Source organism: Gymnodraco acuticeps, unplaced genomic scaffold (genome assembly GCF_902827175.1).
Source record: "Gymnodraco acuticeps unplaced genomic scaffold, fGymAcu1.1, whole genome shotgun sequence".
In the NCBI taxonomy this organism is placed as follows: Eukaryota; Metazoa; Chordata; class Actinopteri; order Perciformes; family Bathydraconidae; genus Gymnodraco; species Gymnodraco acuticeps.
The window spans coordinates 548585-610425 of NW_022990034.1; the positions used below are offsets into that span (position 1 = coordinate 548585).

Sequence of the window (61841 nt, forward strand, 5' to 3'; positions counted from 1 at the left end):
AAAATAATGAAATTCAATAACATGCTTTAACCACTAGGTGTCCCTTTATATCAGCTGTGCACCTTTATGGTGTAAATACAGCCTATCTACCAATTGGATCAAATATAAAAGTCAGCCGAATTAGTGTTGATATTGCAAGGAGACGTATTGTGTGAAAATAAATGTAAGATGTTGTTTAATTACTGATATATTTATGATCCACGTCACGTTTTCAGTTCCTCATGTTTGTCTAGAAGTCTTCTCATCAGGGCTCTATAAATACAGAACTACGGCAGATATGTAATATTTAATGCAGCCGAACCGTGTATTACCATGCCGTTATGTGATGACTTCCAAAGAGAAAAGCAAGCACACTCGGAATAAAGTATTATTGCATTTTTTTTAAATGTTTTCGGTCTGTTTCCGTTATTTGTTAATGACGATGTGCTGTGAGATGTGAGACTGGAATTGCACAGGGGGAAATAACGTAGGCTAGTTTTAGATGCGGATTTTGTTAAACTAATATGTTTGCGCTGTGGACCAACACTATACATTGACGGGGAAGGGGGTAGCAATAAAGATAACACCATTAAACAGTTACACAACATAACAGAAATAATATCGATAGCAGCGTCCCTAGCAACCACCTTGGTAACAATGAAAACGTTATGGACGCAATTTCCTGAAGTAATCTTCGTAATAACTAGCAAACTAAAGATCATGTACATCCACTGCACACATAATCTGAAATAACAACTCATATTTCTCGCATCAAATTACATCAAAACGCATTTTAATGGCCAAACTAACTTTAAAATAGGCATTTTCCATCGAGAATAAAACGAAGTTCGGCCATGTTTTTTTTTTCTGCAGGGAGAAATTTGAAGATCACGTAACGTCAAACAGAGCACATGGTGTAGTCCAAACGATAGCTGGGGATTCTGGGTAGTGTAGTGTCTTCTGCCATCCTTTACTCCGAAAACATATTTGTTTCTCCGAATCGAAGGGGAAAAATACAAAAACATTGCACACAATTTAAACCAATCAATGTTGTGTAATTAACAAGGATAATCTGGTGTTTTTTAGTCGATGAGTAGTGCAGATATCACTGTAAAATCAATCGACAGTAAGGGGAATACTTACTTCCGGGTGTACAATTCTCCGTTATCCAATGAGAATGGACGCTCACATTGCCTTTAAGGGCAGCCGACACAAACGAATGCCGTGCTTCCATGAGCGTCCATAGAAGCATATGGACATCCCGGAAAGCTGAAAATGGACGCTAAGGGCCCCCCCCTTGCGTTGAAAATGGACGCTAAGGCCCCCCCCCTTGCGTTGGAAAAAGCCAACAGGGGACTTGACATAACGTCAACATAGGCCGACCTGGGAGTGAGGATGTGTTGCACAAACAGGCTTGGGAATTTACTACACAACTGGGTAGCAACGCCTGTTCTCTTCCCTAGCATGACTGAAGCCCCATCACATGCAAAATAAACAAAACACTGACCTAAAAAGTCCTCGTTAAAATCTCTTCCAAGACACTCCATTAACGCCTTTGTGATGTCATCAGCCGTTGTTCCATCCAACTCGATCAGCTCCCAAAAAAACGTTTCGGGCTCAGCATCAGCTAATGCTGAGCGTAGACACACAACAAGCACCGTTTTACCACTAATAGTGGTAGATTAATCGAACAAAACACAGAGTTTTCTTTGGTTTTCTGTAATGTCTTTTGCCATTTTTTTCTTCAGCTCATGAGCTATGTGGTCGATGATTTCGCCACAGGTTTTATTGGAGTGCAAAACCCTGCCCACGTTCAGCCCATTCAGTTTCTGTACATTCAAATCAATTGGCATGTCTGTGAATGGCCGGCTATGTTTGCCAATTTTATATGCCGTTCGAAAAACTCTGATAGTGGTGTCTAATTCAGATTTATGCATAGACTGCACTTGATGTTGAATAGTTTCACGTGAAGCAGATGTAAGGATGTCAGCAGCTTTTACATGGGCTTGTGATTCTTTATGTTCTTTGATTTTTTTTCTCAGGCTAGCTTGTTGTTTGCCCTTGTCAACACCGAAATGAGACACTGCACACTCACCCCATTCAGTTGACAGTTTCAGTCCTTGTCCAGTGTGTATTCCCAAAGATTTGACATCTCTGCATATCCGACATCCTAGCTTCTTATCTTTAAGAAGGAGCCATGCATTGGTCTTGCAAAAATATTGCACCTGGTCCCAGTGGCGAGCCGTGACTTTTCTACCTAGGCCCTCTGACCCCACCCCCCTCTTCCCTCGAAAAAAAAAAGAAAACGTTTTTACGTCACAGCCTATAGTATACTTCAGCGGAATATCAAAACAGCGGCCCGGGGTGCAAAACGCATCAATGACAGCGACCCTCTACCACACAAAACAACACCATTTATATAAACACCTATCATGACAGGGCACCCACAGCCAAGTAACAATTACAAATGAATTAAGTCGGCACGGCGGCCCACATTGAAAATCACTTTGACTTACCTTTGATGATCAAATCACCTAAACACAAAGTCCATCCTCCTGTCTTTTTGGATGAAGAACTTGATGGCGTCGTCATGCAGGTGATCCTTTGCTTTTAAAGCAATCAGCAATTCCTTCTCGATCGAAATTAAGGCCAAGTCTGACAGTCGGACTTGCCCAGTCGTGGACCTCGAGTAGCTTTTTATGCGCTTCAGCGCAGAGAAGGACCTCTCCACAGAGGCAGTGGACACAGGTATTGTCAGGATGATGCATGAGAGGGTGTACACCTGTTTCATGCTTTCACTCAGTCCTTTTTTGAGGAGAAACTGATGAATGTCGGCTGGGCTTTTCCCCAAAATGTCAGACATGCCGTACATCACGGCGAGTTCCGTGTGCAGTCGAGGCTGGTCGAAATATCCGCCATAGCTCTCCATCAAACTGTTCAAGGCAGCAGTTGGGAAATAGTTACAGTAATGCCCGAACTGTTGCGGGTCCAGAAGGGCCAGGAATTCCAGCTTTTTGTGGTCACTGAAGCGGTTGGAAATCTGGGTTAGCAGGCTGTCAATTACGCTGCAGTGGAGCTCCCTGTACCGTGCACGAACGTCTCCTTGAGCTCCACGGCCGCGCGGAGGACCAACCAAAGCCTGGGTTTCATCGTAGACGCTGTCAAAGTTCCCCTTCTCCTGTTCAATTTGTCGCTGTAGCTGATCCACTCTCGCCAGGCAGAACTGCATATCAAAATCTTTGTTCTGAAGTATTTCAAAAACAACATCCGAGTAGGAGAAGATAGCGTGGAAGGTTTTCAACCAAAAGCTGAAATCGAAGCTGGTAAGGAGGGTGATGTATCCATCAGAGCAATGAACAGTTTCGTCATCAAACTCTGTGTGATGGTCTACGATGTGCTCGAACACCTACGAGAGTAATGCTTAGTTTAGAAAAAACAACTTATAGACCTCCAGTAAACACTAAGATTAGCTTTTCATTTAATGTAATACTAGCATAGTTCTTTACCTTCATGTTTTTATGAGTGGGTAGTTTCCAACACTAAATCATTTCTTTATTATTGTTAATATTTCCATTACGTTCATTGTTATTATTATCTTACCTCTCTCAATTCCCTGGTCTTATCTGCCACTGTGCACACCAAGCAAGAATGAAAGCACCAGCGAGTAGGAGCTGCCCGTGGAAGCCTATGCTGGCAAATATCATCCAGTAGCTTGGTGCGCTTTGCTGAGCGGCTGAAAAAGGTGGCCAAGCCAGAGAGGTGGGAGAAGAAGACCTTACACTCTGTTATCTTGGAAGCTCCATTTGACAAAACGAGATTTAAGATGTGAGCATAGCAGTGAATGAAAAGGGCCTGTGGAATTGTTTCCTTAACTTTCGTTTGCACCCCATTCAATCCAGAGGCCATAACAGCTGCTCCATCGTAGCACTGCGCGACCACTTTGTCAATACAGCCACTCTCCCTCAGGAACTCCAGCAGCCGTGTAGCTATGGCCTCTGCTCGTTTGTCCTCCGTCACATCTTCGTACTTGAAGAAACGCTCTTTTATCCCATCGTCAGTGACATATCCAAGCACATATGACATCTGCGCCACGTTGCTAATGTCTGTCGTTTCATCCAACATGACCGCAACAAAAGGTGCCTTCCTCAGCTCCTCTTTCATGCTATCCGTCATTACACTAGCGACAGCGCTGATCAGGTCATTCTGAATCCTTGAAGATGTGCCGGTAAATACTGTTGATGTGGCGAGGTGTGTGTGCAGGTCGCTGTCATATTCTGCCACTAAATCCAGCAACTCTATGTAAGTCCCCTTGTTTGATGAAGTTACACTCTCATCGTGACCTCGGAACGGCAACTCCTGCTTGCCCAAGTACACCACACAATTTATCAGGCGTTTCAAAATTCCTCGGTTCCTCTTCACCTTTTCATTATGAAGGATATGACACCCCGGCGTTGTTGCTCATCCAGCTGGAGCTCTATCCTGGTGTCCCCAAATGTTTTAAGCCGAATAGTAGCTCTGAGGTGACCTGAAGCATTCTGATGGCGATGTGCTGATTTGGATAAACTTCCTAAATCAGAATATCCATCTCTGGCCCATGACCCACTGTCCGCTCCAAAAAGCAAGCAATCCCAGCAGTACAGCTTTTGTTCCCTGGTTGATCCGGTCATCCAGTTGTATCTGGCGTAATTGCCGATATTAAAATGCCTCTCGAACCGTTTGGTTTTTTGAACCAAATTAAGCTGTGGTGTTGGTCGCCCTTTGGTAATTAACTCCAATTTATCCGTGTAACTCATTCTTGAAAAAGACTCGGTTAGTAGTTTCGCAACGATGTCATCACTATCACTAACGTGAGCCATCGTGAATGAACGTATGCTAATTCCGCCTAGCTTGACCCGTTGATATATCACATGCATAAACTTGGCAGCGCAGCGGGCGGAACTTGTCATAAAGTCCGCGATAATAAAGCCCTCCCATTTAGAGGGAAGATATGATTGGTCAATTGTACTGTCACTTGACATTACTCTCTCGTTGTTTTACTATAGCGGGCCCTCTGTGAATCGCATAGAGGGCCAGACGAGCTTTTTTCATGTAACCCTTCACATTCAAACAGAAACTGAACAGGCAGATTCGAAGGATTTATTTCTTTGGAAATGTTATTTTAAATACAATTAAATCAAGTTTTTTCGGTAAAAATATAACAAAAATAATATTTAAAAAATATATATTTAAAAAAAAATATATATTTTTTAAATGTTTTTAAATATTATTTTTTTGAATATTTTAGGCCCTCAGAGAGGGCCTAGAGGGCCCTGACGGCTCGCCACTGCCTGGTCCGTTGTCCAGCAGTCAGGTGCATCGCTTTGCCCGGTGTTGGTGGTGGCAGTTGCGCCAGCAGCAGCTAACGTTAGAGGCTCTGGAGGAGGCGGCGGAGCTAGTGCTAATGCTAATGCACTAGAACTTGGAGCAGGAGGATCAACCAAAGAAAGCTCCCCATCAGACACAATTTCCAACACAGGCACAGCATTCTCTGTATTTGAAGTTTCTTCCGGCGACAACCGCTGTCTTTTTGCACTTTTATTAATCCACGCTAACATTTTAGAAATGCTAATTTGTGACGTGACTTGCTTTCCTTCTCTTGGGGGCGTGCCTGCTCTGTTATATCACTCTACATAGCCACCCACTGGGTGGGAGTTGCACTGCATAAACACAACACACGTGCATCTAGGTATGTAAATTGTAAAGCATTAAAACATGGTTTTACTAACAGTTTTCAGTATGTTGTTACTTCGGCATTATTATTATTATTATTTTGAAACGTGTATTACTATTAAATCACGGTCAAATAGGTTAATTTTGACATAGTCGTTTCCACCACAGTATTTACATGGAGAAGATAAGCCCCGCCCCCTCTCCAGCACGTTCTGTTTGAATGACAGGAGTAAACAGCTGACAGCCGCTGTGAAACTCCAGCGGTTAGAGCAGTGGTTCTCAAAGTGGGGGGCGCGCCCCCCCAGGGGGGCGCAGAGGCATGACAGGGGGGGCGCGAGAGACCAGGGGGAAAATGGTTATAAAAAAAAAAAGATTAAAAAAAAAAAAATCATATTTTGAAAAATTATTGATTGAAAATAATATGATACAGTACTATTACGTCTGGGTCTCTGTGTTTCATTAAAGCTCGGCTCTGTCTGTGTGTGTGTGTGTGTGTGTGTGTGTGTGTGTGTGTGTGTGTGTGTGTGTGTGTGTGTGTGTGTGTGTGTGTGTGTGTGTGTGTGTGTGTGTGTGTGTGTGTGTGTGTGGAACGATCCATTTTGTGTGTGTGCTCGAGCGAGAGAGAGCACCGGTACCGGAGATTGTTGTTGTTAGCTTCCGGTGCTAGCGAGCTACGCTAACGGATATAAGGAGTTTTTTCAACAACAAAGTGGAGGAGAGTCCTCTCCTGTCAGACTGAGAGACTCAGTGAGCTAAAGGACTCTCAGTGTTATCTCAGTGGGTCTCAAACGTTTTGGTCACCATTAATGTAAACAATTATCTCCGAGGCACACGTTTATATGATCATTATAGTTATAAAAAAATAAGAGAATCAATTAAAAACAGCAATGAAATACTATATGACAGTAAAACAAGAATACAGTTTAAAAGGGGAGTGATTTGTAAAATATCCATAAAGAAAAAGTAATTCTGTTTACAATTCTGTTTCAAATGGGTGTTGAGAGATGTATCCATAGATCTCTTCATTTTGCTCTCAATGTGCACCAGATTGATGCTTTCAACTTCAATATGCCGTGAGCTGATTATTGAGCCTTCATTGTAACAGTCGCGGGTACACTGTGTATATGCGTGAGGAGTGTTGCAGTTGAACATTTCACTGTAGCGACCGGTACATTAATGGGAAACCCTAAATGTTTGAGCACCCTCTATGAAACGTCAAGCTACCCCACAGCACCCCCAAAATAAATCTCTGGCGCCGCCACTGAGCCTGACTATTTGTGTTGGGGGGGCCCGACATTTTTTTTCTCCAAAGGGGGGGCCTGACAGAAAAAGTTTGAGAACCACTGGGTTAGAGCGATGAGAATGTCCGTTCGGCACCTCATGACGCATCTACTGAGTACCGGGCGGCTGTATATATATATATGGATGTATAATAAGAACGGCGGGAGAGTGTTGAGTACTGGCACGGTGCATGAGTACCGGAGTACCGCCAGCATGCCGGTACTGAGCAAGAAGTGCCGGTACTCCATGGGTCAGAACCAGAAGTGCCGGTACTGCGTACCGGTGAGTACCGGCCCAATTCCAGCACTGCCGACAGGTGTCAGTACCAGATATGTTCGGGCTACCAGATATGTTCGGGTGTATTTCCGTCGCATCCATCTTCCGTCATATTCGTCATATTTTACGGCAACTCAAGAGGGCCACCACGGTCAAATTCCGAACATTTAAACATAGCCGACACTTCATTCATTACTTTGTCCGTTATTATATGTAGAAGATATTAATTTGTTCTCCGTCATGTTGTTTCCACAGCAACAACTTCAAACAATAACAACTAACCGCTAGCCGCAAAGCTAGCATCACAGCCACTGCTCCGTTTTCGGAGACTTTGCACACGTTTTTCACAAACATTTTCACACGCTATGAGTACTTCCACTAGCTTCGTCTTGATCTGTAGATGTGATTTGATGTGTCGTGTGTGCCCCAACTCCTCTCCAAAGTTCAGATATTTAATAAAATACTCAGGGGAGTTTCCTGAATTTTCATGCCCAAAACCAAGCACTTTAAGGTAAATTAAGAGGCTGATCTCGGGCACTTTTGTCCACTTTCCCTGGTGGTCGAAACTCAAGCCAGACATCCCTGGAATCGTCTCAGAGAGTAGATGATCAGTGGGGCCTTGTTTTTACTGAATGATGTGTTTTTTTTATGGGGAATTCAAATATGAGCTTATTTTTAGGATTTTCGGAGACTTTGCACACGTTTTCACAAACATTTTCACGCTAGTATATAGAGTATGGGAGTACTTCCATTCGCTTCGCCTTGATCTGTAGATGTGATTTGATGTGTCGTGTGTCTCCCAACTCCTCTCCAAAGTTCAGATACTATATACAAATACTAAAAGGTAAATAAAACATTAAACATAATGACAAAATAACAACCTGAAATATATGTACTATCTACACATTTCGTAATTATCTAATCTAGTGGCCTTATAAAAGTGTTGGCTAAAGTAACGCAGAATATATATTTTTTTAAATTGTAAATAATTATAAACATTATTTATGTGCACAAGTACACGGGACCCCACCATAGCACCTCACACATAACAAGCTGTCCCGAGTTCCTCCGGCTGCAGTTCCACAGACGGCCGGTGTGTGGCAGCAGAGCGCTGGGAGCAGAGGGAGGTGAGTATATGACGGATGACGGATGCGACGGAAATACACCCGAACATATCTGGTAGCCCGAACATGGCTGCTTCTCAGGTCGATTAAATGAAATCCTTGCTTCCCTCACTTGCGTCGTTTCCCTGCGTTTAGTCCCTCCCACCAGGGAAGCATGAGGGACGCAAGGAAACCACGAGAAGCAGGGAAATGAGTTTTAAGAGCAATGGGACGTCCTTTCCTCCGGAGCGTCACGTGAAGCGACGTCCGTTTGTGATGACGCTGCACAGCTGTTCGTCTGGCAGCAGCCAGCTCTGTCCCCGTTATTTCCACACACACCCCCGCCTCTGTTAGTACACATTTACTGACACAAACATTTGTATCATCTGTTGTAGATCCCAATAAATAAAATAAAATAAGAACTCATTCTCAAAAAAGATAAACGCCATTCTTAAAATGTATAAACGAACAATAGTTTGATTAATATTGATTAAAGTGCACAAAATAAATAAAATAATTGAGAGAAGAAAAAGAGATATGTTATCTATCAAAACCCAGTTAGATTAACATTCATTGGATTGCACACTTTGTTTGTTTGTTTGGATATGTAGCACATTAACATTTTAATAGCACTTAATGACTGACTGAATGGAAATGACAATAAATGAAAATGTAAAACGAAAAAAGCGATCATGAAAATGTTTCCAACAAATGAATACAATGATTTTTGACCACTTTGTTCTTCAGATATATCACATATGTGTAACTAAATGAAACAGGAATTGAAACAAAACACGGTATAAACTGAGGAGTGACTCCCGTGAGGTTCATGTATTTTCTTCACTCCGCTGGGAAACGGCTCTCATGTCAAGAAGCATGAGATCAGTGCATGCACTGCATCGTCCAATCAGTGAGCGATACACAGTAAGGGGGCGGGGCGAGTATCTGAGGATTTCATCGGAGGATGGTCTGGTGGTTCCTCGATTATCGCTCCTCCATTATCGCTCCTCGCTCCTCGATCCTCGGTCCTCCGGCAGAAATAAGAGCCATGGGACGGTACTCAAGATGGCGCAGGCAAATCAACTTCCAGTGAGACCGAGGAGCGAGGAAATGAAAATAGTCGACCTGAGAAGCAGCCATCTGGTACTGACACAGGCTTCAATATTGCTCTCGCGCGAGTGCCATTTTAGTGCTCGCGAAAATAATATACGTCCGCGGCTGCTTGACTTGTGCTCGCGTGGATCTCATATGCCCTCGCGATTTATGACAGAGATTTGCCGCCATACATATAGGCTGTCTTGAACACTATCATCAGGTGATCTAATCAATAATTAAAGATTCAGCCGATAACACGAAAGCACATGGTTACTTAACATGCAGAATGACGTCATTTTGCATGCTAAGTAGCCATGTGCTTTCTTGGGCTAAATCTTTATCAGTAAACCGATTTAACCGGTAAAAGTTCCTTCAAAATAAGAGTCCCGATCTTATTACTATCAAAATAAAAGTGCAAAACGAAAACTTTACCATAGGAAAATATTGGCATACAAATATAATCACTTCTCTAAAAGGTAACTCATTTTAAATATAGTTTATTTATATATAATAATAATAATAATAATAATATTAGTAATAAGCTTTATTTGTATAACACCTATTACAAGAATTGTAGCCAAACTCGCTTCACAGCGGTTCAATAGACAGATTAGTATAACATGACAGGATAAAAGCAATGTAGAGGAGCAGCTACATGTCAACACATATCCACGAAGATTAATACATGAAGACTTGTGACTCGGACTTGACTTGGACTCTTCTTAGGTGACTCGGACTTGGACTCGAACACAGGTAATGATGACTCGGACTCGACTCGGACACTCCTTGGGTGACTCGGACTTGGACTCGGACTCGACTACGACTCTCCCTTGGTGACTCGGACTTGGACTCGAAGAGTGGTGACTCGAGAGTGATTTGGACTCGTGAATTGGTGACTTGACTACAACACTGACGTGACGCACCTTGTCCCTCTTACAACCAACCAAACACATTTTCCTAAACATGCCGCTCTATTTAAGCTGCCAGGTCTTCCTGCCTCTGCCTCGCTATGCTGCCACTGCTGCGTTCACTTGCTATTGCTGCGTTCATGTTCCTGCTGCTGTGTTTCATGTTGCTGCTGCTTGCCTGCAGCTACTCTACGTCGCTGCTGCTTGACTGTGTGGGGGTGTGCGTGTGTGTGTGCGTGGGTGTGCGTGGGTGTGTGGGTGTGTGTGTGAGCAGCTTGTCTGCCCAAGGTTTAAAACATTTGGGACAGCAGTGAGAATGTTTATGAGAAACAATTCGTAGCTTAGACTGAACTCGAAGGAAACTAGTGTTTTGATTTGAAGAAATCAAAACACTTGTACATTAATTAAAGACATTTGACATTTAGCTTGAGCTGGGTGAATACTCTCTTTATGGTATTTAAATTGGGCCAAGTAGAACCCCTTCATGGATTTGGCTTGCAACACAAAGTGATACTGATCTCTGTCTGTTAGGATTTGGAAGTCTCATGATTTATTGTGTGGGCCTGTGAAGGAGAGGCCCCGGGAAAACAACATCTATCTTGGAACTGCAATTACTGATCTTAAAGAGATTGCAACATTATACTCCTTACAAAAAAAAAATTGCTCAATTCATTTAACACATTTATTATGCATACAATAAAAACCTCAACAAATATATTGATCCTGGCTTAACCAGCGACCTTTACTCTATTGTTCATAAGATCGGTTTCAGAAAACCTGTCAGTAGTTTAACAACTATTAGAATTGTAGTAATGTCTATAGACCAATTGTACTAGAAATAATTTGAAACAGTTTAATAAAGAATGTTAAACTATATTTAAAAACTGTAATTGAACTTCAACTTATATTAATTATCTGACTCCAGTGGCCAGTTGGAATAGATAATCAACAACGTTTCCATTTTGTAGCAACAGCGCAAAAGGTTTCAACAACAATTAGTATTATGTCTGAGTCTAGTTCTGTGTTATCTGCTTTGTTTTGGAATGTGTTCAATACATTACGTTTTTTATTCATTATTACCATACAATACATAGATTAAGAATAAATGAAACAAATAATACAACATTGACCTAATTGAGCAGACAGATTTTTTTGCAACCCTGATCTCCTCAGGCAGGTCTTTACGACCAGCAGTGATGCCTCTGATGGTCTCATGGTGTAAGACGGGGCATAGGGTTTATACAAGGTCACAAAGATATCTTAACATACCAGCAATACAATTTAAAATGTATTCTTAAAGCAATATCATCTTATTTTCTTCTAACACCTACAGCGCACACCCTGAACAGTGTGCTTCTTGTTTACATTTTCCTCTGCACACTCAGATGCAGGACATAAAAACATTCTTTTGCTATTTATTTTAATTTTGCAGCACATTTATACTATAATATATAATTTTGCTTTACATCTTTACATTATTTATTTTTCATTTCAAGTCATTTACTTTTGGTGAGATAACTAAAGTTTAGTTCATTTTACCCTGGCTATGGACTGATTCATTATTAGTTGTTACAAAGCATACACAAGACGGCGGGAAGACAAACCAATATAGACCCCCCATACAAACAATCAGACAAACAAACATGAACTCGCAATAAACACCAGCGCGACAGCAAAGTTCTTCCAGCTCAATTTAGTCCGAATTAAGAGGTTTCAGAGGGGGTAGGGAATTATAGATGGGGCGCCTTGACTCGCGCGTCCACCCTTGTATACAAGTGCTAAGATCGTGCCTGAAGACCGTCCAAAAGCGATAATTAGCTTATCCTCTTGCGACACCACTACTCTATTCTAGTGGCGCTATGATCCCCCGACCAGGAGAACATAGACTTTTTTCCGCTCCCCTTTCTCTCCAACAACAGCCCAGTTAACTGTAGTCCTACACGACCAGCCTATACACCCGCCATCGAGTTCATCACAACGATGAAACACAGTTTTGTTCTACAATTGCTTGCCACTGCCCACCCGTGATCAATTAGCCTATCATTTTATGTGTGCACCCCGGACCGCCACCAGCTCCTCTAGCATAATGTAGGGAACGCTTCCAAGCAATGTAGGGAATGTTCCTCCAGCAAAGTAGAGAGCTGTGGCGCATCGGGTGATGCACGCACCTCGCACTGCCCCGGCCTTGCCAGCAATGTAGAAGACGGTCACAAACGAGTGCTTTTAGACCATCTCGTTTTTAATAGAGACGGCGGTGGTGTGAGTTAAAGCTATAGACAAAAAGGCTGTGACTTTCTTCCTCTCAGCTGCACGGCTGCAGCCACCCAACAACGGGGGGATATTTACACACACCCCCGCGGATGCTTCTGCAGCCGTGTTTAGAGAGGCGAAGGGGGGAAATATCTTGGGCTGCTTATTTTTAACTGCTGTGTTGGCCGCTGAAACCCCCAGAATTTGGCGATTCGTTCAATACAAATCTTTACATTGCTTTCATACAGAAGCTCCACTTTACTGATGTATTTCTTTAAAGTTACTCTGAACATAAGCTGTGCATGCTTGTATGGTACTTCCGTTCCAAGCAGCATACACAGAGACAATCAGCCACATGTTCATTAACCAAAAAACGAAACACAACCGCTCAGTTTCACAGGTAATTTTAGGATACCGTCAATCACAGATTCTGGTAAGGCAATGTCCAAATGTGGATTTGAAATTACACTTACCAGTTCTGAAGATGTGTTGGTATCCTGCCGACAACGCCAATTTGTAAGGGAAACTTCTCCAGCAATGGAGAGTCAGGACTCTTTGGCTCTGTGACCGAGAGTTGACCGGTCATAAAACTGAGGCTAAGTGCTGGAGCACATTCCTTAAAGCTGGCGTCACAGATCATTGTTAGTGATAAACGTCAACAGGCAATATGGTTAAATATCTTAGGAGTAAGGAAGAATTATTCTTTGACACTTAGGAGTAAGACAGAAATATTCCCTTACATAAGTGGCTTGGATAAAAGCGTCTAACAAGTGACATGTCATGTAATCTAACACTCAGAGCTAAAGCTGTACTGGAGATAGTATGTGTAAAGAAGCTGGATATAAAAAGGTAGTCACCTTGGGGTAAACCCTCGAGAGAGAAAGTGTTTGAGCTCCATACTGTTTCAGAAATAATGCTTGATATGGTGTGGAACCTTAGTAACACGGCTGAAATAGAGGGGTATGAGGCATGCTACAATGGGTGATCTGCTTGGTATTTTGAGCAAAACACTCCAGAGACATGTTTTGTATAGATATGGCCCTATAATATATTGTTCAAATATAGCATAATAGGTGAGCTTTAACTTCACTGGATAATGAAATGGACAAGCTAACGGCGTTAGCTAGGAGTCACACGAAATGTCTCGAGCGTAGTATAATGTGCTTTACAGAAACATGGCTATATCAGGATATACCTGACAACAACGCCTTTTGTATCAATGGGATTTTCACGGAACATTTTCATAAACAACTTTTGAAACATTTCCGTTGATGGCTTCCGGGCATACTTGCCAACCCTCCCGATTTTCGCGGGAGACTCCCGATTTTATTGCCCTCTCCCGGTTTCCTCCCGGGGTCATATTTCTCCCGCATTTCTCCCGATTTCTGACAAAATCAGATTTACTCAGGACTGTTTCCACTCGGACTTTAATACAGCTACACCATTGTTTGGTTTCCATGGTAGCGCGTCTCTTTAGTAGTGCGCGCAACTGACAATCTGAGAGGGTGAGGAAGAGAGTCACAGTAAACTGAACAAGAATCGACAACTCTACCCTCTGCTCACTCCTTTCCATGCTACAGGCCGCAAGACAGTGCACTAACAACTGCAATAAGCATGTTAATGTTAAGCTAATACAGCTCCGGCGATCCACTAGTCGCCCCCCCGCGGTGGTTTTGAAATGCTCCCGATTTCTGAGGTCTCAAGGTTGGCAAGTATGCTTCCGGGCGGTTTGGGTATACAGGGATTGCACCAAGAGAATCAACATGCATGTCTTCACCATGAGTCTTCAGAGGGTCCCTGTTTTAAGGAAGCAATCCTGCCTCGTTCCTGTGCCTAAAGAGTTGTGTCCCAGTCACTACAAGGACTTTTATTGCTAGTTTTTCTTCACCTTCTTTTGTTTATATAATATCTATTCCTTTATTCTAAAGTGGTGCAATTGTCATGAAACCTAATTATCCACTGGAATAAATGATGTTTTTGATTATGATGATTCTGAATTGAATGTCTTCACAGTTCTTCCAAAAGAACTTGGAAAGGTTTGGGGAGCCATTTTTCAGTTTCAACATGGCAATTCCCTAATGCATAAAAGCGCAGTTGATAATCATATTGTTTGCAGAGAGCTCTCACCTCAAGCTCATCCAAAGCACGCCAAAATGCAAATCACTGTAGCCTGGTTCTAAAATATTTTGCAAAGCCTTCCCAGCAGAGTTGGGGATGCATATTAATTATACCCATGGTCTTATAAACTACATATTTAACAATCACATTATAGGTGAAATGTTGTTGATGTTTTTAAACCTTTTTCTCAGTGCACTGTTCAGGTCAGGAAGCCTCATTAATTAGCCAAATAGGTACTATGTGTAGTTTCTGTAATATAACACCCATTAAAAATGCGAATGTGTTGCCTTAGCAGTTCCCCATAGATCTTCCTATGCCGAACTAATGGGGAAGTTTCACTTGCATCACACACACATCTTTTGTCCGACACAAGATTTCCAAACTGTAGAAAAATATACAAGAATTATTTTTCCAAAGACAAGGCAACATTATTGAAAAATCTATAATGGGTACTGGAAAACATTCAAGTGAATTAACTTTCTGTCATTAGTGGGATGCTGACAGCAGCACAATATTGATCGTGGCTCATCATTACTGACAGTCTTGTACGTAAGTGGTGTACCATAGAAAGACCTACATAACATGTATCTCATGGTTCCTTCACAGGGAAACAATGGCGTGTAATCAAGTGCATATTTATTAAATTGATAACAGCATCACTGGCTGCTTACAATCCACTGCATAACATAGCTGTATTTACAGATGAAAGCAGCCCTACTGTATGTCACTGCATGGTGAAATAACAGCCCTGCCCACTTTCCAGTAAGCGTTTCTTTCATGCCTTCACAGCTTCAGTGTTGTGTATTGCAAGTTTAACGACATTAAGATCCAAAGTTCTATACTTTGACTTAAAAAAAGGACGAAAAAATTAAATATCTGGGTCGTCAGGCCTCTACAGAGAGGATGGAGTTCGTAATCAATGGGAACCGGTCAGTCAATACTATACGCTACTATATGCTTATAAGGTCAACGTCAATCATCAAAGTAAACATTTGTAGTGTCAAAAGTAAAAGTAGTAAAAGTAATTCAAATGTAAAACACTGAGAAGCCAGGGTAATACCAGTTTAAGTGTAAGCCTGCTGCCTGCCACTTGCCGGCAGACTGGCAGGAGATCGATACCCTATTGCTTTTAATTTAACTTTATATCAACACCAATCTTCTATCTCCAATGACATTGTTTAATTGTCTTCCTGACTGATCATCATAATTTGGCTTCTTGTAGATAAAAAAAATGCAAGGTATTCTTAATTTTGTCTGTTGAGTGTTTGAATCCAAAAAGGGGCGCGTCCATGACGGGAAAGTACCCGGATGGGTTGCTCTGATGTACCGTTTATGTAAATAGGACATCTTACTGTCGCATCAGAAAGGCTTCACGTTGCAAAATATGTGTATTTTTTTGAAGCAGTAACAAAACAAGACAATTTCTGCATTTCATTTGTCAGAAGAAGGAGCATCCAAACTTCACACTTTAATGAGGTAACCAACTGATATGTGCCCTGCTGTTTCTGCTAATGCGGTGCAAAGCATGAAATTAGATCATGTTGTAATTGACTGACTTCTTTTTAGAATGCGTTTGCTTCACTGCTGATTACTCTGTATTCTGAGAGAGTGGATGTCAGGGTTGTTGTTGCCACAGTAACCATGGCTGTTGGCACACATCAACAAACTGTACAGGGGACTGACAAAAAGACAAGGTGAGTAATATGAGTCTTGCTGCTCTTTAATTTACCAAACACATTACATTTTACAATTCTCACAAACACATATATGCATAATATACTTTGTATACATATAAAACGATAACAATTATCCATTAAAGCATAACAAAAAAGCATATATGTATTTTTGCTTTCTGTTCAACTAAAATCTTTATGATGTATTTAGGTACGAAGTTATACAACGTGCTTTTATTTTACAAGGTAATGCCAAGTTAACATTCAAACTTTTTTGTTTAATTTTTTGAATAGAGTATGAGGTACACCAAACCTTTTGCCTCATATACTTGTAGATATGAAGACTACTCTGGACAATTGACTGATCAGATCAGAGTATTTAATCATTGTGGTTCCATACAGTGCCTTCGACTGCTCCGTGTTTATTTCCAGCCTTTTAACAATATATATGCATGTGTGTATGTAAGATAACCTTTTTTTTTACCATGTAAATAGTGTGAGCGGTTTCCTACTGCACTGTTTCACCAGATGAAACCATATTGAGAAGTTATCAAGATTACTTCTCAATACATATTTGTCAATTGGAGATATTGTTATACTAAAGTGTGTAACTTTCTCTTTAATTAGGTAAGGTAACAACCAAGAACAAATTAACTTGTTGATATTGGTGCATTTTCTTAACTGAATCGTCAGCTGTCTAAAAAACATTAACATCAATTGAGGAATTGTTAAGGATATTTTTGCTGTTATTAATGGTCGATTCATCAGCCTTGTTCAGATCAGGCCCTGGAGTTTCATTAGTATTTTCATATGGGATCCCGAAAAGACTGCAGATTTTCTTCAGCATCAGGTCGACAATCTCCTCTTCGTCTGAGGGCTGGGAAAGAGAGAACAGATGACACAATCACGTTTGAAGTGATAAGAAATATTGCAGAGATGGTCTTGACACTTCTAACCACTGAGAACATTAAATGTACTTCAAGACAATGTGAAAAAACCAACATCGCAGAATTGGAGCGCAATTCAGTACACATAAAAGCCCACAAAGAATGACAACGGAACAATTGTGTTTCATTTACTGCAGGTGTATCATTGCTTGTGTATAAAAGGAAAACTTGTTTCATCCTGGAAATGAAGAGAGGCTTGGAGATCCATTTCCAATTAAATGCAACTGAATTACAGTAATTTCATGTGTAATATCGAGCAGGGAGTGTTTATTAAAAGCTGTATTAAACATCACAGCTTTAATCTAAAACAAATTACAGAACATGAGGCATTACTAGACTAACCACACTTAGAACAAATGTCCCCTCACTCCTCAGAAAATCACAGACCCCCAGCCTCTCAGCAGGTTCAAGAACTGCCAGATATCTTCGTAGGGTGTTGAGTTAATCTAGAGACCATCTTGCAATTGGGTCACACCATACCAGCTGTAACACCCATTTGATCAAGGGGTTTAGAGTGTGTGTGTGTGGGGGGGGGGGGGGGGGGGGAGAAATGGTCCCTTATCCGCTTTCTACAACATCATCTTCAAACTCAGCCTTCAATTTGATCTCAACTACACAACTATAAAGTTTCCTATGATGCTATCACATTAGCTTTATCTGTCTTCAGACATATACACCGTAGGTGAGGTACACAAAGCCTCCTCTGTGGAAGTCTCGATACAGCAGGTGTCTGGGAGAACATTTTTCCATGATAACACACAAGGGGAAAAACAATAACAGATAACACACCGTTGCCGTTATAGGAAATGCACATAAGAGGTTAAGTTAAGCACAATCAAATAATGAAAAAGGCATTTTAAAGTGATAGAAATGTCGCAATTAATGTTTATGAATTTTGAAACATACTTTGACGAGGAACTGGATAATGCAGTGGTCGGAACATGTCACTTACACAGTAGCAATGCCAAAACAACCTAACTTGTGATACTATTTTGTATAAATCAATAGACTTCTACACAATCAAACCTTTTTTGCAACCAGTTGAGTTGCCCCCTGCAGTGGTTACGCTTGACAGGTAAGCCACGATTGTTAAATGTAAATGTTTCTCTCGACTTATGGTAAGGTTTAGGATGTATAGCATATCATTTATCATGTATTTAATTCATAGTGAACACTTTGCAGCTCCATCCACAACCATCAAATGTTGCAGAATAATTTTCAGCTATGTTTCTAAAGCATGAAAACTGATTTATTTTTATTTTTACTAAATTACACATTCTGGTGCAATTTCAGTATTATGTGATGGTGAGCCTACTAAACCTCAGCTCTTAGAGATTAAAATGCTAGTTGAATTTATATCCAATTCAACAAATGCAGAGTAAAGGTGTGCAGTGTCAACCTTCAGCCGCTTTTACAATAGCCGAGTCTTCTATAGGAATTGTCAACCTAGGACAGGACGTTGAAAGGAGTCAGATCCATTAATATGTTCACACTGTTCTCTTGGCTGTAAAGATTGACAAGGGTCTGGACTTGGCAGCATATGGACTTGGCAGCATATGGACTTGGCAGCATATGAACTTAGCGTGAGGAAGCATAATGAGGAAGTGAAAGCTCCGGAGATCATTGGGTAACTTTGAATTCAGCCTTGTACCTTAGACAGCAGGATCCATCATTGAGGAGGCACACTGAGGCAGCTGGCATTTTAGTTCAATTAATTTCCAGCCCTTTCACATGGATGTATTTGTAGTCAAGAAACTATATGACCTCCATAGAAGGTCTGTTAATTGCTTGTTGGAATGTTTGAATCCCATCCTTGCTTTTGGGCTGTGCAGCATCACTATGAATATGTTTGGCATTGGTAGCATCAAAGACTGACATGTACATTTCAAAGTTATATGATATTTTGCCTCGTTGCACAGACGCATGAGAGCAACAATATAATTTATCTGGAATTTATGTTTCTGACCAGATGGTGAATGTACTGAATCTCATATTGACTCTGTTTATTGATAGATGTACAGTTTATGTCCCTTAAGCTTCTTCTTTGTACGTTTTTCGGGTGGAAAAAACTGCATGTTAAGGCCAGAAATGACATTATTGAATGCTCTTTCTTAAAAATAGGGTTCTAGGGAACTCCCTTACTAGAATATTAGCATATACCTGCTGTAAACAGTTAGCAAATTATTCTGCATGCCATACAAATTATAATCTGCTCTAAAATATTTTTTTACAAAGATATACTAGTCTTTTAGAATGTATTATTTCAGTCGAAAAACCTTGATTAGTTAAACAACAACAACAACAACAACAACAACAACAACTAGGGATGCTCCGATCGCCAATTTCGGGGCCGATCGTCGATCGCCGGAATCAGTATCGGCCGATAACGATCGCCGATCCGATCGAGTGGGCGGGGCCTAAATGGAAGATTTAAACATCACTTTAAATCTTCCATTTAAAGTGATGTTTAAAACTCAGTTAATGGGGCTCATTCACTGGAGCTTCCACAAACAACAATCAACTTAATTATTACATTCAAATGATGTACATTATTCAAGTTTACATTCACTTTGCTTGGATAATAACACGGGAGAAATTAGCGGAAGCGCTCTCTTTTACTCTCTCCCGTCCCGGCCCGTCCACACAGCAGCTTTTTGCGATTTGTCCACCGCTTCCAGCGCGTCTCCGCCCATTGACTTTGAATGGGGATGACGTCACTTTCCCTCGCTTGTCGCCGAACTGCATTGTGGGGGGGCGAGGCGAAGATTTCCAGGATTTCCAGGATGTTCAGGATTCCAAAGTTGAACATTGTTCAACTTTTGAGGCTGAGCTGGAAGCGACAGCCAATCAGATCCGTGTATGCAAATCTGACAGTTCAAGCGCTAGCCAATCAAACCGCGTGCAAGCTGGGAGAACGAGACCCGCAGTTCATTTCTATATTCCACAAAAATGGAGGAGAAGTTAGTTATTGCAGTAGCAAATCACCCGGTTCTTTATGACCAGTCCCTATTTACTTACCGGGATACAAACCGGAGGAACCAGGCATGGGGGGAGGTGGCAGAGGCTGTGGGGGAAACTGGTAGGTTTTCGCTCGTTTGGGGATTGTATATCCAGTTTACTTCGTTGCTAGTTTACTTCGTTGCTAGCAAGCATAGACAGTATCATTAGCCAACATGGAATGTAGGATAAAATAGCACCATAAACATTAATCTCATAAATGTTCAAAATGTTAAAAAAATAAAAGTTCATCATAGCCCTTCCTATTTGACAATTTGACAATGACAATTGTGTTAGGTCTAACTCTTGTACGTCCACACAGCAGCTTTTCAAAAATCTTGAAAATCTTGGAGCTGGGCGTGTCTGAAAGCTTGGGGATTTTTTGCGAGCAACGCGACCAACAACCAATCACATGAATCTCCCGCCCCCGACATACAAAGCAAAAAAACCCGGGGATTTTATGCGAGCAATATATATATATAAACTCCCCAAACAGGCGAAAACCTACCAGTTTCACCCACTGTCTCTGCCACGTCCCTCCATGCCTGGTTCCTCCGGTTTGTATCCCGTTGATAGTTCTGGTCGTAAAGAACCGGGTGATTTGCTACCGTAATTTCTCGTTTGGAATATGAGGAAATGAACTGCGGTCTGGTTCTCCCTGTGTGTGTGTTTCGCTGCGCTTACCGGTCCGGCGGGCGGAGCTGCAGGATTTCTGCTTCACACACGTTGCATACCGCTATTGTACTGTCTTTTTCGGACACCTTAAAAATAATGCCAGACCGGTGAAGCCATTTTGGCGAGCATGTTTTGCCGCGCACAGAGAAAAGTGTCATGTATTTTACGTCATGCGATCGGCTCTCGCGATCGGCATGTTTAGAGAGCACCGATCGATTGGTAGAGAGTGAGTATCGGCCGATCTCGATCGGTGACCGATCGATCGGAGCATCCCTAACAACAACACATACAGTATGTGATAGGTATTACCTTGTGATATATTTGCTCCTGGTGGAATGCAACAAGAATCACTGATAGGAGAAGATTGAGCACCACAAAGGTCATGAACACAATACAGGATCCAAAGAGTATTCCACCGAGCACGGGGGTGTTGTCCAAGACCTGGCAAACAGTGCATCAGATTCATCAATGTCAGTTTCAAATAATACAGAACAAAGCTCAATTTATGCACATGGTTAGTCATCCAGCAGTTTGCCCTCATGAGTTACAACAATTCCAAAGTTTGAATTGCCTGCATCAAAAGCTTGATCGGGTACAGTCCGATGGCTAAGAAGATATCCCCTTTTATGCTTTAAGGTTGAAATAAGTACCCCTGACAACATGTGTTTTTGTATAAAGGGTATGGGACCATTTAAAGGCCAGAGCGAGATAAAAAAAACAGCATTGGTTAAATAAACTCTTTTGAATGGGAACTGTTTCAGTGTCAAGTGCAGAGTAATACAACTAGATGGACTGGAGCGACAGACATGTTGTACAATATAAATAGAAGGTCACTCTACACTCAACACAGTGGCGGTTCTAGAACATTTTACATGGGGTGGCAAAGGGGGGGAAAGAGGTCATGCCAGGGTGGCATGGGAGGGCGGACCGTACGTGGTATTTTATACTGTATAACCTATTTATTGTTAAATCATGCCCTAACACAAGTGTTCTTAATGCACAAGAGAAACAACGTGTTCAGACTAACAAACTAAAATATAGTATAAAACAGCAGAAAGTACTCATGATACCCTAGAATGCTGTTTACTGTAAGTACAGTAAAAGTACTTAGTTATAATTAAGTACACAAATGACATCACCCATCTCTTCAGAGAGCTAAAGGTGACCTGTGCAGCAACACATTTCAATGAATAGTTGTCACTACTAAGAGCCAGATTGTGCTGCTGTAATGGAATATGTAAGGAGAATAAAAACATACCATGTGGCCCATGCTGGAGTCTCCTCTGCCTCCTGATCCCTGCCTCTGTCCCTCTTTCTGACACTTCATCTTTATTCCTCACATTTCTTCTTCTTCACTAATGTCTTCATCTCCTCCTGGCTTCCTCCTGCTCTGACCCTCCTGGTCTCTTCAGTGTACGGTCTTTTCCTTTTCCTCTTTCTGTTCTTCACTTCTCAGATATGTCTTTTTGTTGTTGTTGTTGTTGTTGTTGTTGTTGAATCACTCCAGCTACTCTGTCCTGCAAGAGTCTGCTTGTGAAAAGCACTGGTACAAATGTTTGTATAACTTTACACGTTAGGGCCATGTAGCTAATAAGTAGTATAATAAATATAAAATAAGAAAGTATTTATCAAACACACACAGGCAGCTGTGTTTGACTGCAAAGGATGTATCCTGGTTTAATTTATCTGGCCTCATTGCTGTGATGTGTAATATACGTGGATTTAATAGTACTGCATAGTTTAGCAAATAAAGTGATCGATCTCCCAGCTAGCTAGCGCTGTCTGTGTAGTATTTTGTAACGTAACATCCCAAACAGCGATCGTCTGTTAAACGCTATCGATTCAAACGGCAGCGTTTTATTAATATTTTGTTTCAAGCTCTCGTCCTTATTAAAAACAAAACCAGTCGAAGGAGAAATGCTCCCAGGGGAAGCTGATCCACCTTCAGGTGCTGGGACAGCTCGGTTTCTCTGCAGCTGTGTGAGCCGCTGTCTGTGTGAACGCCGCTCTGCAGTTTAATGCAGGGCCGTAGCTACGTTTTTAACGGGCCTAAGATGATATTTAAAATGATTCACTTTTAATTAATGAACTGCTTGTTTCATTGCTTGAGAAGCTTGTGGACATAGTGTAGGTTTGTTCATACAAGTACAGTTTTAGGGACACAAAATGTAGGGGGGCAGCTGGGGGGGCAAGGCTCTACAGTGGGGGGGGGGGCAGCTGCCCCCCTTGCCCCCCCGTAGATCCGCCCCTGACTCAACACAATCTAAATTAGATAAAGGAATTCGAGCTGAACATATTATAAAATTAAAGTTTTTTTAACCCACTCAATCTCACCACTGAGTGAACTGCAGCTGGTTCCAACAGTATATCCATTGTCCTACAACACTGAATCATAACGTTCTTCTTTTGGGGCTAACACTATGTTACATTTAAGTAATACATTTGGTATCTGAATTATATTATATTATTATAAAAGTGTATAAGTGGTTATTATTATAAGAAAGAAAAACATATCTATATAACAGGTCATTCCAAACTTTTGAACAGTATTTTGTTAGTATTTTAGAGTTTGTATACCTCGTTGTAATTAAAGATGCCTATCTGCAAACTGATGAGGGTCAGGAGAGCATCTGTCAAAGTTTTATATGATGATACCTTCCAGCCGTAAATCACGTTGCTCTGAAGAAAGAGAAACCATTACATCAACAAAAGGAATGTCTGAAATCGTGACTTTCTGATTTAATTTAATATATACATTTGGATGTAATGGACTGATGTTTGGTCATTCATATATTGCCATTTTAACCATAGAAAACATGTACTATAAATTAGAAACATTTAATGTGTCAATATATTAAGTGCAACCTCCCAAAGCACCATCACTACACAATAACCCCAATACACACGGTCATTATTTTAATAAATGTATTTAAAATGTCAGTAGATCCAAGGAAACATATTGTACTCACCCTCCTACTGTACCGGGTGAACTAAATACAATTTAAGAATTTTAAACTGAACTCCCTTTTTTAAAGTGCCCTAATTTAGTAACAGATCCAGGGATATACAGGACTTCAAAAGTAATACAAATGTTTTAACATTTTGAGAAAAACTCCATGTCATAGTATTATTTAAACCCCACATTACTTAACATGCTTAACAGTGAATTAAATAAGAGCCAGACTCGACTCTGATCTTTGTGTGAGGGAAAGGTGGAGGTAAAGGGAAAATACATACTGAAATGGAGTAAGCAACGAACATGACAACAATGACCAGAAGTAATCCGGATACGTCACTCCAGGCGCGCTGCAGTGCAGCGGTGAGCATGTTCATCTTGGCGTTCAGTCTGAGCAGGTGCCACAGTTTGAAGGTGGAGAGCAGGACTAGGAAGGCGATCATATATTGGAGCAATGAGTCTGCTGAGGCTGTCTCATAAAAATTAGCAACTCTGTGTACACAGTGAAAATGTGATCCATCACAAATAGGAGAAAAAGAGTACCTTATTATTTATGACACTGAATCATTACAGAAGTCAAGATGAAAGCAAATAATTACACAACAAGACACTAATGGCGCATTTCCACTGCAGCGGGTAGCCCCGTTTAAGCGTCCTTAATCGTCCTCAAGCGGCCAGGCCAGTTTTTGGTGGCCTTTCCATATAGCCTAGCGGGTACTTTTTCCCTCTTTTTCCGGCCCCATAAAATGGTGGTTCTATCAGGCCAGGGCAGGGCTGAACTAGTGACTCAACACTCTCGACTGCTGATTGGTCAGAGAGAATCGTCACAAGATCGCGCGTGAGATCATCCCTAGCATCGCATATATATCTAGAAGCAAGCTTGCAGCATTTTTATACACAGCATTTTTGTAAACGGAGGAGCTAAAAAGATGGCAACGTCAAAGAAAAGCACACAGTGGTCGACCGAGGAGGTGACGACGTTCCTACATCTCATTGGGGATGATAAAATCCAGCGGGAGCTCGACGGAACAACTCGAAATTTGAAAAAAAAGCCGATCGCCCCGCCTACACTGAGTTGCTACCCCAGGTCCTAAACTGTAATGCAGTGGAAATGTGCCAAAAGAGTCTACAGCCATGTTACAGGCTCTATTAAACTTGATGTGATGCTAACATGCTAGCATGCTAACATGCTCTTAAATAAAAATGCTGAAAAGTTAAAGGTTTAAATTGTTCAACATCTTATTAGAGAATGTTAACATGGTAACATTTCTAGCATTAAATTCATCCTAATTTTAGCAAAATCTATCCAAAAGTTGTCGAGACATTTAACTGAAAATCACAAATTTGAACGTCAAGTTGGCTCTAAAGGAAATATCAGAGGATCATTCAAATTATAGGATTAATAGGTATCAGGTTACAACAATTTATACAGAAATTAATATTAATGCCATAGCCCTAACGCCTCTAGCATTGATAATGAGCATTAGAAAGTAAACACCTAAGCACAATATAAAGCGAACTGCATAACTTGTACGCCATTAAAGGTGTTTGCTTGACAATTGTCATAGAATACGAGATAAATGTAAGGTTGGACCTCAGGTTTTTGAGGCATGGATTATCTTACTGGTCTTTGTGATTTTGGTAGTAGGTTATGTCACGGTTCCCAAGCAGGATCCTATTAATGTAGATGGCCAAGGTGCTCCAGCTCAGTAAGATGATAGACAGCTCAAGAAGATTCCATGTGCTCCTGAAGTAAGCACACCGCTGCTGCTTCATTAATTTGGCCTGGGAGGAAAATAAAGAGAGATGTTCATATGGGACATGAACCTGTTTGTATGCAAGACTATGTTAATTATGAAGGCTTAACATCTTCCACTAAATACTTTCTTTATGTAGGCAAAATTATTTAAAATGATATTTGGGATTTTGTTTTCTTTTATTATGTTGGTAATACAAAAGGAAAGATTAATGGTTTACTTGTTTTGAAATCAGTCAACAGTTACTGCAATATGCATGTATTCAAACTGATTTGTATGCAGTATTTCTGAGTGACTGCTCATAATACTTTGATCTCAATGCTGTTTGATATCCAAACTTCCAAGTGATCTTCAAAGGAGTGTGAACAAAAATCTCCTGTATTAAATGTTGTCAAGTGCTGTAATTAAATAAATATTGCTTTGCAGGTGTTGCTGAAACAAAACACTACTAAGTAAAGGTTTTTTATATTCCCTGCATCCAAATACCAGTCTCAAGGGGACACACAATGTAACATTATTAGGGTTAGGGTTGGAATGGTGGATACCAGACACAAAACATTATCAAAATGTCTCTAAGATGAAGTATAATTAACTTAAGATGCAGCACTGCACAAGCTGTGCTGTAGATGAAAAATAAACAATGATTTTAAAGCCATTATAAAGAAGGAAAACACACAGAAAGATTCATGTCATTATATCCTCACACCAACATCAGCATTGCATTGCATCAACACATGTCGTCAGTATTTATTTCCTCGAATACACTTACTACGTGGGGCAATATAGTGTTTAGATAATAAGGTGCTCTGGGTCGGCTGTGAATTGCTCTTCGGAATTAACAAGCAAATTAACATTTGCTGAGTAAACAATGTCAACACATGTAAGTATGTGGTAAGATGATGTTAATGTCAATTGTGTAATTTATTAATCTCCCTATTCTCTGTCACAAACAGTCTTCAATGATGGAAAATTGTTCAAAAACTAAAAAGCAAATCCAACTAGGGTGACTGGGTTCATGTGCAGACTAATGAGCCTTGACCGCTTATTATCAGTTCAGTCAGAGTTTAGTGTTTGTGAATCACTCAGTGAAAATAGAAAGCCCTTGCCTGTCTTATTACCTGTAATACAATAGGGACATGAAAAACAAAGAGACAAGCAATTAATGGGAAGTGGAACAATATGTTGTTGTGGTCGTGTACCTGCAGGAACATGTAATAGAGGATGAAAAGCAGGTATATGATCTCAGCAGCCAAGACAAAGATGTGAAGACCACCAGTTGATTGGTAAAGACGAACACTCTGCAACTCACTATAGAATTGAAAAGCTCCTAAAAAATGATCAGAAACACCTTTATTAGTTATAATTACAGTTTGTAAGAAGCAACAGAATCTGACGGTACGTTGTTAGATGCAGAGATTGGTGAAGTGTTATACATCTGCATTAAATTCCCCTTAGCAAAGTTATGATAGCACAATGTTTGCACTTTTTAAGGGAAGCACTCAACCTTACCTACAGCTGTTGTCTCAAGCAAGAGTGTGACAATGCAAAAGAGGTTCACATTAGCGTTGTAAACGGTAAACTCCACAAAGATTGCCCTTGTGTATGCATCCAACCAAGTGTTCCTGAACAGATACTCAAGGGTGCTGTGAATGAAGGAGAACGTTTTTACTGAAGGCCTTCTTACATGATCCTACTGTATGTATGTAAAGCACCATATTTCAGCTTACATCATCCTTTGATTTTTATAAACAAATGTGTATTGAAAAGTTCAGTTCATTTATGTATATCATTTCCAAACTAACAAGGTTAACCAAAGGTCTGTAAAGTGGTAAACAACATATACAATATAAAAGACACATCAAAGCCAAGTAAAAATATGGCTGCCAATAACATAGAAACATCTAGAAAAATGTACAGGTAACTGTATAAAAAAGGGGGTTCACATCCATTCAAAACTTGATAACAATTGGTGGATCCGAAAATAATTATGAAATGGTAGCCATTGCAGGTTGTGAAGTGCTGGTTAAGCAGCCTAGAAGCATTCTTCACAACAAGTGTCAGGAATGACTGAGAGTAAAGGTAATTTCAAGATCAGTCTGTTATTGCTGAGTATTTCACGGTCAAAGTTGGGTTATGTCAATGTTAATATATTTATTTATAAAATCTAAGGGGTACTGAACCTACTTGCCAACTGAGGATAATTAAAACTTGTGGGCCAGTAAAAAAGAAAAAAAAGAAATAGAGATTATCTATTATTCTTGCAATGATTCATTCCCTTTTGCCAATGTACGTACCGGCTGGCGTTCTGTGAATCTGGGCTGATCTCCGCTACAAAGCCACCTCCTCTGTACAGTACCATTTTGCCCCAGAAAGGATGAGCCCTGAGCTGAGTCTGTGTTTGGTATGTCCATGGGCTGAAGGTGCTTCTAGACACATTCTCCTTAACCAAATGGTTCCAGCCAGGGTCATAGGAGCCCATATCCTCCAAGTCCCATGAATATGGAGCGTGACAGTCTGGTACAAACTGCTGCATGTAGCCTGCAATTTGACAGGAGTTCTTCTGCACTCTCAGTTGACGGAGACGGGCGTTACCTACTAGCTTGGAGTTTCCATCTGTGATAAATCCTGGAACAGAAACGTTTAAAGTTCATTTTTGGGAATTGTTCTGCGGCAGTGCTAAAGGAAGGTTAAGTGTGTGGTTTCAAAGATTTTGACCAGTAAATTGGGTCAAAGCCAAGGACAATTTCACTATTTGTCACATGCAATTGTTACTGAATAACATTGATGATGTTACTAAGTTTACAGATAAATACAAATCAATCGGTTTGATAAAGCACTTATATTATAGTGTGCAAAGTTTAACTAATGGGTTGACCAATGTTTTGACTCAGTTTCATTGTTTGACTACTGGGTTATTTAACCAACTAAAATATTGTTGTGTTGAACAAGCTCATGTTATACCATAACACCGTCACAAATGTAATATCAGTTGTGTAAATTAATGATCATATCAAGCCGGACAGACACTTCGTATTTGTATTGATGATGTATGTAATTTTGTCAACTTGTGTTACACCTTTTATCAGATTTGTGTATGGATCATGATACTTAGATGTGGGATCTCACACTGAATGTAATAAAGTTAACAAAAGCCCAATTTTTTGTCTGAGAGTTTTGTTATTTATGGTATTAATAAATTGATATTGCAAAAGTGTTATACACTCTCTTGTACTTTCAACTGCACGTCAAATAGAAACTGATATGGCGACCAATCCAGGGCAGGTCGGGATTCATTCATGCAATATAGCAATACAAAAAACAAAGGTTACATAGAAAGTTATGAACTTGTAATACACTGTGATGTGTCTTCAAAAAGAGCCAAAGTAGATTACAGTTAAACAAAGATAACACAAGACCTGCTTCAAAACAACTAATGTCTAAGGTGATTTTCGTCTCATTTAGTACTGGGTAAAGTGAACCCAGTAAACCATTAGAGTCATGCAGTAATGTCCATTAAAAGTATGTTTTGGTAACATGAAGCATCTGGCTCCTGGTAATTGCTCCCTCTGGCATTATCCTACATGAAGAACTTCGCATATCCAACTGTCTAATCTCCTAAGAAATGAGCAAAATTAAAAAACATCCTGCTCCTCTGCGTTGGACGTATTTGCTATTAAATTCCAAAGCATGAGAGAAGGACGTTTTCTGGAGGGCAACCAAGGTTTATGCAGCTCACACTTTTGGAGCAAAACATCCTTGGTCTTACAAAAACGCAAACAAAACAAAGAAAATCTGCTTTAACTCGAAGCGGTGTTAGTTGTAAAATAATCTCTGCCCTCTGCATGAGGGAAACACCTTTACCTGGATAAACTCCAAAAAGGTTTTTTAGTAGCAATGTGTTGGCCCATGTGAACACATCTCCAGGACTCATGCTGTCTTTGGTCCCTTGACTGAAGCTATCCCGGATGTGTCGTTTCAGAAAAAAAGCGTTGGGATCCTTCTCGCCGTACGCCACCAGCAGCAACATCCACATAAACCCCATGTAGGCTGCAACAAATGGGCACATCAACGTTAAACACACTCTACATCATTAACAGAATGAGGCATCGGAGGTCAGTTAGAAATAATTAAAAGCAATTGCTGCGATTTTGGAGGATACATGTTTAAATTCCCAGCTGTGATGATCATGGCCATAAAATGGCACATAATAGACGTGAAAAGGTTTTAATGATGATAAGCCATGTAATAATATGATAATGGTCCATCAGTATGTAATTATAATAACAACATAGAGTTGTTAGCTCAATATGGTTAGTTAAAAAACAATGAATGTATATATATATATATATATATATATATATATATATGAAGCATTTTGCTGATCATCTTTCGCCCCTTTGTATATTAAATATTAATTTCGGTTGGTTGACTTTTAAATTGATTTACAGTTGCGTCTAGCTTTTATTTCACAGGAGACATATTTTACTTGTAACACTAATGAAGGCTTTGTACTAATTAAGAAACTCAGTAAGTCATGACGGAGAGGACCACAAGGTATTGTTTTTTATCCTAATTCAATCATTTATTCAGGTATGTAATAACTTCAGTGCAATTTTTTTTTTTTATCATTAGATACATTTATTTCAGAAAATGTGACAGGGAGCCAGCATGCAACCAGGATCCTGAAACTCAGGCTGCTAAATGGATTTCAGCTATAACTAATTGTATTATTACACCTCTTTTTTTCATACTGTCAAACATTTCATACTGTCCTGAACGTCTGCCCTGAAATGCCTAAAGTCCGTTGAAAATTAATGAATGACAAGGTGGCCAGTGAGTTTAATTCGACCTGTCACATTCATTCCATGCTGTTTTTTTCCATCTTTTTGTGTTTGCAAATTAATAGAAAGAGTTATAATGGGATAGCTAAAAATGAGTGTGGATTCGGGTTTGCTTTTACTAACACTGAAGCCTGTGAATGACAAATGATATAATTGCATTGTACTATTACAAATGTATAATAAAAAGTACTTATAACTTAATAAAGCCAAATAACTGTGTTTTTACTTACTCAAAATCTCCTTGAGGAGGGCAAAGGCTTTTTGTTCCATAATCTTGTACCTTTTCATCTTCTCAATGTCAGCAGCAGCAGGCGGCACATAGAGACTGTTATCCCGTCTGACTGTTAGTAGTTCCTTACAATCACCTGGGGATGAAGAGTTATTGTATATTTTAACACCTTAACATTTAAGGACATAATATACAATAACAGTATAGTGTTGGATTTGTTACTAAAAACACAGGGAAATAAAGGAATATATACACACAAATCACATGAAAGGGCAGGCAAACACCCATAGGCAGCAGAGTGATAGGACACTGGTTGGGCAAACAATCACAAAAAGCGTGCTTTTTTCAATCATTTACCTAGATTTTTGTCATTTCTTTCAAACGCCACATTTTGAAAATCTTCCTCATCCACTTTCTTTATTACGAGTGCAAAGAAAATTGCCAGAAATATCACCTGTGGTAAAATATATTAGTGAATTATGATGTGCTTATTATCTTCAATTATCTTCATAGGAAGGTTAAAACTTTGAAATAAACTATGAAATGAACCTTTCTAAAACACAAAGATTCCAATGTAAATACTGGTGTAATAGTGAGTTATAAAGAGGGAATGGCTGCTTCTTCTCACCTTGAGTGGCTGAATGACGAGGATACTCTGAAAAAATGAGACAATCATGGACACCAACCAGCTTGCAGAGCGTTCCTTCCCAAATTTCAACCCATAAAGCATTGTGAAATATCCTGAAACAAAACTGCTTGCGATCATAAGCGCCCAGCCAACAAAAATGAACCACCATGGAAACCCTCCGTTACAGCACCCTCTTTTCTTCCGATTACCATCACCATCAGTGCTGTCTTCAGGACTCAACCTGAAGGTGAAAGCAGTGAAAGAATATAATTAACTTAACTATAACCTCTCCTCTGAAGTGTATGTACTGCATTTTAATTGAGTCACAGATATAATTAACTGTATGTGTTAAAAAATATATACTTTACTATGTAATGGTAAGGTGAATGTAAGCCAATTATCCACAGATTGTGTATTCCTTCATGAATAGGTTTGGAGAAAAAAGTTCCTCAACATTATTGCTGCCATAGATATATATAGGATAAGAAAAAAGCAGTACCATTGTCATGTTTGTATGGTCAAGATGAAGCTACAGGTGCTAAGATTAGCTTGGCTTAGCATCAAGACAAGGAAATATTATGGGAGGGGGGGTGACTGTTAGCCGGGATCAGTTAAAAAGTATCAATATCTGCCACCACCTTGTTAACAATACAATGTTAACATGTTTGGTGTTACGGTGGGTTTCACATTTTTGGTCTACAGCGGCTATTTGCTTTCCCCTACTTTTAGTATTTATGCTAAATTAAGCTAACCATCTCATAACTCTAGCTTCATATTAGGCATAAAGAAAGTAAAGTTAATTTGATATTTTAACTATTTTAAAATGACTGACTGTCGTTTTCCAAACTTTACAGTCCAATATGCAATTCAATTAAATTATTTTTGACAAAACACATTGCAGTGCCCTGAAATATAATATTATAATGAATAATAAACACATACAAAAAATATGATATGGAAGTAAGTTGGACCAAAATTCAGAACAGAAAGTGAGGCAGGTACAACTAATGAAAACGTTTAAGTAAGGAGGCAGGCTAACGTAATCAAAAGGAAAAATGGTGCACACACAAAACAAAGACAGCAAAAGTTCCCATCAGATCCACAGCAGGAATAATATATGGGAAACATTGTTGAGAATCATTGACGGAAATCTGAAAACACTGGCAAAGAAAGGAATACACACATAACTAATCACATGAACAAGACACAGCTGGATAGGGCAGGCAAGGGAATAAAGGCAGCAAGGTGATTAGACACAGTTGGATCGAATCACAAAAGTTAGGGAAAACAGAGGCCCAATTCCAAGTCACCCCCTTGCCTACACCCTACCCCTACACACTCCCCCTCTGCAAACGGTCTGTTAAACAGTCTGTTAAACCCCGAGCCTGTTTTTCAGGTTTCAGGCTCGAAAATGACATTACCAGAACAAATGACCATATCTTCCCTTCTAAAAGGGTTAAATTAATAATCTTTTTTCTCAAAGTAATGATAAACCTGTGAGTTGGATGTAGAACAGTCAGAATAAATATAGATGTTTTTTGTTTTAAAGAAAATTCAGATTGAACATGGTAAAAAACTGTAAATTATAGTGTCCTTCCAAAACATATTTTGTACTAGTGAAAACTAACCTTGGATGATGCGTTAGTAGACTAAAAGCTTTAGGAATCCAAAGTACAACATATAATAAGTACCCTGTATCAGGATTGATGCAAACAAAGTGACATTTGACCTTTTTAGAGAGGTTTAGCAAAAAAAAACCTCTTCTGGGGCCATTTGGGTGGATTTTTCATATCTCTGGCCCCCCTTGCTTGATTTTGACATGTGACATATCTTTTTAACCGTCAGAGCCAATGGAATCGAGGGGAACTCACACATAGTCCTTATTTGGTAATGTGTGTGTGTTAGACTGCCGCATAGCCAAGACCGGAAGCAGCAGCCACTCTGGTTGCTACCATTAGTAGCTAACTTTTGCTCTGCGATTTTTACATAAAAATGGAATTATGGATTATAAATGAAATAATTTTTTTATACAGAGACGTTAAAAACCTATGGATTAACCGATTCAGCCGCGTTTTTCTCGTTTTAATGCCACTGAACACGTCTTTTGATCAGATTGACAGCTACGGTGAGACGATCTCCCTAGAAGCTCCGTAAAGGTACGTGTTGTGATGTCTGTGTTTGCTTCCCCTGTCGCGAGTTCGGATGACTCAGTGATGATACTATATACCTAAATAATCTGTGGAACCTCAGCTTTAATCGGATATCTTGTATGTGCAGCTAAAATAAGTAATAAGGGTACTTGTATCTTGAGTTCTGTGCCAATGTCCGTTAGTATTTTTCGCTAAGGGGTCATTTAGATGCTTCTTATGAGACTTGTGTTTTGTTTTGGTAAAAATGGTTTGTATCGTCAGTTAGCTGAGATTATTTCCGTTAATCTGGTATAACACATTAATAGGTTCTTAAACATTAAGATTCCCTGAGACATAGTGTCGTGAAAAAAAAAAACTGGGTCCGGACCTTGGGGTTTAACCATGGGTTTAACAGGTTAAGTGCTGTTCCAAACCAACGAGTCTGCAGCGGTGCTGACTGGAGACCGGTCTCTCTCTGTCCGTCAGGAAACAAGCTGTTAACAAGTAGTTCCAGCAAACATCCACTGATAAATTGCGATGTTAACAACCTCATGATAACCTCATATGTTTTAACTTAGGATCATACCTGTGTTTAGTCTAGAAAAAGGTAAATGTGTGCATTTTATTATAAAGTTGTGTATATTTACAGACTGTTGCAAAAACTAAGAAGCTTATAAAAATCAGGTTTAAAACTAAAATAGTTTTACAAAAAAGTAACACAATGAAAGATGTTTGGAGTTTTATTTGAGTTATTAATTTACATTTTTTGTCAAAGAGATGCTGATTTGAAACCGTTGTTACATACAGTTACGGCATTTCCTGTTTCTGCCGGAGAGAGGGGAGGCCGTCCCAAAGCTTGCCGCTGTATTTATACCCTTAACCCTTAATGGAGGGAACTTCATTCAGCTGCGAGTGTGGCTACAGACAGAGTTTACTCCGTCACGGAGGGGTAGGGTCGAGGGCGTGATTTGGGATTGGGCCAGAGTGTTCATACACGATGAAAAAGGAAACAGAAAATGCTAACATTCAAGGCTCTGGCATACATTTAAAGATGATAGTGAATAACACTTGACAAACCACGAGGGTTGTCTTTATAACAGGTGACTTCCTTACTTCCTCTGGTTGGGTTCTTCAGGGTTGTTAAAGCCGGATGTAGAAAGCTGATCTTCAAGGAACACTTTCATGCCATGGACCTGCTGCAGAGCCCGGCTGTAGCTGTGTGGGTCGGGGAAGTCGGAGGGTCCCAGCTGACTCAGCTGTTTGTGGATGTGACACAGCTGCCTGTATAGATACTGGTTTTTGTTGCTCTTCTTCTGAATCCCCTCCAGTGTTGACCCAGGATGCATAGTAGGAGTGTACTCTGAAAGTGTATATAATTTCTGATTTAGTAAACTAGTTTGCAATTGGTGTCTGATATTAGAAATGCAAACACATGCATTATAGCTCACCTATTATGCTATATTTGAACAATATATTATAGGGCAATATCTATACAAAACATTTCTCTGAAGTGTTTTGCTCAAAATACCAAAAAGGTCACCCATTGTAGCCATGCCTCATACCCCTCTATTTCAGCCCTGTTACTAAAGTGCTGATTCTGGGTCTGTAGCTTTAAATGTAACCCAAGCTATTGCTGGCCACGCCCCTTTCCTCATGCAAGCGGTGAGCGGGAAGAGAAGAGTGTCTACTCTACCGGCAGAAACTCAAAACGCCATATTATGTTCCAAACCACATCAAGGATTATTTCTGAAACAGTATGGAGCTCAAGCGCTTTCTCTCTCGCGGGTTTACCACAAGGTTAGTACCTTTTTATATCCGGCATTTTTACACATATTCTCTCCAGTACAGCGTTAGCTCTGAGTGTTAGTGATGCTTGCTAATGTAAACAAAGACCATATTACTTTAAAAACACCAGGAGTTCAACGTAAAGCCAGCCCACATTTTAGTAATGTCATCATGACCACAGCAAATCTGGATCAGCTCAGTTGTACCCCCGTTTTTATGTGGGTAAGGAGGAGAAGAGAGAGGGTTGTATTTTTATAATCTCCTTACACACCGGGGACACATATTTATGTATAAAAGACATAAAAAAGTGCACTTTGCATGATACTTGTTGTGTTTGGACAGAAAGTGAATTGTTTTTCCTGGAGTCATTCCGACAAATGTTCAACCATTTGTGCAGTTCCTTTTTATTTGTATTAATACATATAGCAACTGGCAGCGGCGCCGGATTCATTTCAGAAGTGGGGGGGCCAAAAAGTGCGTGTGTATGTGACAGCCTACTTGCCAACCCTCCCCATTTTCGCGGGAGACTCCCGTTTACCTCCCGGGGTCATATTTATCCCGCATTTCTTCCGATTTCTGACTAAATCTGATTTGTTTCATTCTAACATAACGCACCAAATGTTACTGTTTCCACTCGGACTTCAATACAGCTACACCATTGTTTGGTTTCCATGGTAACGTGTCTCTTTAGCGCGAGCAAATGAAAGTCTGAGAGGGTGTTCAGGAGGAAGATAGTCAGAGAAAACAGAACAAGAATGGACAACTCAACCCTCTGCTCACTCCTTTCCTGTAAATTAAACTATACAGACCAGCCCACACATCATTCCATCTCTTCTTTTTTCCTGCTACGCTCTTGTTTGACAAGCTGAATGTTGACTGGTGTTTGACTGAAGTAAGCTCTGTGAAAAGTTCCAGTTATTAACTCGGTATTTAAAAAGCTGTCATCTCCACATTTGGAGAAAGTTACAAGCCGTTTGACAGCAGCACATCTGCATATTTCACAGAAGGCTCGTTTAGTGGTTTTGCAAATAATTAACCACTCTCTGTTTTTGTACCATTCTGCTTTGAAGTAGGCCTACCTTTCTTTGCCCGTCACAATGTCCCGACAACAAACCTCCATGCAGTCGGAACCAGCCTGTTTCGGTTCAACGATGCCGGCGGCAGCGGTTTTGACAGCCTCTGCGGCCGCAGAGCTGCTGCTGGTTCATGGTTGAAGGGCCAGGCTCCGGAGTTGTGGATGTCAGGGATGTGACATTCAAGTTGTTGAATTTTAGCTTAGTTTGACTGTATTTTGTTTTCTTATGCGCCGGTTCTTCTGACATGTTTGCAAGTTTATCTATCTAGGTTAACGCCTGACACACACTGAACAACGTAACACATAACGTAAACAACGTAACAAATAAACACATCTAAGCTTTGTTATTGGTTGTAATGTACATGGATACATTTGAATGGTGTGACAATGTCCTATTTGATTGGATTAAAATGTACATATTCTTCCTGTTATGTCTGCCTGCTGTATTTTACCTAATGCAAAGTGACCTGCTCCATCGAAATCAGTCGCATTGATCCGAAGACACATTTTGAGTTGTAGCCTATACACTGTTGGAAAGAGGAGATTCCTAGCTTTCTAATGGCAGTGCTGGAATTGGGCCGGTACTCACCGGTACGCAGTACCGGCACTTCTGGTTCTCACCCATGGAGTACCGGCACTTCTTGCTCAGTACCGGCATGCTGGCAGTACTCCGGTACTCATGCACCGTGCCAGTACTCAACACTCTCCCGCCGTTCTTATTATACATCCATATATATATATACAGCCGCCCGGTACTCAGTAGATGCGTCATGAGGTGCCGAACGGACATTCTCATCGCTCTAACCGCTGGAGTTTCACAGCGGCTGTCAGCTGTTTACTCCTGTCATTCAAACAGAACGTGCTGGAGAGGGGGCGGGGCTTATCTTCTCAATGTAAATACTGTGGTGGAAACGACTATGTCAAAATTAACCTATTTGACCGTGATTTAATAGTAATACACGTTTCAAAATAATAATAATAATAATGCCGAAGTAACAACATACTGAAAACTGTTAGTAAAACCATGTTTTAATGCTTTACAATTTACATACCTAGATGCACGTGTGTTGTGTTTATGCAGTGCAACTCCCACCCAGTGGGTGGCTATGTAGAGTGATAGAACAGAGCAGGCACGCCCCCGAGAGAAGGAAAGCAAGTCACGTCACAAATTAGCATTTCTAAAATGTTAGCGTGGATTAATAAAAGTGCAAAAAGACAGCGGTTGTCGCCGGAAGAAACTTCAAATACAGAGAATGCTGTGCCTGTGTTGGAAATTGTGTCTGATGGGGAGCTTTCTCCTGATTGATCCTCCTGCTCCAAGTTCTAGTGCATTAGCATTAGCACTAGCTCCGCCGCCTCCTCCAGAGCCTCTAACGTTAGCTGCTGCTGGCGCAACTGCCACCACCAACACCGGGCAAAGCGATGCACCTGACTGCTGGACAACGGACCAGGTGCAATATTTTTGCAAGACCAATGCATGGCTCCTTCTTAAAGATAAGAAGCTAGGGTGTCGGATATGCAGAGATGTCAAATCTTTGGGAATACACACTGGACAAGGACTGAAACTGTCAACTGAATGGGGTGAGTGTGCAGTGTCTCATTTCGGTGTTGACAAGGGCAAACAACAAGCTAGCCTGAGAAAAAAAATCAAAGAACATAAAGAATCACAAGCCCATGTAAAAGCTGCTGACATCCTTACATCTGCTTCACGTGAAACTATTCAACATCAAGTGCAGTCTATGCATAAATCTGAATTAGACACCACTATCAGAGTTTTTCGAACGGCATATAAAATTGGCAAACATAGCCGGCCATTCACAGACATGCCAATTGATTTGAATGTACAGAAACTGAATGGGCTGAACGTGGGCAGGGTTTTGCACTCCAATAAAACCTGTGGCGAAATCATCGACCACATAGCTCATGAGCTGAAGAAAAAAATGGCAAAAGACATTACAGAAAACCAAAGAAAACTCTGTGTTTTGGTCGATGAATCTACCACGATTAGTGGTAAAACGGTGCTTGTTGTGTGTCTACGCTCAGCATTAGCTGATGCTGAGCCCGAAACGTTTTTTTGGGAGCTGATCGAGTTGGATGGAACAACGGCTGATGACATCACAAAGGCGTTAATGGAGTGTCTTGGAAGAGATTTTAACGAGGACTTTTTAGGTCAGTGTTTCGTTTCTTTTGCATGTGATGGGGCTTCAGTCATGCTAGGGAAGAGAACAGGCGTTGCTACCCAGTTGTGTAGTAAATTCCCAAGCCTGTTTGTGTGGCACTGCTCCAATCATCGTCTAGAGCTGGCAGTTGGGGATGTGGTCAAGGAGGTCTCAGGGCTCAATCATTTCCAGATCTTTTTTGACAAACTCTATTCCTTGTTCCATGCCTCCCCCAAAAATCAGAGGCAGTTAGCGCAGTGTGCGCAAGCAGTCGGACAGCGTCTCCTGGTGATAGGGCGTGTTTTGTCCATCCGCTGGGTGGCTTCAAGTGAAAGGAGCGTCAGAGCAGTCTGGGAAAACTACCGAGTGCTTCATGATCACTTCACAAATGCTGCAAACGACACGAGCAGGGATTCCAGAGACAGAGCAAAGTACAAGGGCCTGGATGATGTGCTCACATCTGCAACGTTTGTCAGCAATCTGGGACTGATGTACGATGCGCTCACAGAGCTCAGCGACCTCTCTCGGCAACTCCAAAAAAGAGAGATGACACTGCCTACAGCAGATAGGCTCTTAACTCGAGAAATACGAGTTTTTGAATCCATGGTCACCATGCCTGGCCCACACATGACTACAGTTCATACAGCTCTAGCTGAGAAGTCCTTCAAGGGTGTTGCCCTGCGTGAGAATGGCAGGCTTGTACAGATTCATGCAGGTCAGTTTTTCCGCAGTATGGTAGAGAATCTGAGACACAGAATGACTTCCACAATCTCCTCTCATGTCAGCACAAGAGAAATCCCATTACATGGCCGGGAGGCCCGGGACAATCAGCTAATCCAGGACATGAAAGTTATCCATCCTGGAAGTTGGCCTGAAGAGAAGTTAGACGTACAGTATGGGGACGTAGAGGTGCTACGTTTGTGCGAAGTGCTGAAAGTGGACAGGAGAGAGACTGTTCAGGGCTTTCGCGAATACAAGGAAACCAGGGCATCCCGTACACCTGCTGCCATGGAGCCTCTACTGAAAGCAGTCCGAACCATCGCTGTCTCCACTAGTGAGTGTGAGCGGGCATTCAGCTGCATGAACGATATCCTTACTGCAAAAAGGAATGCTCTCTCTGTCAGCCGACTGTCCAGCCTGGTTTTCATTAAATGTAATGGACCATCACTAGGACAGTTCAATCCGGAACAGTATGTGAGGTCCTGGCTGGCAAAGGGAAGGAGAAGTGCTGATGAAAGAGCCTGTCCAGCTCCAGCCCCTGATACTGATGTCCCCAAGGCCTTCTGGAGCCTTTTCTAACAATGTGAAGTATATTGCAAAGCAGCTCACCCAGTGAGAAGACTTTTGGCATAATGTGCCAATTTGTACAGATCCTGGAGATAGAAGGACTTCAGACCAACCAGGGAGTTATCTGATCAGCTTGGTGTTCAATGTAACTCTTTACCATGGCTCAGACTTTGTTACTTGCAGTTACAGTTTCTCATTTTAGATTGTGCAAATTTTGCATTTGTTTTTACATGTTCTTTGTTCATGCTCTTTATCATTTTTCTGAGTTGGAAAGTTAGATTGCGTCATAGTTTACTTTATACACATTTGTATTCTTCAGTGGTGAAGTATATTGCAAAGCAGCTCAGCCATGTGAGAAGACTTTTGGCACTTTTTCGTTTTTCATTTTCTGAGTTGGAAAGTTAGATTGCATTCAAAATGTACAGAAATACTTAATTTTGTTAAAGCTTTTTATAAAAAATGCTTCTGACCAGAGCTTTGTTTCCTTGTCATTAATGTTGAACACCACCAGAGGGGCTCTCACCTGAAAGGTCTCTGCTTCATGTGTCTTCAGCAGAAGATCTAGACTTTGATTGCTATATTTTCAGTTAATATTGACCTTAGTGAGCTTTAGCCATATCCGCTGCCTATCATAAAAAATGTTAAGTACAGTGAACCTTTCTAAAATATACAGTAGTAAAGAGACAAACCCACCAGCATTATAGTAGCCAAATTCTTGTTTGTGGGCTGTATATATAAAATTGACTTGAAAAAGTTGCTGATTTTAGAGTACTGGCACCTTTTTCATTCCAATTCAAGCACTGGATATCAGGATTGTTTTTGTACTAGGCTATATTAAAGGGGACCTATCATGCAAAATGCACCTTTGGACGTCTTGTATACATGAATATGTGTCCCCGGTGTTCCAGGGAACTCACCAAGTGTCAGAAAACACAACCCTCTCTATTTTCCTCCTTCGCCAAATCTCTAAAAAAGTGGCTGAAACGGATCTGAAAAAAACGGATCCAGATTTCAACACTTTCCTACGTCACAAAGAGACGTGCTCCGCTTATTGGTCAACTCTCCACCTATCAGGGGAATGAGCCACGGCCACGTGCATTGCCGGGATCAATACCAACCATCCGGGAGCAGGCCAGTGAGGACACATCCAATTTTGAAGCTGTAAGTTTTTATTTAGCGGTGTTTTTCCTGATAAAGCTATCTCTAGCTTGTAGTATGTAGCATGTAGCATGTAGCTTCGCCGTATCAATGTCGCCTCAAACCCAAATAGTAATCGGTTAGGTGTTTATATGTTTTTATAACATTTTATGTTGTACGCTCCGCAGTCTTTGCTTTGTCTTTTATTTTAATTATCAGGCATTTGCTAACATGTTCAGACATACTGCAGTAATGGCGATCTGTGTGAAGGCTGTAAAGCCACGCCCTAGCCGATAACACAAGTATTTATTCTCCTATTTATTAGTATTTTGTATCCTCTAAAATCATATTGAGTAAGTTATAATAACAAACGTAATCTTCTGTAGGTAAGTGCCGTTTTTTGCAGCGTTATATGTAAAAGCTTTTGTGATTGTAGTCTCTAAGAACGATCAGATCTGTAAGCTAAGCTACGCTACGCTAATGAGACATGCCGTTTTTTGCAGCGTTATATGTAAAAGCTTTTGTGTGTTTACTTGTTTGCGCACATGAATATAAATGGGGGTGTGTGAGGATACAACACTGTGTGTATGTATGCGAGGGGACACACACACCACGAGTAAAACAGAACTAAAGCCCCGTTGGTCTGTTGTTGTTGACGAGGCCTTACCTAGCAACAGGCTAATTAGTGGCTAGCACTCATTACAGTCAGTCTACTGAGCTCAGCCCCTCTCCAACACATCATCTGTATTGAGTCAGAAACACAGCATGCACGTTACGGTTCAAAACTAACTCAGATTGGAAAAGGCTAAGCAAAGAGCTTTGCTAAATAGAGAGTTTTAAGCCCCATCTTTTGGGATTTCAGACTATATTTATCCAAATAGTATTTTCTCATCCTGAATACTAAATTGAGATGATTTTGTTCTAACTATGTTTTCTTCTTTACAGGCCAGCACCTCACATACTTACTAATTAGTGACAATTTGTACATCCTTTGCTATTATTTACATTTTTTTTTATCATGGCGGAAATGAAAGACTGTACCTGGCAGCCCTGCACTACAATGAAAACGCTGAGCGTGCACAAGCCACTACATCCACTGGAAACCCTCTATATAAACTGCAGTTCCCAAAGGCCAGGAAGGGAGAATGCAGAGCAAAACCAGTAAAGACTGACCCCGCATTCCATAAGTGTTTAAAATATTTATTATACAACTATTTACAAATATAAAATTAGAAAGAACTTTCAGTTTTTTACATGCATATACTAATCTAAACCACATTTTTTGTTGTGCTTTTTTTTAAACATTGCACAGGCTACGTGGCCAACTTGATGGACCTCATCTTCGACCAAGTCTTTGTGGACCCTGCACCATTATGAGCGACCTGACAGGGACGAGGTCATCGCCGGGTATGCTACACGGTTCAATTTGGCTGCTGTCTGAACCCAACATCGACATTTTGCGGATCAGGAAACTCCTGCCTCCTTGAGGACAACGCAGGCCGGAATCACCACTCTGATCCTGCGTCCAAGGAAGCCCCAGCACCAGCTCACAAAGCTTCTGTAGGCTAGATACCTGTGACGCCTGAAATCATTAAAAAAAATATTTAGTGTAATTTATACAAAATACAAGTACATTTCGGTTTTTTTTATGGGTTCAAAGAACCGTTGATTTTGACAATAAAGTTCCGAGTTGATATCAAATGTGTCGTGATTATTCATGTTTGGATGGGTAAAGAATATTCTGATTTCAAAAGCATAAGGTTGTGTGTGGACTTTTTTTGTCGTACACATGGGTGTGTTATGCCATTGCTGTGTATAAATATATATATATATAATAGTACATGTACAATGAAAGATTGCATAAAGCCATATACACCAGTATTTATTTCCATGAACAATATTAGCATTCGTTTTACAATTTCAGTCAAAAGAAACAAACCACTCACTGCTCTATTTGCCTCAACTGTAGTCCACCATGTTCAGCTCTGTAAATATTAAATGCATTCTGCAGGGAGAACACATTCAGGCACACAGGCTCCAATCCAGGATGGTCCACCATACAGGTTACAGAGTCCTCAAGTTCCTGAATCCGTCTTGACACCTAGTGTGATAAACATATTGAATGACATGTTAAAAATGCATTCTCTAAACAGACAACTTAGTGAAGCTATCAAAAATGTTACCTGTGGTATCTCCATGCAGCACACATTCTCCGTTCAGAAGGCATCATGCCGCAATTTGCACATGTACACCTGTAGAAAGAAGTCAATAACTGAGCTTTTAAAAACACATGAAACTACACACACTGCTGACAACTGAGGTGTTGTTGGAGTTATACTTTTTATCACTCTAAGTTATTGAACTTTCCAACGGTTGTTGCACGATGTTGGAAGAAAAGGGCTGTAAACTATTAATAAACGCAATGAGGCCATTGTATATATGCTGAAAATATGAATGTCTCCCTTTATAAATATATATATGTATCGCTGTTTTTGCGTTACAAGCTCTAAGTTATAAACTGTACACATAGCATTCTTGCTAATTAGCCAAAATATAAACGGAATAAGTAGCAATCATCGTAACAGAGTAAAATAAATAGGAACAACAGCTTGTCAACTAACCATTCAGAAACGTCCTGCTGCAACCGAGATCTTTGCACCTCCACCAAAACCTCCGCTGCTTCAGGGTCAATCTCTGGATCAAATTGATAATACGCTTGAACACATGCATTGCTTTGAGATGACATGTTTATTCCACACTCGTAATCACAGAAAGCATGGTAACGTGACTCTCGCCGGCGCATGCCCCGCTCTTCTGCAGGGGGGCGTGGTCAGCTGCTGCTCAGAATTGTCAAAGACAGGCTTGGAAAAGAGCGAAAATGAGCGAAACGAGGCATGGCTAAAAAATGATCTGTTTGGTATTTTGAAAAATAAAATGTATAAATATACCTTATATAGGTATGGTCATACACTATATCATTTAAATATAGCATGATAGGTCTCCTTTAAGCAAAATATGTCACATTATATAATGACTGTCACCGAGTCATCATTTTGAGAAAAAGGCTTTAAAAGTTTCCTCTTCTCTAATCTGATTGATTATTAGCGGAGCAAATGATCAAAGTAGTATGGAGGGAAGATATTTTCATTTGGATTACTGGTCTGGAGGAAGCTCGTGTGTGTGTGTGTGTGTGTGTGTGTGTGTGTGTGTGTGTGTGTGTGTGTGTGTGTGTGTGCACCTTTGTTAATTAAGAGGACTTTTGGTATGAATACACACCGACATTAGCCAGACATTTTTTATTAACAGGACAGGGTCGGTGTCCTGCTAATAAATACAAATTCTAAAAGCATAGAAGTGTTGCTATAGGTGTAGAAAGCTTAAATACCCCAAAAAAAAAAAAAAGACCTTTTTAACCACAAAAACCAGAAATTGTGTATTTTCTGTGTGTCAGAACAGCGCTCATACAGCTGGTTTTTGGTATTGCACCCGCTCATGAATATTCACACAGAAGGAGCTCTGATTGGCTGACTGCCGGATGGTCCTGACCAGAGCCCTAGAGAGATAAGAGTTACGACACTCCCATAGACCTCCGTTGTAAAAAATGGCGGCGCCTACTTCCGGGGTATGGACATCGAAATAGTTCAAAATATTGTCATTTGGGCGTTCGACCTCATTCACTTACATTACGGCGCGTCGATTAGTTCCAGAGGTAATTGCTGAAATATCGAACTCTTTTGAATTGTCAACTGTCTATATTGTATCAGAGGCCCTTTATGATGCTTATACTGGTCTTCATTTGTATATGCACAGCGTAATTATCTATATTTTATCTTGGTTGTTACAACCAATTTAGCTAGCATTGCCTGCTAGTTAGCTAGCGCGACTTCGTCAGCTTTGAAGGTAAGATTTCAGTAATGAATCGCTAGCAGCTTATATATCAATGATGCTGGGTAACTAACAAGCAGGATTTAGATTGATTATGTGTTTTTATTGTTATTTTGGTTTTTATCTGCTGAACCTGACCGTGTCAGCCATCCTTAGTCGGCTTTGTCTGTATGATATGACTTAACTGCTAGCACTAGTAGAAATGTGGTGGCGTTTGTGATAAATATTTCATTTAATATTTCATTGAATTTTGGGATATACTAACATTTCATTATGTGACATGTTGACTGTAGTTTTTTTTTTTGTTGGTACTGTTCCGTGTTAACTCATCTGTACTGTACAACTAGCCTAGCGCTACTTTTTAATGCTTGATGGCATGCTAGGATAGATTCCTTTGTATTGTAATATACACACTAGTTTAATGATTGTTCTTCAAAGGTATTATTCAGTCTTAAACAAATAATAGCCTACTGAATAGGCTACTCTACAGCAGTGAATGAAGGATGAGCCTTTTAGGCTCATCCTTCATTTCTTCATGCATCCAAAATGTTTATTTTTAACAAAATAAACACTTCAAAAAAAAAAAATTAGCACTTCTTTTTTTTTCACCCACAGTGACAGCGCGCAGAGCATATTGGAACTCTACAGGTGTTGGGACAGAGTTCCTCAGACGAATGGACGAAAATGTGTTTTCCAGGCAGTCTTGAGTGAAGCGGCTTGTGAGAACAAATTTGTGCCCTTGTCTCAACAGGTCATGCTGGACCTCCAGGATTGTTGTTGTGGCCATCACCAGTCCTATCTGGACTGGTTTCCAGCTGCCCTTGGGACCGATCTTCAGGCCCCGAAACAGATGGATGGAGTCCCGGAGGAAGCTGATGGCCTTATCATACTCCTCCATCTTGAAATGACTTAGGGCAGTAACAGTGTTGCGTGACGACATGAGGTCAAACTTTTTGGTGTCCAATGTTCAGTCACTGTATTGGTAAGCAACAATTTGTTTTGGCCAAAATGTGTTATTCACACTCCTGACTCCAGTTTGATGTGCTGCATTCTCCTCTGAGTGGTCCTGATTTCAGGCAGAGGTCATGGCTTGGAAGGTTTTATATTCTGTAGTGTCTCAACAGAACCTAATATGAATTGCTTTATTGTCTCGTCGCTGGATCACCTCCTCCTGGCAAAGTGGCCTCGTTATTGTTGACAAACCTGTTTTTGTTGCTGGTTCAACAGGAGCTTCTGTAAATAGTTTTGTAAATAGTTTGAATATTTATCATAGTAATCATTTTCAGTCTCCCACTCTCTCAATTTAATTTATCGTTTCTTTGCCCCACCATGTTTTGTTGTCCAAGGGCACTAATTTGGTCTTTGTTGAAGATTGTTTTACACTTTAGATTAATCAAAATTGTGTTTTTTGGCTGAATTAATCTTTTTCTGTTGAACCCTAACCCTCTTTGTTCTCCTTCTCATTCATTTGACTTTGTTTTGTTCTAACACACATCCCACATCACATCACTTTTTCCATACACTGTTCTTAATACTTGTTCACACATTTGTTCGTCCCTTTTACTTTGTTCTTCCTGTTGTTCTTGTTCAAACACATATATCAATTGTTCATCCACTGTTGTGGTAAAATGACATTCATAGTCTTAACATGATCATGCTACCCATGCTAACATGAACACAAACGTTTCCCTCCAAAAATGTAAAACGTATCTAAGTAATAGGCTACCAAGCTTTCCGTTGTCACCCTGCCTCTCCAAATGCAAAACTGTCAATAAAAAGTATGCAATAATGCAATTACAGCTGAAAAAGTACTTGGGTGTGTGTGTTTTTTTTATATATATATTTACCATTCAATAACGCAATCGCTGCTGTCTGTCTGTCCCATAGAAGAACATGACAGCGCAGCGCAACTATACTACGGACGTGACTGCCCTGGCAGTGACAGCAACATAGCCTGCTTGTGCTACCACACTTTCCCCTCAAAATATCGTTAAATAACGAAACTTATAAATAGTGCCAATCCATACAAAGTGTAACCACATCATGTAAATATGAAAGCAATCTTTAAAAAAATAACAGCGTTGGTTTAATCTATGACTATTTTCACCATGTTTGTGCTGTTTTTGCCATAGAGAAGCATTGCAACGGAAGTGCGTTTTGAACTATCCCGGCATACATAAACCACGTGACCGGCTGGCGGCGACATCAAAGAGTGTCGTAACTCTTATCTCTCTAGGGCTCTGGTCCTGACAATTCATGTTTCTGTGAAAAATGTTGTATGTGTAATAAGAATAATAATAACATAGTAATAATAATTTATATTATTATTATGGTATTAATATTATTATTATTATTATGTCTAATACTACCTACATTTCATTGCAGTTTAGAGATGTAATTATCAGGCTTTTGTTTAATACTATATTATATCATTATTATATCATTATGTCTAATATTTCTATAATTTCATTGCACCTCTTTTGTAGCTTTTATCTGATAATATACTTTAAGGTACTCAGTGTTTTAGGAGTCCATATCGGTCTTTGTCTCAAGACCACATTTTTGAGGTCTTGTCTTTGAATTGACTGCATTTTACCATTGTATTGTTTCGTTCTTAGACAAGGCTGAATTTATTCCAAGACTGCTCAAGATCTTAACTGCGGGGATATTACATAACTTCCATTGTCAAATGTAATTGTTTATTTGTTATTTATTGTTATTGGAGATAAAAATGCATGCCCAACATACAGTACACTATATCTTGTGCCCTTAGTAAAAATGTGGATTTTGTTTAGTCAAATTAGTCCAATATGAATAAATGCTCACAAAATGGTTCAGAAATGTAAAATCAGGATATACATATCTCTCTCCGCACACATATCTATCATTGCACACATAAATGTGTATTGTTTTATATAAATCTGAAAAATTCCACATTATCCACATTTTTTATCAACACATGAATATTTATTGCTTTTCATGTATAAAGTGCTCTGCATTTCATACAACAAAAAGGTGAGTTTGTGAATGCAGGTTGAATAGTTTATGTATAACACAAAATATATCTTTAATGAAAATTGCTAACACTTTAATTAAAATACTTGTGGATATCTATTACAAACATTCTTGTGTGGATAAAAAACATGTTTAGAAATAAACCACATTTGTGCAGATAGAGACATTTATATATAAATCCTAATTCAAAGCATGATTGAATAACTTGTGCACCTTTGTACATACAGTTTATGCTTTAATACTGTTATCCAGAGTGACGTGGTACATTGTTTACCACTATTTAAGTAGCATTTGCCGACGGCCGTGCTCCACCGGCGTTTCAGCTACCGTTTGCTAACTGGAGATACCACTGGAGAGGAATAATTCGCTGTCTGACTGTCACACAAGCAACGTCCCCTGATACATATTCTCCAATACATTCACATGTTTGTTAGCTTTAAATGTACACTGTTTGGTAATATAGAAATGAAAAGAGTTTCTGGACAGTGATAGCTTAGCCACCGCAGACGTCTCGCTGATCAATAACAAGCTGCTTTTGCTGTACCGGCGTATTTTCAATATAATCTAACTTGTGCTGTTCTGATATAACAACATGTTTAGCCTAAGTATTAATAACAGCTGATAATCAGACAAGCCTGTATAAAACAACAACAGAAGAACGGCTTGTGCCGCTGTTATGACGGTCACTGATAGTAACGGATAGTCAGCTAAAATGTGGTGGCAAATGTATGGGTACTGGTTAATGTTACGTAACATTACTACATATGTACATTAATATGTGGAGTTGTGTTATAATCACTGCGTTATCGGCTCTACTGCTTATGTAGCAACTGTATTGTTTTCTCCGTACTCGCTATATAGTTACATTACATTACATTGCATTTAGCTGACGCTTTTATCCAAAGCGACTTACAATAAGTGCATTCGACCAACAAGATACAAACTTGAAAAAAACAGAATCATATAAGTACATCAGGTTTCATAGAGCCAAAACATTTCAAGTGCAATATTCATCCACACGATTTCCACTGAGGCAGAGACTCTGCATGAAGATGCTGCCATGACATCTGAGTCCCACTATGATGACATTACACAGGTGAGTTAACCACAACTCAATGTTCGTAATAGTTACATGTTTATTTCCAGTTATAAACCATGAAGACTGGATTTGAATGCTGAGGTTCGATACACAGGTCCTGTGTATCACTCTACTGGACCGCTTTAGACACTAAGAGGACTGTGTGTCAATGCTGTTTTTCTTCTTAATGTTAAACTGAATGATCATACTCTTTAAATATTAAATACTATAATCAGTGTCTTTCTACCTGATTGTGTTGTTAACTCACAACAAGAGCCAGTAAAGCATTTGTGTACTACTCTGGATGTCTAGTGATTAAACTTGGTCCTTCTTCATCCACAAGATTTCTACTGAGGCAGAGACTCTGCATGAAGATGCTGCCATGACATCTGAGTCCCACTATGATGACATTCAACAGGTGAGTTAACCACAACTCAATAGCCGCGTTCACACCGGAGTACTTTTCCCCGTACTTTTCACGTTTAGTTCCGTTACTACCCCTTATGTCGCGTTCACACCAAAAAGAGTACTTCAAGCCGGGAACTTTTACCCCCATTTTTAGTGCCTGCTGAGAGATGGTACTTTCCTGGGGGAAAAAAGGGCCCCAGTTCTGATTGGCTGGGCGAATTGCAAACCCCGCCCGTAAAACTCTGAAATGTTTTCTAGAGCCGCCATTTTATTATCCTTTTATTAGCATTATTAGCATTAGCATTCGCCCAGCCCACAAATGCAGAGAGATTAACTTATGGCAACACAAAATAAAACATGGGAGCGGTGGAGATGAGGAGGTGTCGGCGTTCTGGCGATTTACTCGGAAGGCTTCAGTAGAAGCTGCTGGGAGTCCCAGCAGCTTCTACTGAAGCCTTCCCCAACTCCGGGGACTTCCGGCCAGGGACTTCGGGTGTCAGTATACGCCGTGAAGCTGTTTGCGGCCTGCCAGTAAACCCAAAGCAGAAGAAGACAAAGTGACGTCAGCGGCTCATTTGCGTAATCTTCCCTCAGGGAACTGATTCCGGTGTGAACGCGATCTGTACTAAGTGCCGGCACTAAGTACGGCAAAGTACTTGGTGTGAACGCGGCTAATGTTGGTATTAGTTACATATTTCTTTCCAGTTATAAACCATGAAGACTAGATTTGAATTGTGACGTTCGATACACAGGTCCTGTGTATCACTCTACTGGACTGCTTTAGACACTAAGAGGACTGTGTGTCAATGCTGTGTTTCTTCTTAATGTTAAACTGAATGATCATACTCTTTAGATATTAAATACTATAATCAGTGTCTTTCTACCTGATTGTGTTGTTAACTCAGAACAAGAGCTTAGTGCCCTGGGGTACTAAGTGCCGGAGCACTAAGTGCCGGCACTAAGTGCCGGCACTAAGTACGGCAAAGTACTTGGTGCCGGCACTAAGTACGGCAAAGTACTTGGTGTGAACACGGCTAATGTTGGTATTAGTTACATGTTTATTTCAAGTTATAAACCATGAAGACTGGATTTGAATGCTGAGGTTCGATACACAGGTCCTGTGCATCACTCTACTGGACAGCTTTAGACACTAAGAGGACTGTGTGTCAATGCTGTTTTTCTTCTTAATGTTGATTGATTGATTGATTGAAAAGTTTATTAACAGCTTGTATATTGGGTACAGTACAGTACAGCTCAAAACATACAATTGTTAAGGGGATGCAGACCAGAGAAAGACTTTCGTCTTGTTTACATCAGGGTCCCCCATTTCCAATTCATCATGTCATTTAAGACATATAAGACATACAGATGGCTTATTTACAATTTACATACAGGTGGTTTTTTACATACAGATTGCTTATTTACAATTTTCATTTTAGATTTCGTTCTAATACATCCTAACCGGACATTTAAGACATACCAAGTCTACAGATATACAGTTAGTAACAGAGTCTAAAATGCGAGTATATACATAGATGGGGGGGGGGGGGGAAGCTGTCCATTGAACGACAGGTTGAGATTTGTACCATTACCGGGGCCAGTTTTGCAATGCTCTCCCCCGAAGGTGCTCTTTAAGAGAGGTTTTGAAGGTAAGTATAGTTTTACTTTCCTTTACAGTTGTGGGAAGAGCGTTCCACCTTGATGTGGCATAATTGCGAAACGTGTATTCCCCCTTTTTTGTGCCAAATCTGGGTTTCACATGATTTGTGGAGCTCCCTCTGGTGTTATGATCATGGTATTCCTTGACCTTTGGGAAGAATTTTGACATGTACATGGGTACCATAGAGGTGTAGTGGATCTTGTAGACCAGGCCCATTGCAAGTAGCTGTACTCTGTCGTCTACTCTAAGCCATCCTAGGTTGTCAAAGTGGGCAGAGGTGAGGTGGGTTCTAGATGAAAGGTCAAGCAGTAGTCTGACCAGTTTATTTTGCGATGTTTGAAGTTTTATTTTTAGCGCCTTGGAGGTGCTATGGTACCATGATGTGCAAGCATAGTCATAGTACCCTTGAATGAGTGCTCCTGCCAGAGTTTTCAGGGTGTTTTTGTTTACCAGAGAGGAGATCCGGTATAGGAATCTAGTTCTTTGATTGACTTTTTTTATTACATTGGATGCCATTTTGTCACAGGAGAGGTTTGCCTCAAGAATAGATCCTAGGTATGTAATTTCCTTCTTACTTGTGACAATAATGTCGCCCACTGCAACTGAGAAGTCGTCGGATTTGCTGAGATTATGTTTCGAACCGAAGAGAATGGACTCTGTTTTACCCAGGTGTAATGATAATTTATTATCGGCGAGCCAGGTGCAGATTCTGCCGAGCTCGGAGCTGAGGGTTTTTTCAACCTGCAACCTGTTCCTGTCAGAGACCAGCAGGGCTGAGTCGTCCGCGAACAGGAACAAGTTGCAGTCACATGCTGATGACATGTCATTTACATAAATTAGGAACAGTAATGGACCTAATATGCTTCCTTGTGGAACACCACAGCTCACTGGGAGGGGGGGGGACAGAGTACCGTTTACCTCCACCATCTGTTCTCTCCCCTCCAGGTAGGATTGCATCCAGCTCACCGATAGTTTATCAAAACCAATTGCTTTTAGCTTGTCAATCAGAATGGGGTGATTGACAGTGTCGAAAGCCTTTTGTAGGTCCAGCATCACCATGCCGCAGTACTTGCCCTCGTCCACCTCTTGTTTGATGTGGTCGCTCAAATAAAGAAGGCATGTGTCAGTGGAGTGGGATGTTCTAAAGCCAGATTGAAATTCATAGATTAGTTTATTTTCCGCGAGGTACTTTTCGACCTGTTCATATACTATTTTTTCCATGACTTTCGAGATGGAGGTAAGTATAGAAACAGGGCGGTAGTTGCCTGGGTCCAATTTGCTGCCCTTTTTGTGCAGGGGGGTTACTCTTGCAATTTTGAAGTCTTTGGGTACTTTCCCCTGTTTTATGGAGAGGTTAATTATGTGAGCTATGACTGGTGAGATGGCGGTTGCTGTGTCTCTGAGGAATTTGGAGGGGATATTGTCATGGCCAGTGGCCTTGTTAGGTTGGAGGGCGCTCAGTTTAATGAGTACCTCTGCTGTTGTTACCCTTGCTAGACTGAAATCATCTTTGCGTACCCCTAGGTTTTTGTAGTAGGTCATGATGTGATCTACTCCAAAAAGCCCTGAGTGGGAGGGTAATTTATTTACAAGAGTTGTGGCTATGTTTGTGAAAAAAATGTTCAAGTACTTGGCCACATCCAGTTTGTCTGTGATGAGCCTGTTATCTGTCTTTATGTTTAAGTTAGAAAATCTCGTTTTGAGTTTTTTACTGCAGCCAAGCTGGTTATTGAGTAATTTCCAAAGTTCACGGGGTTTATTTTTGTTTTCCTCAGTTTTGACATTGATGAAATTCTTTTTGGCAGTTTTGATCATGGAGCTAACGTAATTTCTTAGTCTGTTTCTTTCAATTTTGAGTTCAGTCACGTGGGCCTGGAGTTCACTGCTCGTGCTTTTGGAAAGCATTGACTGACTTTTATGAAACTCAGAGCATTTTTTGTCTCTGGTTTTCATGGCGGTCAGTATGCCGGAGTGCATCCACGGCTCAGCGCGATTTTTTACCCTGGTTGTTCTTAGGGGGGCCAAATCATTGAGTATTACAGAGAATTTGTTTTTGAAACCAAGCCATGTTTCTTCAACTTGTGTACCACTGAGCTCATCTGACCAGTCCAGGCTCTCCAGTTCTAGGTTAAAGGCCTCGCTAGAGTAGTTTTTGAGGTCTCTAGATATGACTGTTTTGTGACAGCCGGCCCTTTGTTTTAGCTTTTTGCGGGTACAGAATATCATATAATGATCACTTAACCCGCATGCTATAACCCCTTTACTGGAGATCCTGGACTTGTCAGAGGTCAGAATGAGATCAATGGTAGTTTGTGTTGTTTCACATACCCGGGTGGGTTGGGTGATTAGCTGGCTGAAGCCGTGCAGATCACAAATCCTACTGAAGGACTTGAAGACGGACGTGTCTTTACGTTGCATATCCGTGTTCCAGTCTCCAATAATAATTGTCTCTACATCCCCCACATCAGCCAAACACCCATCTAATGTATCATAAAAGTCACTCTGTTCCGGTGGTCTATAGATTGTCCCGACTATTACAGATTTAGCATTGTCAAAAAGAATTTCAACCCACACAGATTCAATATTTTCATGATGCAGGTCAGTACGGTTTTTGAAATTGGTGTCTTTATGTATGTACATGCAGACACCACCTCCATTCACGTTCCTGTCCCTTCTCACTACAAGATAATCTTCAATTTCAATCTCTGAATCTGTAATGGAATTGTCCAATTTGGTCTCAGAAAAGCATAATATGCTTGCCTTACCGTTCATGAATAGCTGCCTGAGTTCAGCCAGTTTGTGTCTCAGGCTGTTAGTGTTCAGATGAAAAATATGTAGTCCATTTTTGTTGCTTAAATGCACAATGTCGTCAGCTTGCAGATATTTGTCTTTGTCCGTTACAGCAACCGGCTTGTCGTGGTGGCGGTGTGTGGTGGTGGTGGTGGGGGTGGGGGGTGGGGGGAGGGTGGCTCCTTTGTAGCTTTAGCCGTTGATATGCTAGCAGGGTGGCTAACAACATGGCTAACAACATGGCGGATATTTGTTCCCTCGGATCTCGGTTCTCTTCCTCTCGTCACTGCCTCATGCGTGTCTGTCTGCCGAGGCGTCCCCGGGGGAATCTCAAAGTCTCCGTTTATTCCTTGGTCTCCGCTGTCTCCACGGTCTCTGTTGTCGTCGCGTAGTTGTTGTTGCAGCGGAAGAGATGCTAGTTCTGATGCTAATTGTGATGCTAGCTGCTCGAGCCTGCAGGACTGGCTTCTTGTCTGCACCGGGCCCGGATTCAGATGGATGTCTCCCGCTAACAATAAGACCAAGACGATCATACTTCTTCGGTCTAGTTTGCCTGACGGGGGTAAGTACTTTCGCGTCGGGTTTGCAGTTAATAATGCATGAATGCTAGCACTTCCAAAAGCGAGGTGTTTCCTTTCCCAGCCGTTGAGAAGGTAAAAGTCATTGTGGTTCATTGTATCCCCGCTTTCATTACTCTCCTTCTCTAAGTGATGTTGCCTCATTGGTGAGTTGAGGTAGGAGTCCATAATCCATATTGTCAGGAGGATGAAATATGTAAAAAATCGTGAGGAATAACCGCCAAAGCGGGAGCTCTCGAAAATGCGACCACTCATAGTGAAACCGGATGTTGAGCCTGAAACCGGATGTTGAGCTGAATGATCATACTCATACTCTTTAGATATTAAACACTATAATCAGTGTCTTTATACCTGATTGTGTTGTTAACTCAGAACAAGAGCCAGTAAAGCATTTGTATACTACTCTGGATGTCTAGTGATTACACTTGGTCCTTCTTCATCCACAAGATTTCCACTGAGGCAGAGACTCTGCATGAAGATGCTGCCATGACATCTGAGTCCCACTATGATGACATTCAACAGGTGAGTTAACCACAACTCAATAGCTGCGTTCACACCGGACTACTTTTCCCCGTACTTTTCACATTTAGTTCCGTTACTACTGCTTATGTCGCGTTCACACCAAAAAGAGTACTTCAAGCCGGGAACTTTTACCCCCATTTTTAGTGCCTGCTGAGAGATGGTACTTTCCTGGGGGAAAAAAGTGCCCCAGTTCTGATTGGCTGGGCGAATTGCAAACCCCGCCCCGTAAAACTCTGAAATGTTTTGTAGAGCCACCATTTTATTATCCTTGCATTAGCATTATCAGCATTAGCATTCGCCCAGCGCACAAATGCAGAGAGATTCATTTATGGAAACACAAAATAAAACATGGGAGCGGTGGAGATGAGGAGTTGTCGGTGTTCTGGCGATTTACTCGGAACGCTTCAGTAGAAGCTGCTGGGAGTCCCAGCAGCTTCTACTGAAGCCTTCCCCAACTCCAGGGACTTCCGGCCGGGGACTTCGGGTGGCAGTATACACCGTGAGGCTGTTTGCGGCCTGCCAGTAAACCCAAGGCAGAAGAAGACGAAGTGACGTCAGCGGCTCATTTGCGTAATCTTCCCTCAGGGAAAATATTCCGGTGTGAACGCGATCTGTACTAAGTGCCCTGGGGTACTAAGTGCCGGGGCACTAAGTGCCGGCACTATGTACGGCAAAGTACTTGGTGTGAACACGGCTAATGTTGGTAATAGTTACATGTTTATTTCAAGTTATAAACCATGAAGACTGGATTTGAATGCTGAGGTTCGATACACAGGTCCTGTGCATCACTCTACTGGACTGCTTTAGACACTAAGAGGACTGTGTGTCAATGCTGTTTTTCTTCTTAATGTTAAACTGAATGATCATACTCTTTAAATATTAAATGCTATAATCAGTGTCTTTCTACCTGATTGTGTAGTTAACTCAGAATAAGAGCCAGTAAAGCATTTGTATACTACTCTGGATGTCTAGTGATTAAACTTGGTCCTTCTTCATCCACAAGATGTCCTCTTTTTCTGTTTGTAGAGTCTCTTGAAAATGCTGTGGAGAGGAATCCCAGGAGGATGCAAAAACAGAAGTGGTCTCCAAAAGAGGTGGCAGCAGTTTTGAGACACTTTAATGCACACCAAGGGGAAAGTGGCCACGATGATAGACTGCAGACAGTGCAAAGCTGCAGAGCATCCTATTCTGGCTGGTCGCTCTTTGCAAAAATATTAGAAACTTCGTCAGGAGCCAAGGCACGACTCAGAAGAAAAAAGCACTGCTACACAAATGATGATGAAATTGAATCGAACATGCAATGAGGACAGTTCACAGTTCAACTTCATTATTATGTTACATGTAGGAGCAATGTTTTATTATAAGGATAATTATGAGATTAAAGCTGTTATGTTAGGAGAATAAAGATGAAATCATTCCGGGGGCTGAGGGGTCGTTGCAGCAGATAGTTATATTGAAGGATAGGAACTTCACGGATCAAACACTCATAAACAAAACGTTGCTAAAACAGAAACTAACTACCGTAAGAATGTAAACAACTATCCACAATCCAATTTCATCAAAACAACTTCACACCCGCCGCCCTCTGAGCTGGACACATCACACAGGTGTCTGTCTGCAGCTGGAGGAGAGAGGAGGAGTCAGGGACCGTCTACGAAGTGCAACACTGAATAAAGATATACTCAATAACTCCTCTGTTATAAAGCTACAAACATCACATTTTAAATCACACAATAATATACTGTTGCTTAAACTACACATGCAACTTTGCAAAAATAGGTGGTGTTAGTAGTTTATTTGCAGTATTTTTTTCAGTGTTGCACTTTGTAGATGGTCCATGACCCCTCCTCTCTCCTCCGGCTGCAGACAGACACCTGTGTTATGTGTCCAGCTCAGAGGGCGGCGGGTGTGAGGTTGTTTTGATTAAATTGGATTGTGGATAGTTGTTTACCTTATTACGGTAGTTAGTTTGTGTTTTAGCAACGTTTGTTTATGAGTTATTGATCCGTTCCAGTTCCAATCTGTCAATATAACTTTCTTGAAGATCTGCTGCAACGACCCCTCAGCCCCCGGGATAATTTCATCTTTATTCTCCGAACATAGCGACTTTAATCTCGTAATTATGACTTTATTCTTCTATCTTTTCTTTTGTGTGGCCCTAATCCTCTGTCGTACCAAGGTAATGCTGGAAGGAGAGTTATATGTTTAAAATAATAAAGATTTAGTCTTAGCTCAATTTTCATGTGAGAAAATGTTATGTGAAAATAACCATTAAACTTGGCTCATTGTTCACTGTGCAAGGTGCAATGTGTCCTTTTGTATCAGCTTTTGAAAGGTAATGCTCCAGTAGATGAGCAGTCTTGTAGGGCAAATAGCATTTTGTATTAGTGATAAACCAGTTCGGTCACTTTGCTATAAAATGGTTATCGGTTCTTTTCATATCGATGATGTAATTGCAATTAGCAGTGCTGCAAATATAAGCATTTACTTGCAAATGGATTTAATTCGTCTCGGAAGACCTGCTTGTAGTGTACCCCTCTGGAGAGTATTAGAATGTGGTTCTACATTTGCATGAAAACAACAGATTGCAAACAGGAGGCAAGCAATAACCAAACACATTAACATACTTTTAAGCTATATATCTATGGTGCACTATATTGTCTATTAAAATATTACATCAAAAATCAGGTATTCCTATGCTGTATACATTTTGTCCGTTTATAAAAGGTTTGTTCTTGTAATGCACAATCCAACACTTGTCTGTGTAAAGTTATGTTCCATTTAATCATGTTTGTCCCTTTAATACACTTCAGTGACATGTTTGTGTGTTGTATAGCTACTGTCCTCACAAATAACAATGTTGTCATGGGCGGGGCTTATGCAGCTCATTATCTGCTGTCCTCATAATTAAGCATGGTGTCAGGTTGTTGTATTTTGAGTTGTGCTATGTGTATTGGACATTTGAAGTGGGATTTGTGTTGTATGGCTCAAACTAGATTTTTTGATATTCAAAACATCTTTGTAAAGCTAGTGGAAAAGGGTGTCCTTCTAATGAAGGAAAAAACGTGTTTGGGTCAAAGTGTCCCTTTAGTTCACAAAAACCCGTATGTGTGTGTTTCCCGGGGAAAACTCTCAGGAGAAACACCGGCTGTTGTTATGCTTGCTGTGACGTCAAGTTACTCCGTTCTCCGCTTGTAATTATGCCGTTAAAAGCTTCAAAGCTGTATTTATCATCTGAATTTGCCGAAACAAGTTTAATATTCTGAAAGCCAAGACTTTGTTTATTTGAAATCAGATGAAAACAAACTGTAACGGACCCTGCGGTGTTATCTATGATTACTATGCCTTACATTCATAATGTCAGCGGAGGGAGGGGAAGCGGCGCTGTGGAAGAGCAGAGTGGTGAGTGAGAGGCGAGCTGTGTTCTTCCCTTTACAAGCTTCAAAAATGCCTGTAGCTAATGAGATTGAATATAACAATCAAAAATAACAAAATATACACAGATCAGATGGCGTTCTTTTTAGATGCGACTTTAGAGTAGAGGGAAATTATTGAAATGGGATGTGTTCCGCGGCATCCGCTGCTGCGAAAATGTGGGGCAGGGCCGTAAAGTGGGGGGGCCAATGGCCCCCTGGCCCCCCCGCTTCCGGCGCCCTTGGCAACTGGATGTTAGCTGTAAGCTCACCATCAACGGATACACCGATCCTTCATTTGGAGTGAGCTTGAGTGTTTTTCTTTTTTTCTCTTTCTCCACTTTTTCTGATCAATGTCCAAGCTGATTCATCGAGGGTTAGTGTAACGTGTAACCCTAACTTCAATCCTAACCCTTACCCTATGATACATGCCCAAATGTCATGTTAATTAAACCCTTTTCCATTTGCTTTGCAGCATTTTTGCGTTTAATTGTGGCGTTAGATCAACATTTCATGACGGGAAAACTGAATGTTGGGCTCTGTCTGAAAACAATTTAACTTTACCAAGCTGTATTTGTTGATTAGGGAACAATCTCCAGCCCTGGAAATGAATTTAGACCACTTTGTGTTGGTTTTGAAAAACACAATGGCATAGCCTGTGCTTAATTTGAAACCAAAAATATATGTACTTATGTTTGGGTTACTAAAGTTTTTGGACCACTTAATTGTCCTACTGATTTTATTATCACTTTTCGTCTTCCCTCAAATGTTACAAATGACAGCTCAAAAGTCTGCACAGTGACTTATGCATCATGAAATGCATGTGCATGTATTTATGTGTATACAAAACAACCCCATAAGCTCTCTGTAAAACACTGTACTATATCTGTCCAAAATCAAGATAGTATTACATACAATGTTGCAGAATCAGCCATCCACATCATGTACTGTACTTACCTAGCTCAGGCTGGGCGGTGTCACTGGCTTTGTTATTCATTGTGATGAAGTGCTCCACTGTAGAAAGGACAGCATTGATATCATCTTGTTGTGCAGGACCAAACTCGGACTCAGTGCATGGGATGTTGCTTTTCATGGTCTTTGATAGAGATTGGGCAATCCTTTTTATATCCTAAGGAAGAAAATATTGAGATACAAAGGTGTTTTCTATGTATTAAATGACATACAATACAATATATGGACGTAATTCACATGAATTTGAGACAAATTATTGACTCAATCACGCTTTTGTCATAAATGTTCATGTTTAAGGGTCAATATTTTGAATAGCTATACTTATCACATGAAACACATGAAGCACCTACCATAATGACAGTGTACAAAGTGACATTGACACTCATGTTGGTGTTACTTGGAGAGACAAACGTCTGCTCGGCATCTGGTTCTTCTGTTTTGCACTTGCAACAAGACGTTTCTCTGGGACGTGTGTTTCGGAAAATGCTTACAATAAGGATGTTAACAGGAAACATAATGAGGGAGCTTTGTACTCCGATCATGAACTGTTGCCATGTAAACTCAAAGAGACCTGAGGAGAATGAGAGCGAGAGTCAGAGATAAAGACATGTACTTGAAATTCGCATATATTTTCAAACATTTGTTTTCATCCACAAATATATAAAGATATATTTTGTTTTAAAAATGCAGTTTATTTGGCTACTTATGTACACAGGAGTACATTAAAATACCAGGTCAGGAAAAAGTCTTCAAAGCTCTGACTTGACTTTATTAAAAATGTGTTGTACCCATATCCATGGTCTGCTCAGAGGGATCTGTTGGGATGCCATAAAACATGACGCTGGTAAGCATGGTGCAGAGCAGCAGGGTGAAACAGCAGGAAACTCTCTGCACACAGGTGAAGTTGCTGCTCGGTGGTCGATTGATCACAGAGTACCAGAGGTGTCCGTCACTGAAATCCTTTGAAGTCTTCATAAAGAACAAGTTACTAAAAAATAAAGGGATAACGCTATGAAAAAAACAACCTAAAACCTTCCTTCACATTTTGGTTAAAATGTAGAAATATATACACTTATTAACCATCAAATGCTCACCTATTGCATATTAATACCTAAAGTATTGTAAGGCACCTAAAGGCATATTCTTCATGGACATACACCAAAGAAAACTACGCCATCAGCTAAGAGTTTTCCGCCAGTAACCTTCTCATTCCTGTTTATTGATAGTAAGTAAACAAGATGCTGTACATGAATTTAAATCTGAATGTGCTTTTCTCAATATGGGTATTATGATAATCATCATATTCTAATAATACGAAGGTAATAATAGGCTATTTAAGACTATAAGAAAAATATATGTTCACCATTCTCAGTTGAGGTCCTGGTTATATCTTGAAATGTGTTGTTTTTTTCTTTGTGCAGTGTATGAGTTTATTGAATGAATGATATGCACGTTTTTTATTCATTGTAATATCAATTTTTGGGGATAATTCTGCCTTTATTAGTACAGCTAAGGAAGGAAAGTCTATGCAGCAAAGTGTCAATATAAATATATTGAGTTCGGAGCTAAAATATTTTGTAAATCCACAGAAACTTCCTGTGGTGACTAGGATTTCGATTGTGAATGTTTGTCCACCTTTTTCTCGTAAATGTTTGTGTGCATTTGATTTGTACAGTCCACACTATAATTTAAATGATTAATTAATAATCAAGCATTCTTACCCAGGGTCATTGAATTTCGTTTTTCTGCAGCATTTGTTGTTTTATGTGTCAAATTCAATTAGAACGGTCAACATTTTCTTTTGTTGTCTTTAAAACAAGTATAATAGTTGATCAAATATAAGCCTGCCTTATCTTCAGCCTCTCCTGTCTCTATAAAGGCAGGAACATTTTTTACTTGAAATCTTTCTTCTGCCATTTCATACCTCACCTTGCCATAGACATCTTTAGCACAATTCAGTTCAACTTGCCTACATTCAGCCTCCAACAAGGCATAACATATAAAACACACACAATTCTGAAATGTTAGACTTGGTGTGTGAAGTGATTTGATCAGGCATAACTAACACTTGCCTTCTGTTTATTTGCATTTTCCTCATTTTAATTGCCTTTTGAATCTGAAAGGGGTTTATTTATTTAGCCTTTAAGGTTGAATTTGACTAATTTTGCATGTTAATTAACAATTAAGTCCTTGGCAATAATGCAATAAAAAAAAACAACACGTAAATCTGAGGACCACCTGGGTTAAAATTATTTTATTTTATTTTTGTATTCTGTCTGCTGGTGTGTGGGTTTTGTAATATTTCAAAAAAGAGAGCATCCTGTGAATTTGACATTATCTGAGATAAAAATAATTTCGTTTCACTTGCAATTTATCATTCCTCTTATCCTCCAAATACAATCAAAGTTCCCTGTTTCAAAACATCAACAGTGCGTTTGCTGCTCAGTACCCTGTTGATTTAACCTCACCTGAACCTCTTTAGATCCACCTCTGTTGAAACAGGAAATACTTGATCCAGGGAACAAC

General features: G+C 40.4%; 1 protein-coding gene across 1 annotated transcript; it reads right to left on the reverse strand.

Moving 5' to 3' along the window:
* Positions 1–17059: 17059 nt before the first annotated feature.
* On the reverse strand, positions 17060–60290 carry LOC117545344 (polycystic kidney disease protein 1-like 2). The gene is made up of 16 exons (XM_034215077.1): positions 60104–60290; positions 59666–59886; positions 59301–59472; positions 34665–34911; positions 31423–31663; positions 31152–31248; positions 30796–30930; positions 29586–29771; positions 28019–28349; positions 27234–27367; positions 26924–27051; positions 25592–25752; positions 24249–24459; positions 23589–23690; positions 21321–21452; positions 17060–17269 (listed from the first exon to the last, which is right to left on the reverse strand). Exons 1-16 carry the CDS (start codon positions 60288–60290, stop codon positions 17090–17092), a joined length of 2865 nt encoding a protein of 954 aa, XP_034070968.1. The 3' UTR covers positions 17060–17089.
* Between the last annotated feature and the right edge of the window lie 1551 nt (positions 60291–61841).

Bases quoted from the DNA above. Each gene is read 5' to 3' on its own strand.
- LOC117545344 (XM_034215077.1), bottom strand. From the start codon at position 60,290: ATGAAGACTTCAAAGGATTTCAGTGACGGACACCTCTGGTACTCTGTG. The intron at 34,912-59,300 runs GTAAGTACAGTA...ATACACTTTCAG, and splicing joins CACCGCCCAGCCTGAGCTAG to AGTACACTCCTACTATGCAT. The intron at 17,270-21,320 runs GTAATACCTATC...TCTCTTTCCCAG, and splicing joins AGGAGCAAATATATCACAAG to CCCTCAGACGAAGAGGAGAT.